Source organism: Callorhinchus milii, unplaced genomic scaffold (assembly GCF_018977255.1).
Source record: "Callorhinchus milii isolate IMCB2004 unplaced genomic scaffold, IMCB_Cmil_1.0 Scaffold21, whole genome shotgun sequence".
NCBI classification, from domain to species: domain Eukaryota; kingdom Metazoa; phylum Chordata; class Chondrichthyes; order Chimaeriformes; family Callorhinchidae; genus Callorhinchus; species Callorhinchus milii.
In genome coordinates, this window is record NW_024704762.1 from 10,019,532 (window position 1) to 10,091,620 (window position 72,089).

The 72,089-nt window shown below is 47.2% G+C and overlaps 2 protein-coding genes across 2 annotated transcripts; one reads left to right on the forward strand and one right to left on the reverse strand.

Annotated features, from left to right (window-relative positions):
- The first annotated feature begins 13,321 nt into the window (after window positions 1–13,321).
- Window positions 13,322–26,814, forward strand: cbarpb (CACN subunit beta associated regulatory protein b). The gene is made up of 10 exons (XM_042342874.1): window positions 13,322–13,325; window positions 13,827–13,885; window positions 16,324–16,469; window positions 17,184–17,245; window positions 19,493–19,661; window positions 20,111–20,270; window positions 20,528–20,680; window positions 21,065–21,257; window positions 21,746–21,929; window positions 25,692–26,814. Exons 1-10 carry the CDS (start codon window positions 13,322–13,324, stop codon window positions 26,812–26,814), a joined length of 2,253 nt encoding a protein of 750 aa, XP_042198808.1.
- Window positions 26,815–29,266: 2,452 nt separating this feature from the next.
- stk11 (serine/threonine kinase 11) lies at window positions 29,267–53,540 on the reverse strand. Its single transcript, XM_042342754.1, has 10 exons — window positions 53,031–53,540; window positions 43,272–43,355; window positions 41,434–41,523; window positions 40,650–40,782; window positions 40,141–40,277; window positions 38,991–39,118; window positions 38,539–38,596; window positions 36,255–36,451; window positions 33,636–33,871; window positions 29,267–30,700 (listed from the first exon to the last, which is right to left on the reverse strand). The coding sequence occupies exons 1-9, from the start codon at window positions 53,402–53,404 to the stop codon at window positions 33,657–33,659; spliced, it is 1,416 nt and encodes a 471-aa protein (XP_042198688.1). The 5' UTR covers window positions 53,405–53,540; the 3' UTR covers window positions 29,267–30,700; window positions 33,636–33,656.
- Between the last annotated feature and the right edge of the window lie 18,549 nt (window positions 53,541–72,089).

Sequence of the window (72,089 nt, forward strand, 5' to 3'; positions counted from 1 at the left end):
TGTTGTTGCTGTTGTGTTCACGTGGAGCATTTCACATAAAAATAAATAAGTTCTCGAAGTGCTTTGCAAAACATAATTAATACAACAACAATAACTTGCACTTATCTAGCGTCCTCCCCGCAGGGTAGCCGCTCAGAGCGCTTAACTATTGGCAGAGCTGGGTCCGAGCCGGGTGGGGGGGGGAAGCAGGAGGTGTCCGTACACACGATCAAACAGGAAAGTCTTTAGGCGGGACTTGAAAGAGGGGAGAGAAGGGGACAAGGCGGAGGGGTTGAGGGAGAGTGTTCTAGAGTTTTGAGGTGCAGTGGCTGGAAGCACGACCTCCGATGGTGATTCCTTACAAAATCCTTGCATTTGGTATATGTTAATCCACCATCAGCTAATCACATTGTCAGAAACCAGCTTCAAGGTTCTTCCCTTCCCTACTCCCCATCCCTCTTCTCTTTTGCTCGGCGTCCAACCCCACCACTGTACGGAGCTCCCAGCCATTACCACATGATGGATGCTGCGTCAATGTAAATTGTTGTTTTGTAAGGAATCACCAAGGCAAGCGTCATAAACAAGCAGATGTAACATTAGCGGAGACAGTTATTAATGAGCCATCTGGGGGAGGTATTTCAGCTCCACTCACAATTTCACTACGAGTCATTTCAATTACGCTTATTAATTCAATTCTCTCCTACACTGGAAGTCTTACAGGCCAGTTAATCTGTTCCTTTTCAAAGCAACAAAGCTATTGTATTCAGCAGAAATAGAGTTAGCCAATGTGGGGCAGGACAGTGGTAGAGGTGCTACAATACAACTTTCTGTCTGTGCCTGTTCCTATTGATGGGCTTTGAAGCGCCCACAACGCCATTCAACAAGAGAACGGGCCCAACAATCCTCCAGATAAATTGGTCGCCGCGTTGGCCTGGGAAGTACACAGTCACTGCATTTGGCAGCCAATTCCCCGTGAAGCGCTTTCAGACGTTTGGATGCTCAGAGACGCTGCATCACAGCCTTATCTACGATGGTCAATGCCACTCACTGACTGTGTAGGATTCCCCCAGTGAGTCACACCCGGACTGACTAACCCTCACACCAGAGGGCGCTATGGGGATGTGACTCACAGGGCTGTTTTCTGGGCAAAAACAACCAAAACAATCTAATTAGAAATAAATGATGTTTGCACAGATTTTATTTCCCACAAAGTAAGTAAGCTGACCTTTGCGAAATAATGATTTGCTTCTGGGCCCATAAAACACGATTAAATAGCAATTGTCGCAAGTGTTTGCAATATGTTTTTGTCTCAGTTCATCCCTGGGTTATAAACCGCGATGACTTCCTTCCAAACTTTACTCATCCTTCTCCGCTGACTTCTTTCTCTTTGTCTTTTGACATCACCTCAGCACATCAAACGTCAAGCGCTTCACAGGGCATTGCCCTCATTTGTAGTGACTGTTTCGATGCATGGGAAAGCTTCAGCCAACTTGGACACAGCAATGTAATTATTGGGACATCGGGTCATGACCCAACTGTGCAGCGCCTTGGGACGTCCTCCTGACGTGAAAGGCGCTTTATAAATGGAATCTTGTTGTTGTTGACATTGCACAGAATGAGCACAACAATTTAGAGTTGGGATCAGGAGGGGTAGGTGGAGGGTAGGAAGGGTGGGGTGACCAAAGGTGCATTCATAGAGGATGGTCCTGAGATGGACCTTGAAGGAGCTGAAGGACGGGGGGTGAAACGGAGGGTGAAACAACGTCCCACATGGATTGTCACTGCATGGAAGGAGGCCAACTAGTCCGTGCTGGCGTTAATACTCTACCCAACACCACTCCCCGCCCTCCCTCACCCTCCCCTGTGAGGACAAACTTTACACTTCTGATGAAACCATGAAGATTAAACCATTTGATCTCACCGCAGACAGCTTGATTACCAGGCATTGCTTCCCCAGGGCTGCAGTGTCAGCCATCAGATGACCCTATTCATGCTCATGCTCAGCGTCTCTCTATCTATATCTGGGGATATCTACACACAAGGACTTGGTTCTTTATGGTAATCAGTGGCACCCAGGAAAAACAGAACAGAACAGTTATTCAGGGGATTATTTTCAATGGGCGTGAAGGATGATACAGAACACAAGACATATCAAAGGCAAGTCGTGACCCCTTGAAGTAGTGAAGCAGCAGATCATTGAGCTTCCTTTGGATGAATGGCCTCCTTTATCACGGAATGACTCGGGCTCCATTTAGATTAAGCAATTGGTGCCAGGAGACTGTCTAAGAGGCTGGTGGGATCTGCCCAGTTCACATTGTGGTGGTGGTGGTTGGGGGGCGGTGACAGCTCCCATCAGCCCCCGAGAGCAGGCAGACTGCTGCAGTCAATGGCAAAAACCACATGGCTTGCCATTGATATCGCTGTCTGGCCAAGCGTTCCCACTGCTTGTCCAGCTAGGACCACTCTATTCTTTAGGGCTTTGGCTGTGGGGTTAACAGGAGCTGAGGGGGAGGATTCTCTGCCCCCAAGAACTGGTCGGCCCTTCCAGGTCCTGCCGATGAGCCGGGCCGGGCTGGGCTGCCATCAGCAGTGAGTGCCCTGGAATACTGCGGCCCCTCCCGGCTCAGGAGCCGGACTAGAGACCGGCACATGGGGGGGGGCTCGATTCTGACATTCTGTGGCCAAACCTTGAAACCAGTTCAGCTCCGAGGAGATCCCGCTTCCCCCCCACCCCCATCCCCCACCACCGAAGGTTAGTCACTTGTTGGTTGTTTGACATCTGTGTATTTTCTGGGCGAAATCAGACCTCATTTAAACATTCAGCATTTATAGAACACTCGGGGGTGGTGGTGGTTGTGGTGGTGGGGACGGTGGGTGGGGGTGTGGGTGGGAGAAAAATATAATTTTTTTAATATCTAAATATAAATAAAAAAACAGTTTTCTTTCCTTTCTACACAGAAAACGAATCCCGATGCTTTGAAATGAATGTCATCATTGTTCAAGGGATTGTGGGGTGAACCTGAGATCCACTTTTATGGGGGTGGGGGTGAGGTAAGGGCAGAATATAGCAGCGATGTTTAGCTGGGTTCCGCAGAGATCTCTCACAGCGTTGAGATGACGCTGTGAGAACGATGTAGAGGTGGAGAAGTTAAATTGGTTTGTGTGGGAGCGCTGACATCATGCTCGCACGCAGCTCTCTGTGTGGGGTGACTGCAGACAGCACAGAATTAACTCCTCTTCAGTCAGAAAGGCAGCGAGCGGTCGCTCAGAGAGCACAATTAAACCCAACGAGCCGTGTGCATGTGCGTGGGGTGGGGTGGGGGTGGGTGGGGGGGGGGGGGGAATGATTCCAGTTACAGAAATATATAGATAGGATTCGCTGCTGTAGCCGGGGAATTTTTGGAAATATCTAAATAAGGAAATAAATGCCGAGGTAACGTCAGGCAGAGAGACAGGCAGGCAAACAGGCAGGTATATCTGAACATCCTCAGCCACATCATCAAAAGTAAAGCTATATATATGTGTGCGTATAATATAATAATAATAATAATAATAATAATAACAATCCTTGCATTTGATATCGCGCCTTATCTCGTTGTTGAGTCGTCTCAAAGCGCTTCACAGAAAATACTGTAAAGTTAATTGAGTGTGTATATCTATATAGAGAGAGGGCGCCTACAAAATGCGCAGTCACTATGTTTCACAGTAAATCCTGTGAAGTGCTTTGAGATATTCTATTAAATACAAAGATTATTATTATTATGATTGTTATTATTGAGTTTGCATACTAGGGGCTCGGGCAAAAGACAGTTTACAGGAAACACACACAAAATTGGCTACCGTGTTTCGCCCACAAAATACACAGTCACTCCACTTTACAGTACTATCATGTAAGCACATTGAGACGTTTCAATGACGTGGTAAGGCACTGTATCAAATGTGAGGGTTATTATTAAAAGTTTTTAGCTCCATTTCTCCATTTGTCCGGTGTGGGTCACTTGTGTGTTTCGATAGTAACTCCCGATCAGAGACTCAATTCTTGGCTTGTTTCTAATGGTGCAGGTAACAAACTCACAGTCACTGCACTTGACAGCAATCCCCTGTGAGGCACAGGCTTGCGCTATGGGTTTATGGGCACCGGATCAGAAACGAGGGTTATTTTTATCCAAATGCTAATTACTGTACAATTAAGTATTCTCTGCGACATCAACAGGAAAGGTGCTGGCTGGGTTATATCACTGGGCAGCGTGGGACTGGAATCACTGCAAACTTCAAAACCACTCCTGGATCTTTTCCAGCTTTTAGGGATTAATGGCGAGTGTGGAGTCCCTGTGCTCGTCTTCCAAGTGAGAGGACCTGGGTTCGATTCCCGGGCAGGCTGAAACCCTAGGCAAGTTTCCTTACTCCACACACATGCTTCTGTGTCTAGCAGTCAGTAGGAACCCGGTCGATTGACGGATCACTTTCCGGGGGTAATAATCTCTCCAAAAAAAAAAGTGGTCACTCAATCCACAACTGTGCGTGGGACATACCTGTGCGCAGTCCAGTCAACTTACAGTATAGTCTGTGAAGCGCTTTGAGATGTCTGAACGACGTGATAAGGCGCTGTATCAAACCCAAGGATTGTTAATATTATTGCCACGTACTGTGCGTTAGCCGAGAGACTGCCCGCGTTCTACCTGCATGAGGGGCGTGATATCAATACAAGTTGTTGGTGTTGTGCGGCTGGTGTCTGTAACAGTCACTGTCGGGGTAAACAGACGAAACAAGACACGGCAGTGAGAGCTGAGGGTTGGCAGTGCGGGTGGCAGTGCCTGTGTCTTATAATGATAATCCTTGTCTTGATACAACACCTTATCACGTCTTTGTGACTTCTCAAAGCTCTTCACAGAATATAGTGAAAAGTGCAGTCCTCGACCAGTCCCAGACTGCACATTTTTGTGGGGGAAACTCGGCAGGCAATTGCGCCCAGCAGCGTCCCACAAACAGTCATGGATTGAGTGACCAAATCATCATTATTATTACCATTTTTTTTTGAAGGGATTATTATCCCTGGAAAAGTGATCTGCCTATCGACTAACAACCGGGTTCTTTACTTACTGCCGGGTAAACAGAGGCGCGCGCGTGTGTGTGTGTGTGGAGTAAGGAAACTTGCCTAAGGTTTTGCCCAAACCCGGGTCCTCTCGCTTGCGAGGCGAGTGCTCTAACCACTAAGCTCTCTAGCTGCTCCCCTCTCATCGAGGCTCCGGGGTTACAGGCTGCCTGCGTGTAATAGAGATGGGGGCGTTTGCACAGATGAGATGCGGTGAATCATGCGTGGCTTTGATTTGTATTTCTGTTCATGCTAATGACAAGAGTGGGCTGGAGACTCGGTGACGGGGGAAATTCATCCACCGCCTGCCTGCGTCTGTGCCAGGGGAGGAATCCGGGCAGGACGCTGGAGCTTAATATAAAATAATCCTCACGTTCCCCATACACACGCACACACACACACACTGAGAACATGCGTCAAAATGTCTCCAAGCGCTTGGCGGGGAAAGTGATGTCAAGTGTACCAGGGGGCGAAAGGCGGCAGCCGTTTCGGGAATCCTTGCCATGATCCAATAGAATGGTGGAACAGGCTCGAGGGGCTGAATGGCCTCCTCTTGTTCTTATTGCTAACGTTCAAGGTCCAGTCACTCTCAGCGTCACTCTCTGTCTGAGATATTCTCACTATCTTTCGGTGGTCGATATATAGTGTATCGTGGGGACAGAGTAATGGAAATTCACTTTGTCCACTTTATATTGATGTGATCCCTCCCTCTGCCAAAGGCTCTGTCTCTATCCGCCACCCCACCACCCAACCCTCACTCCTGTCTCTCTTTCACTCACTCACTCACTCACTCACTCTCTCTGTGCCCTGTTTCTCTCTCTCTCTCTCTCTCTCTCTCGGCACCCCCCTGTGTGCTAATGGTGTTTGATTCATAGTTTGAGCTGTCCAGATTTTCAGCACATGTTCTGCTAAACGCTGGAGCCTTTCGGCAGCAATAGAGAGAGAGATGGGTATAGATAGAGTAACAGATGGTGAGATGGAAAGAGTGGGAGAGTGAGATAGAGAGAGGGGTAGACAGAGGGAGGGAGATACAGAGAAAGAGAGGAAGGAGAGTGAGATGATGGATGGAGAGACAGAGAGAGGGAGGGATGGAGATAGTGAGATGGAAAAAGTGAGAGAGAATGAGATGGAGAGTGAGAGAGTTAGAGAGAGTGAGATGGAGAGAGTGAGATAAACAGAGAGGGAGGGAGTGAGATAAACAGAGAGAGAGAGAGAGAGAGAGAGGGAGGGATGAAGAGAGTGAGTGAGATAAACAGAGAGAGGGAGAGAGATAAACAGAGAGGGAGGGAGGGAGGGAGGGATGAAGAGAATGAGAGGGATAAACAGAGAGAGAATGAGAGGGATAAACAGAGAGTGAGAGGGATAAACAGAGAGAGAGAGTGAGAGGGATAAACAGAGAGTGAGGGAGGGAGGGGTGAAGAGAATGAGAGGGATAAAGAGAGAGAGAATGAGAGGGATAAACAGAGAGAGAGAGTGAGAGGGATAAACAGAGAGTGAGGGAGGGAGGGGTGAAGAGAGAGAGAGAGAGAGAGAGAGAGAGAGGGGGGGGGGATGAAGAGAGAGTGAGAGGGGAAGAGCCGCTTCACCGCACAGTGTATGCCAAGACACCCCCAGCCCTGGGCTGCCGGAGTGACGCGTCACGTGGCCCGGGGTGGGCGGGGCCGGGGCGAGGGTTTCATTCATAAATCGGAGCCTTTTAAATCAAAGCGAAGCGGCGACTCCGACTCCGTCTGTGCCCTGAGAGTACCGGGTAAGTCCATGTGGGCTGTGAGGGGCAGCTTCTTGTTGTGGGGGGGGGAGAGAGAGAGAGAGAGAGGGAATGGGGGGAGAACTCCCTACAATAGCATTTACATTTTTAAAAAATTTCAATCATCAATTAAAAAAAAATGTGCATTTCTGAAATATATCTGTTTCCCTGAGTCTGCTATTGGGGGGTAACTTCACCTCCAGCTGTGATTGGCAGCTTATTGTGGTTTGGGGGGGGGGGGGGGGTGGAGAGAGAGAGGGAGGGAGGGGAGGTGGTGGGGGGGGGCGAGAGGAATAAACTCTTTAGTATTTTTTTTATTAATACAAAAATGTGTGCTTCTGAAATGTGCCTATTGTCCGGGGGAGAGAAAGAAAGTAAACAGAGAGAGCGAGAGAGAGAGAGAGAGAGAGAGAGAGAGACGGTGGGGGGGGTGGAGATATAGAAAGAGAGAAGAGAAGGGTATATATGTATAGAGAGAGAAAGAGAGAGAGAGCAAAGCAGAGATTGTGAAATGAAATAATGAAATGAAATACGCAGTTTGGGGTTGGTTTTGGGGGGAGAGAGTTATAGAAAATTCACTCTCCCCTCAGGAAATAAATTGTTCATATTTTTGCTGTCGTTTCGATATATATGTATATATATATATATACACACACTTAAAAAAAAGGCGATGGCCGATTTATACTGTACCGATTCAAAGGGAAATAGAGAGAGATTACAATTTGATCAAAACGTAATGTGAGTCGATGGAATTTCCCCAACGTTTCTGATTACAGTGAAATACTATTTTTTTTCGGGGGAGGAAGGGGGGGGTCAGAGAGTCTTCAAATGCTGAATGGAGCCTCAATTCATTCATCATCTCTCCCCCCACCCCCCCCCCCCCCACACACACACACACACCCATCCCCTCTCTCGGCATTGTTAGAGTTTGTTGAGGCTATGTTTTGTCTTTTGCTTTTGGAACACGAACTGGTTTTGTTAATCAGACTGACCCCCCCACCACCACCACCCCGACACCTTTTTTTGGGGGTGGGGGAGAATCCAACAATGATTTTTAATATATGTATATATATATGTGTGTGTGTGTATAAAGAATACACGTATACAATATATACCATATTATGTGTGTGTATATATAGACATATGTATAATTTAAATGTATATACTATATATAAATACTGTACCTATAAATGTGTATAAAAAGCTCTGCTTAAGACGCCGGAGTAGCCCCCACTCCCATCACAGCTCTCTCTCTCTCTCTCTGTTCATATTCACATTAACCATTTAAATACCTGTTATACTTTATATAACGTGAGATTGTTCCCATCCCAGACAAGGCATGAGATTGCTGAGCAACTGGCTGCTGAGCCGCTATCCTCTCCCCCCCCCCCCCCCCCTCCTCCAGAACTCCCACCTCCCCCTTTAAACACTGTATGAAAAGCCCCCCCAGTTTGACACCCCCCACAGCTGCCTGTCCCTCACTGTCTCTGTAAAGTGCTCAGTGACATTGCTCCACACGCCATGTGTGAGTAACTAACCACCAGGTCTCGTGGTTGAAAATGGAGCAAATGAATGTGCAGATACACAGCGACACACAGAGAGGAAAAGATACCGAGAAAATCTGACAGAGAGAGAGGGGGTGGGGGGTGGGGGGTGAACCCACAGGGGATGGAGTTGGGAATCAGACAGCGCCACAGAGGCTCATTCATAAAGAAAGTCTATTTATATTCATTGGCCACAGTGCGATATAGCCTTTTGCTCACCTCCCTCCTGTCCACCTGAAGCAGTCAGTGGTCAATGCCCACGTCTCAGGCACACAGTAAACAGCCATCAAAGTCTGGCCCAGAGGCAGCTTCCTCTGGATCCTCTCTGACCTCAGCCCCTGTGGATCTCACCAGGAACCAGTGGTCATTTCCCACCAGGATCCAGTCCTTATCCAATCAGAGTCAGGTTCCCATGGATTCTGCTGTCGATTTACCCCATTCACAGACTGAGATGGTACAGGTTTGTTGGTGATTTTTCTGGTCAACTCCCAATGAGAAGCCAATGTTCCGGATTACTTATTTATGCCCCAAATGTCAAATCCATTCGTTTTATCAACTTTGGAGAATTTCATGTTCTCAAGACCCTCCTCTCCGACCTCACCTTCAGTCACCCCCCTACCAGCCTTCACCCATCCCTCCTGATCCCAACCCCCAGCTTGGGTGCAAATGCTTGACTGCGCAGCACCTTGGGACATCCTCCCAACGTGAAAGACGCCGTGTAAATGTAATTTGTTGTTGTTGTTGGATGTGTCTGGAATAGTATTCAGAACTGTGTCCGATTGCGGTGAGAAATTTGTGTTTTGGGATCCAATGATTAATTCCCTATAATGAAGGGTGCTGTGTAAGTGTAAGTTGCTGTTGTTGGAAGGATTCCTTCAAATGTTCGAATAATTCCCGGTTGCTGTGGTCTCAGTGGATGAATTTGTCAGAATTCTGGTTTTGCAAAAGGGAGATTCTGAGAGTCTAAAAATGGAATGGATTCAGCGAATTTGGTTTGAGCCCAAAGCTCCTCAGAATTTTGTCTCTTTTTCACTTTATTTTTGCGGGTGTCTGGGTTGTGTTGGTTGGTGTGCGCGTGTGCGTGTCTAGGTTGTGTGGTTTGTGTGCGTGTGTTGGTTAGTGTGTGCGACTATGTGTGTGTCCGTGTGTGATTGGCAGCCTCTCCGCCACACCCTTAACACACTCTTGTTTATCGACACTGACAATGGAATGAAACCTAAATCCAAAATGGTATTATTCCCAGGTCCAGTGTGGTGTTAGCCGGTAGATTAACCTTGCCTTGCCTGGCAGTACTGTAGTTTAATAAAACTCCTTTCCTTGCCTCCCAATGTGGGTTTGCATAATTAGAAATTACAAGTGTTCCCATTTTTTATTCCTGACACTCGTGGAAACCCATCGCCCATCACTTAAAAGTTGTCCTTCTGTCGATCTGCCAAGAAGCTTTGGTTGAAGCAGAAAGCATCAATGTGTTTAGGAGGCATATCAATAATTAATCCTTGCATTTGATACAGAGCCTTATATCATTGAGGCATTTCAAAGCGCTTCATAGAAAAACTGGTGGTGTAACTGTGTATTTTGTGGGCGAAATGCAGCAGCCAATTGCACACAGAATTATCCCACAAACAGTCATGGATTGAGTGACCAAATTATTATTTTTTTGGAGTGATTATTGCCCCCAGAAGAGATCCGCCAAACGACTAACAATTGGGTTCCCACTTACTGCTGGTAACAGAGGCCTGTAGAGTCAGGAAACTCGAGAGGTTTTGCTCTGCCTGGGAATCGAACTCTCTAACCACTGAGCTACAGGACTCCACAAATTTCAGTAAGTAAAGTCAATGAATAATTGGGAGCATAATACACATCGACGATTGACTTGAAATGGCTTCAGAAAGGCAATATAATAAAACATTGTTGAATGCTAGGGCACTTCTCATTCCCCTGTAATGTATTCCTACATCTGTGATAATAATAATAATCCTTGCATTTGATATAGCGCTTTTCACGTCTTTGAGCTGTCTCCAAGCGCTTCACAGAATATATTGTAAAATGTATTGACTATATATTTTGTGGGTGAAATGCAGCAGCCAATTAAGCACAACAGCGTCCCACAAGCAGTCATGGATTCAGCGACCAAAATTATTATTGGTTTTTTTTCTTGAGGGATTATTATCAGGCGTGTGGAGTAAGGAAACTTGCCCAAAGTTCACCCTGCCGTGAATCAAACCCAGGTCTCTCGCTTGCGAGGCGAGTGCTCTAACCACTGAGCTACAGGACTCCTAAACTATTGACCATTAAACACACAAAAATCTGCTGGCAATAAAATAGCCACAGAACATTCTGCTGGTCATAAACTGTTAAAAGATCTGTATAAACCAGCAAATACAACACAAACTGGTAGGTAATAAAATGATTACACATCCCATTCCGCTGGTAGTAAACTAGAGGAGAAGGTGCCTTTTGACCTGTAATCTATGATGTGAGCTGTAAAAGCAGAGGCTACGACTTGTGGAAGTGGGGATACACTGACTCTCATTTCTCACTGTGATCCTCTCCAACAGCCACGTGCGTGTGAGGTCCTGCAGGAGATGGTGATCTGCTATCTCCAATAGAGACCTGTCCTCTCCCTCTGCTCACCGGGCTCCAGCCTGCTCCATGTCCCCCGCCCACCCCACCATTGGCCGTTGGCCTTTCAGCTTCACTTCGCCTCGCTCCCTCCCTTCTTTAAGGCACATCTCAAGAGCTTCCTCTTTGACCGTGCCTTTGGTCACTCTCCTTACCCCCACCCTCCCTGCCCTCCACCCCTCCTGATCCCAACACCCTGCTCAGGTCCAAATCCCTGACTGTCCTGCGCCTTGGGACGTCCTCCTGATGTGAAAGGCGTTGTGTAAATGTCATTTGTTGTTTTTCTATCAATGCAATCGAGAAATAGATAGATTGACTACGGAACGATTCCTCTGTTGCAGGGGGAAAAAATTGTCTGACGGGATCTGGTCTGGTAAGAGAGAGGATTTATTTATTTGTTAAGTATCTGCGATTTTATTTTACTTGCTGCAGAGGGAACAGGAGGTGAGGTGATGGGGACAGGAGGGACGGGGAAAGGAGGGAGCGGGAGAGGAGGGAAGGGGAGGCGGAGTGAGGGAGGAGTGAAAAAGGGGACCAAACCAGAGGAAACCCTCAAGAGCTTCTCCATCTCCTCGCCTAGAGATGAGGGGACTCTCGACGTTAATATTCTGCTGAGTGTCCTACGAGAGAGAACGAGAGGCAAACTCAACACAAAGAACAGGCCTGAAATTCCACCTAGTCTTACCCGCCGGACTGTTTTATGTTTGACAGTAAGGCAAAAATTGTTTTTTTCAAAAAAAAATGAATTCCCAGTTTCAGTCTCTCTCTCTCTCGGCCCAACTCTCTGTGCTGTGTCAGGATCCGCTGGGATGATCCTGCAGATGGGCAAGTACTCTGGAATGCCTCCTGCCTCAAGTGGGTCTTAAAGGGTTAAACCGACCCGCTTTCCCACCTGCCTGTTTGGGTGAATTCCCTCCAAAAATTCCCCCCCAGCGCACTGAAATAATTTTCAAGCGAGGTATTTTGGGCAATGTGGAAAGCAGCTGATGAGAATTTAGTTTAATTTGGATTTGCTAATTGAATTACGGTCCTTTTTTAATGGTTTCTTAGGCTGAGAATAGAACAGAAAATGATGCTTAAAAGCCTTCCAAAGGGATAGAGCGAGGCCTGCGGTGTGGAAAGGCCAGTCCGCAGGTAAATAAACCACCGTGTTCTTGGATACAAGTGGCAATCTCCGCATGTGATTAAACGGTCTCTTCTGCCCCCAAAAACGTCTCCTCTCAGATTGCAAGGCCCACGTTTGTCTAACGGTAGCTCATGTCTCGTTCCTCTGGTGTTGGGGAGGATCCAAAACAGGGGGCATCTTCTTCAAATTAGAAGCAGGCTGTTTAGGAGCGAAATCAGGAGACAGTTTTTCAAACACACACAAAGGGTAGTTAGTGGGAATCTCTCTCTCCCTCCCCCAAAAGGCTGTGGATTATGGCAGTGGATCCATTTGGACTGTCGGGACTGAGGTGGATAAATTTCTGTAAGGTCAGAGCATCGAGGGATTTGGGGCAACACATCCAGCCATGGTGAGAGGGGGACGAGACCCAGCGCAGAGGGGAACAGCCAAGGAACCATTCCCAGTGCTAAGAGACACACAGGAACAAGTGGAGGCCATTTCAGCCACTGTAGGTAATTGGAGTTGAAATACAGATCAGCCGAGATCTTACAGAATGGTGGAACAGGCTCGGGGGGGCTGAATGGCCTCCTCTTGGCCCAGTGTTGGTCTGCTGGGGATGCTTGCCTGGTTGCTCTCCTCTGTGCTCGCCCCCCCCCTTCTGAGACCGGATCTGTTGGAAAATTATTATCTGTAAATGTGGGACATCTGGTGATTGTCTGACTGTGATAAACCCCTCTCCAGCGATCAGCTCCAACATATGGGGTCGACACATCACATTAACATACAGCCACAGCCCCCCACCCACCCACCCACCCACCCACACAGACAGACAGACACCTACCTGCTGTTACAAGCTGCCTGTATTAAGATGGTTTCAGCCATAGAAGCAAGAGAGGAGTGGAGGGGAGAGAGCAAGGTTGAGGTGATGAGAGAGAGGGAGGAGGGGGAAAGAGAGGGAGAGAGGGAGGAGGATGAAGGGAGGGAGGAGGAGGGAGGGAGGAGAGAGAAAGCGAGGCTGTGTGGCTGTGTGGGTGGATAGAGACATTCTGCAGATACCATTCTGGGTACCAATCGCGACGTGTGTTCCTCACAGTCACACAAACCCCCTGATCCACATCTGCTTAAAGGGAGAGGAGGAGGGGGTTCAATAAACCTCTCCCCCCCCCCCCCCCCCACACACACACACACATAAAATACTCATAGAGTATTTTAATCGCCAAGAACAGAACCTAATGGGTTTTGCATCCAATGTATTATGAATAAATCAGGGAAGAAATGCTGGTTTATTCTCCTGCACAAGTGAGTAGCAAAATCAGACATGGAAATATATTTCTCTCTGTATCCCCCCCCCCCCACCCCATAATATTGTTCATCCTCCCCCCCACCCCATGGTTAATAACTTTTCCCATTGTGCATTAATCTCTACATTGTGTAGTTATTTTACCAGAACGTCATTTTTCACTAAGAGATTTATTTCCCCTCTCCCCCACAAATACAATCCAGATTTTATTGGGGGGGGGGGAGAGAAAATGATGTTTCCACATTTTCCAAGCAGTCTCTAAGCTTCCAATAATAACCCTGTATTCCCACAAAGCAAAGCATCGTTTTATAATCCTGTCTTTTCTCTCTCTCTTTCTTTCTCTCTCCCTCTCTGTCTGTCTGTCTCTCTCTCTCACACACACCCACACACACACACAAACGCCAGAGAATTACCCTGAAACCTTCTCCTCCTGTCAGCGAAGTGGACCATGAGCTTGGAGTCTCCAACATGGAAATACACGACTGACAACACAACGGTGAGTGAGTGAGAGAGAGAGTGTGTTGCTGTCCACACACCCAACTCTAACAATGTGGATTCTATTCTGTGATCTCCTGTCTCATCAATGTTGCTGTAACTCAGAAGCGATGCTGTGTGGGATGGGGTTGGGATGAGAGGCAGAGCTCTGTGTTCAGGTGTGGAGTAAGGGATGGGCTGTGGGATGGAGTAAGGGATGGGCTGTGGGATGGGGTAAGGGATGGGCTGTGGGATGGGGTAAGGGATGGGCTGTGGGATGGGGTAAGGGATGGGCTGTGGGATGGGGTAAGGGATGGGCTGTGGGATGGGGTAAGGGATGGGGTAAGGGATGGGGTAAGGGATGGGGTAAGGGATGGGATGTGGGATGGGTTAAGGGATGGGCTGTGGGATGGGGTAAGGGATGGGATGTGGGATGGGGTAAGGGATGGGATGTGGGATGGGGTAAGGGATGGGATGGGGTAAGGGATGGGATGTGGGATGGGGTAAGGGATGGGATGTGGGATGGGGTAAGGGATGGAGTGAGGGTCTCAATGTAATAGACAATCAACAGCTGTGAAACGAACTGACACACACTGACAGTCTCTGCTCCTTACACTGTCTCATTCCACTCACTGTTATTTAAACGGTGGAGATTGATATTTATTTATATATATATTTCTATATTATTATATAATATATATATTAGTGGTTAATTAATGTCTCTATCTCTCGCTCTCCCTTTTAGTATTTTTTTGCTTGATCCAAGTTATTCAAATCTTATTTCACACTATTTTTTTTCCTGCATCCTTTTGTGTGACAAATGCTTTTCTTTCTCTCCCTCACAAAGGGAGAGAGATGAGTTGGTTTATATAATATATAAGGCCCCAAATACTATTCTGTGTTTCTCAGTGGAATGAGGGGATTGTGTGTATTTATTGTAATAATAATCCTTGTATTTGATATATATATGTGTATATATGCAAGATTTATATTTCAGATAAATAACCTTCTAAAATCTTTTTTGTGATGGGGTGGGGTGAGACTGATTTATCTTGCTCAATGTTTGTGTGTCTCTAGGTGTGTATACACGTGTGTGTCTAGGTGTGTATCTGTCAATTTGGGGCCTTAATAAATATATTATGCCTGGTTTTTCAATCCAGGATTCAACGCCTTATTTTAGGCTTGTGTGTTTTTTGTGGGGAAACAATCTGTCCCTTTTAAAAAGAAATGCATATAATATACAAATATATATATGTGTGTGCATAAAATTATTTTAAAAGCTCATTACTCCATGTTGCTTCAAAGATGCGAAAACGCTTTGATTCTGTGGTGCAATAATGTCTGTCTCTTCTCTGCTTTTCCTTCCACACAATGGCCATCTGTGTGTCACTGCTTCAGTGAGAGAGAGAGAGAGAGCCAGACACCTGTGGCGGTGGAAACTGCCTCTTGTTGCCTTGGTGAATGCTGATTCCTCGGGGAATGGACACGTGCAGACAGATGTTGAATTCCAGCCAACCTTAAATGATATTCCCCTCTGCGCCCCCTCCCCACAACTCACTCACCCACCCACTCATTCAACGTGGCCATTCAAAACCAACCGTCCTGTCATATGGCTCTTAACTAATGGTTATAATACAGTAATAATGTTTGCATTTGACATAGAACCTTATCAAGTCGTCGAGACGTCTCAAAGCGCTTCACAGAATACACTGCAACGTGAATTGACTCTCTATATTTTGTGGGCAAATCGTAGCAGCCAATTATGCACAACAGCGTCCGACAAACAGTCGTGGATTGAGTGACCAAAGATTGTGGGTGTGTATATGTGTGTAAGTGTGTCTGAAGCCTACAAGCAAGTTATTAAAGGTTGCCTCAGTTATTAAAGGCTGTTAAATCTGTATTGTCAGATGGGGAGTAATCCAATCATCTACCGGAAAGCTGAATTTACTGTCACATGCAAATAAACTGGAATGATTGGGGCTGATTTGAGCTCGCTGTCTAGGCTGACACTCCAGTGCAGTGCTGGGGTGTGTGTCTGTGTGAGGGGGGGGGTGCTGTGTGTGTGGTGGGGGGGGGGGGGGGGCGGTGAGCACTGCATTGTCAGGAATGTTAAACTGAGCTCCGGTCTGCACCTTGTACAGCGCCCTTCACGTCTGTAATATCTTCCCGAAGGTGCTGTTGTTGTTCAGGTGGATGTTAAGGTTCCCGCAGCGCTGCGTGAAAAGACAAGGGAGTTTCCCCCTCTCTGTCCCCGGCCTTTCCCGGCCGACAATTATCAACAACTCTCTAACAACAACTTACATTTACGCAGCGGCCGTCAAAGCAGGGCAACGTCCCAGAGCGAAGGTCTTCAGGTGCGAGCTGAAGATGGGGAAGGAGGGAAGGATAGAAGAAGAAGAGTGTTCCAAGGTGACAGGTTTCCCTCCTTTTGTAATACGCTGTTCCCTGGCTTTGTCACAGGCTGTCCCTAAAGAGCTCGCTGTCGAGGATGGTTATGTGCTGCTCCTCGTCCTGGTGTCTGTCTTCATCGGTGGCACGTTAGTCCTTCTCTCCGGCATCCTCATCCTCTGCCGACGATGTTGTGAGACCAACCGCAGATACTCCAGGTACTGCACTCGCTCACTCTCCTCTTGTGACTCCTCTTCCTACACACGTGGAGGCCTGCAGCTCAGTGGTTAGAGCGCTCGCCTCGCAAGCGAGCGGACCCGGCCTCGATTCCCGGGTACGGCGAAACGTTTGGCAAGTTTCCATACTCCACACACATCTGTTTACCAGCAGTAAGTAGGAACCCGGTTCTTAGCCGATTGGCGGATCATTTTCCTGGGGTAATAAGAATAATAATTTGGTCACTCAAATCTCGACTGTTTATGGGACACTGCTGTGTGCAATTGGCAGCCGTGTTTCGCTCAAAATATACAGTCACTACGCTTTACAGTATATTTCCATGGTTCTAAGGTTCAACTCCGAGATAAGAGGGAGAAAAACAGGGAGGGAGCACAGAAGGGGGAGAGGGCATGGGTACTCATGTACCCACCCGGGGGGAGGATTTGATACATGGTCATATCATTTACAGACTCCCCCCCCCACCCCCCGCCTCGGCTTTGGAAAGAAATCGTCTCCGTTTCATTCCGCTGAGGGCTCGGGTGGAAGGCGATGTTACATGGATTAATGGTTCACAGGCTCCATTAGCAGAGCATTAGGGGTGGTAGTCAACAAAATCCATATAATCTATGGAGTAACTGACTCGGCTGAGATCCATGGAAAGTTTTGTGGCCTGAAATAATTTGGTTTAATTAATCCTTAATTGTTTGTTTTTCCAGGGCAACCGATGACCCAGAGAAAACCAACACTACATACCTGGAGGAGACTCAACCCCAACATGGTAATTCAGCTGCCTTTGATTTAACCTCACGCCTTGTCGCACTAAATATTATTCTACTGGAGACCTGTAGCCTCAGTGGCAAGCGAGAGGACCCGGATTTGACTCCCGAGTCAGGGCGAAACATTGTGCACGTTCCCCTACTCCACACCAGGTCTCTGTTTACCAGCAGTAAGTAGGAACCTGGTTGTTGGCGGATCACTGCGTGTGTGCAAATCAGCTACTGCTTTCATCTACAAAATACTCACAGTCACTAGACTTTATCGATGTGATAATGTAGAACAAGAGGACAAGGGTTTAGAATTGCAAAGAAGCCAATTTCAGGGCAGACACCAGGAAGTGTTTTTTTTTTTACCGAGGGTAAGGAATGACTGGGACAATTCCCTTATGTTGGGGCTCGAACCCGTGATCTTCTGACCCTCAGGTGAGAGCGAGTGCTACTGACTGAGCCGGGCTGTCACGTGCCTATACATAAAACACACAGGGGAGAAACATCATCACCAAGGAAGCAGTGAGATAGCACAGTGAGAAGTTAGAAACAACATTCGTAACCAAATAAACTCCAATATAATAACCATTTTTGTTTATTTGATCAAATGCCGTGATTGGGAACAATTAGAGAGACACTAATGGATACCCTGCAGTGATTACATGTCTGGAACTTAATCGCAGGCATGAGATGATGTTGTAAATCATCAACCTGAGGTTTAGGTAGTTTATAATTCTTGCCCGATCCTACAAAGGGAGGTTGTGACCTTGATTTCGCTCCAACATACAACGTTCCCCCGCCCTGCCCACCCCACCATTGACACCGCCCCACCATTTCATTGCCTTGGGACGTCCTTCCGACGTGAAAGGCGCTCTATACATGTAATTTTGTTGGTTCTTGAGGTTGTTGTTGACAGTCAGGTTTTCAGCCTCGCTGCCACCAGCCTTTGGAACTCTATCACACAGTCCCTCCAGCTATTCCCTTTCTCGCCTCCTTCAAGACCTGTCTCAGGAGCCTTCACTTCAACTGCACCTTCGATCATCCTCCAAGCTCTACCCTCTTTGCCCTCCACCCCTCCTGATCCCATCCCCCAGCTCTGGCGGCAAATCCCTGTGTGTCCAGTGCCTTGGGACGTCCTCCCAACGTGAAAACCCATGTAAATATCACGTGTTGTCGTTGTTCGGTAGGATTGGGATCGAACCACCTTGGACACGGCGTGGGTTTCAGTCTGGTTTTTGCCGGGTGATGATTAGACAAGCTGGGAGGGCTCGTCAGTGTTTGAGCAGATTTGATATTAAACGCATCAATAACAGTGCTGTTTGCTGGCACGAGGTGGTAGGGGAAACATGGAGTTAAACCATAGGAACACAGGAATAGGAGGAGGCCATTCATCCCCTCAAACCTTTCTTCCATTCTATCAGATCAAATCTGATTTAAATTCCAATTTGCTTGCTGTGTGCGAGCTGTTTGGTTGGCGCGGGGGTTAGTAAACCCGAGGGGAGGTGAATGCGTTCAGTATTGGTTCCATGGCCCCCAGCCCAGCCTTTGCTATATTACAGGGGGTAAGCACACGGTTATGTAACCAGTGACGCAGTGAGACAACAAACACCAACAGGAAGCGATTAATAAACCCCCAATTACCACCCGCACAGCCCCCAGCACTAACTATTAGCCGAGATACTGATTTGTTCCACTCTTAACTCACGAGTAGAATTCCCATCCTCCCCAGTAAATGTAAATTGTTGTTGTTAGAATAATCGTTGCATTTGATACAGCGCCTTATCACATTGTTGAGAGGTGTCAAAGCGCTTCACAGAGTATACTGAAAATTGTAGTGACTGTGTATTTTGTGGGTGAAATGCGGCAACCAATCGCACACAGCAGCGCCCCACAAACAAACAGTCCTGGATTGAATGACCAGATTTTTTTTGAAGGGATTATTATCCCAGGAAAAGCGATCGGCCAATCGACTGACCAAGTTCCTACTTACTGCTCGGGTAACAGAGGCGTGTGTGTGTGTGTGGAGTAAGGAAACTTGCCTAAGGTTTTGCCCCTTGTTGTTGAATTGCCAAGATAAAAAGGGCCCACCGGCTAAGACCGGGTGGAATTCGAAGTTCCAGGTGAAGGCAGTCTTGTGGGGAGTGGCAGAGGGATGGGGGAGATTCCGCACGATCTTATGGCTAAGACCAGGGGAATGACGGGGTGTGGAGTGGGGCTGTCTCTCTGGCTATTATCCTCACGGGCTGTGGCTGTGGTTACAGAGATCACCATTAAGATTGATGACACCGAGTGTCTGTCCACGGGCAGCTGTGCCGACACCGACACCGACACCCAGCGCTTCCTCTCCACCTCCTCCACTGGCCGCAGGGTTTCCTTCAATGAGGCCTCGCTGTTCGACCACGGCAAGAAACCACAGGAGAAAGGACGCAGGTAACACGGCAGCTTCACAGCATTTACCCCCCCCCACCATCGCTCCCCCCCCCCCCGCCCGCCCCGGTACCAGACATGTGCTGACTGGCTCTCTGTGTGTTTGTGTGTGTCTGTACATGTCTTGTGCTCGCGTGTCCGTGTATCTGTGTGTGTATTTGTCAGCCTATCTCTCTCACCCACACACACACACACCATGTGTCTACATTTCAGCTCGGAGCCCACACGGATAACCGAGCGTGTGGATAGGTGGTTAGTGAGGGAGGGGGTGTGAAGCTGCCGGGAGCTGTACAGTTGATTGTGCTGACATCAGATATGACAACACACCTGGGGCGACAGGTGTTCCCTTTAAATAGTGTGTGATCGCTCTCTGTCTCCTCTGTTTCTCTGTGTATGTCTCCCTCCGTCCCTCTCTCTTCACCCCCCCACCTCCCACCTCCCCGGGGGAGCAGGTACACGCTGACCGAGGGGGATTTTCACCACCTGAAGAACGCCCGGCTGACTCACCTCCACGTTCCGACGCCTGCGCTGAAGATCATCACCATCCACGAGTGCGAGTCGGGCTCCGCCATGGTGCCCGGCGCCTCCAAAAGCCACCTGTCCATCTTCCAGGCAAGTCCTCTCCGCGCTCGGTGTCTGTCTGCCTGCCAGGCGGTCAATAATAAATAATAATTTGATCACCCTCACGTATGATTGTGGGGACACTGCTGTGGGTCATTGGCTGCTGCGTTTCAACCACAAAATATACAGTCACTACACTTTACAGTGAATCCCGTGAAACGCTTTGAGACGGTCTCGAAGACGTGATGAGGCGCTGTGTCAAATTGCGAGGATTATTATTGTTGTTGTTGTGATGTTTCTTTGTGTAGCCCAGCATCGCCCCCCTGCCCCAGACTGCACTGACCAGCCACGTGGGCAGCCCGGGCTCCCCTTTACCCGGGGACACTTTCAACTCACCGGCCGACACGGCTTTTATTGACGTGAAAACCTCGGCAGCTACCGACCCCGGAGACAGCGATGTGGTGAGTATCATGGCAACACCGCGGGGGTGGGGGGGTCTCAGCCAGGATCGGTCTCACTCACACTCTCACCCACCCCCCCCACCACGTCAAGGGGGCTTTTCAACTCACAGACCTTGGCCGACGTCCCCCAACCCCTCCGGATAAAAACAGCCGTTCATCTCATGCCCTTTGCAATATGTTGCTGCCTGCAAACTGGCTGCCGCATTCACTTACAAAACACACAGCCACTACGCTTTATAGTACAATTCTGCAAAGCGCATTGAGACATACACCTGAAGCTTTTTTTTCTCTCCGGCTGGGAGGGAGGGACGGAGGAATATCGTCAAGAGTTCACGAATATCAGCAACGGGTCCTGTGTGTTTCTAATTTATGATTGTTTGTCAGATTGAGGTGATGTCCGGGAGTGGTCAAGGGGGAGTCGGGGCGGAGGTTGGGGCTGTTGCCCCCCAGGGCACAGTGCTTCACTTCTTCAGTAAGCTGAGGAGACACGCCAGCCTGGAGAGCGCCAGCCCTTACTTCAGGATCAAGAAATGGAAATTCGAGACTAGCCAGAGAGCACTGAGCCTCGACACCCGAGGTAAGAGCCTCGCTCACCGTGTGCTGACCCCCCTCTCCCCCTCCCCATTGACGCAGCGCCTTTCACATCAGGACATCCCAAGGCGCTGGACAATGAGAGTTTGATCCCAAGAGAGATGGAGGGTGGATCGCTTTCCCGGGGGTAATAATCCACCCCCCAGGATAATAATAATAATTTGGTCACTCAATCCACGAGTTTGTGGGACACTGCTGCCCCCGTTTCCCCCACAAAATTCACAGTCACTACACTTTACAGTATATTCTGTGAAGGGCTTTGAGACGTCTCTATAGACATTGCTATATCAAATGCAAGGTTTATTATTGTTTTATTATAATTATGTTCTATCATAATTATTGTATTATTAGTAGTTTTTGATTATTGTATTATTGTTCTATTATAATTAGTATTATTTTAGCATTCCAGTATTATTGTTCTATTGTAATTATTATCATATTATTGTTCCATTATTTTATTGTTGTGGTCCTCAGGTTCCCCAAAGAGGCATCAGTTCCAGCGGCAGCGAGCTGCCAGTGAGAGCATGGATCAGGAAGACCGTGACCCACATCAGACAGATATTATTCAGTACATCGCCCATACCGATGATGTCTCCTCCGTCACGCCTCCGGCTGCCTTCTCCCAGGCTCCCTCCAGCCCGCCTCCATCTCTTGGCAGGTATCCTTCCATCCTTCCAAATCAAAATCCATAGTAACTAGGGCGAGGGAGGGAGGGAGGGAGGGAGGGAAACTTTAAACAAGCGTTTAAAATGTGAAGTAAAACCGGAACAGAAAAGATATCCTCAAATTCTGCAGCGAGTCAACTGAATCGACGAGGTTTGCATCGCTGTGTGGGTTCATTTCACTGCATCACTTCCCCACAACCTACTGATAACTCAACTCTGGCCGAGCTTGTCACTACCACTTAAGTCATCACATCAAACACCCCGTCCGCATTTACTTTATATTTATACCCGCGCCTAACGCGCCGCTCCTGATAACTCGTCGCTGAGCCCTTTTCCCCTTGGAGTGAGTGATGAGTTATCAGGAGACGGCTGCACACAGTCGCTACACTTTACAGTCGTAAATCCTGTGACACGCCTCGATGTGAAAGATTATTAATAATACGGTTTTGTTGCCAGCTAATAAATTTCCAACTTATAAAGGGTGTAACGGAAGGAGCTCGCTGCCGATCGCAATCTGTGCTTCACACAAGTCGAGGACAAAGACCCATTTTTTTTTCTCTCTCTCTCTCAACTTATTTACATTTTTTACATTCCCATCAATTACAGCTGTTTCAGCGTCTCGAGACGCTGTATAAATGCAAGTTGTTGTTGTTGTTGTTGTTGTTGAAGTTGTTGCTTCATTTGTAAAGTGACCGAAATGGTATTTTCGACCCTGTGAAACCAGTTTCCGAATTAAAACTGTGTTGAAGCTCTTTGGTTCTAAGTATTTCCACCACAGTTTTGTGGGCGAAACGCGGCAGCCAATTGCTGTAAGCTGTGCGCAATTGGCTGCCGCGTTTCACCCACAAAATATACAGTCAATTCACTTAACAGTATGTTCTGCGAAGCGCTTTGAGACGTCTCGAAGACCTGATAAGGCGTGATGTGAAATGCAAGGGTTATTATTCTAATTCGGAGCCCCGTAAAACAAAATGTCTTCGCGTTCATTTTTGGAGCAATGATTAGGATAGTATTTTTCTTTTTTGGGGGCGGTGGGTGGACGTTGTGGATCTGAATGATGTGAGACCATTGACGCTGAAACATCAGGCAGTTTCTGCATCAAATTCATGTGTTAATGCAGAACAGTTAATGTTTCACGGGAGTTTCCATGTGTGTGTGGCACGCATACATGGTTTGGATATTCTTAAGCACTCTGGATGGTGTCAGACACCCGGCTGGTCACGGTGACGGGTTTCTGTGTGTGTCAGACACCCGGCCGGTCACGGTGACGGGTTTCTGTGTGTGTCAGACACCCGGCTGGTCAGAGTGACGGGTTTCTGTGTGTGTCAGACACCCGGCTGGTCACGGTGACGGGTTTCCGTGTGTGTCAGACACCCGGCTGATCACAGTGACGGGTGTCCGTGTGTGTCAGACACCCGGCCGGTCACGGTGATGCGTTTCCGTGTGTATCAGACACCCAGCTGGTCACGGTGACGGGTTTCCGAGTGTGTCAGACACCCGGCTGGTCACGGTGACGGGTTTCCGTGTGTGTCAGACACCCGGCTGATCACAGTGACGGGTGTCCGTGTGTGTCAGACACCCGGCTGGTCACGGTGACGGGTTTCCGTGCGTGTGTCAGACAACCGCCGGTCACGGTGATGCGTTTCCATGTGTGTCAGACACCCGGTTGGTCGCGCTGACGGGTTTCTGTATGTGTCAGACACCCGGCCGGTCACGGTGATGGATATCTGTGTATCCACCCGACATGAAAAGCACTATATAAAAGCAATTTGTTGCTGTTGTATGTCAGACACCCGACTAACCACGCACACAAAAAAACTTTACATTACGAAAAGTCGGAGTGCGTATAAAAGACGTGGTTTGTGTTTTGAGGCACTGATGATCATAATACGCATTGTTTCTGTGGCTCTGACATTGTGACAATCCATTGGTGTGTGTGTGTGTGTGTGTGTGTCAGAACCTGGTCTGTGTTACTCTGTACTTAGTCATTCAGCGATTTGTTGTCAGTTTAAAGCCATTTTGTCAGCGCTGGGTCGTGGCGAACATGCGCCTGGAAGATATTCTGATAAACAAATAAATGACCAACTAGAGGGGCTGCCAACTGCCTCGTTGGAAGTAGAGCTGGCTGGTGCTGAGGACTTTTAAGAAGCTTTTGTCGCCATTTAACGGAACGATTTGATTACAGGGCGGAGACTTACGAGCAAAAAAAAAAAACACAGCCAATTTTCAGCCACGTGAAGCCCCGAGTTGGGTGGTGAACCACAGGGTCGACGAGCAAGTCACAGGGACAAACAAACCCAGGTTTCTTTTTGTTACAGGAGGCAGCAACGCAAGCACATAGGGACAGGAGAAGGCCATTCAGCCCATCAAGCCTGCTCGGCTGTCTTTATTAGCTCACCGCAGATCCTTTAGCCCCCCCGGCTGCCTTTCCTCCACATTCACCCACTCCCTCCCCCCAAAGCCTCTCTCTGTCCTCTCCTATAAGCGTTCCGTTCGGTGATATGTGTATGTGTGTGTGGAGGGGGAGTTGAGGGGGGAGGTTAGGACTGGGGGGTAGTTTGAGGGGGATGGTTGAAGTGGGGTAGTTTGGGGGCAGCGAACGAGGCTTGAGGGGGTAGAGAGAGGATAGTGGGGGGATTGTGTTGAGAAGATAATGCAGATGGGGGGGTAGGTTGAGGGATAGTTGAGTTGAAGGGTTAGTGGGTGTTGGGAGGGAATGGAGTGGGAGAGCTGAATGGGTGTTGGGGGTAGAGAGGGGTATCAGGTTAATGGGGGTTGAGGGGAGGTTGAGTTGAATGGCTCGAGGGTGGGTAGAGAGGGGTTGTATTAGGGGGTAGTTTTGGTGTGATAGTGAAGGGGATGGAGAAGTGACTGGGTTGGTTTGGGGGTCATGGGGGGGGATAGAGGGGGTCATGGGGGGATAGAGGGGTCATGGGGGGGATAGAGGGGGTCATGTGGGATTGGGGGTGTTGGGGGGAGATGAGGGATTTAAGGGGTAATGGGGGGAATTGAGGGGGGTAATGGGGGGGATTGGGGGTGTGAGGGGGTAATGGGGGGATTGGGGGTGTGAGGGGGTAATGGGGGGATTGGGGGTGTGAGGGGGTAATGGGGGGGATTGGGGGTAATGGGGGGATTGGGGGTGTGAGGCGGTAATGGGGGGGTGTGAGGGGGTAATGGGGGGTGTGTGAGGGGGTAATGGGGGGATTGGAGGGTGTGAGGGGGGATTGGGGGGTGTGAGGGGGATTGGGGGGGTGTGAGGGGTAATGGGGGGATTGGGGGGTGTGAGGGGGTAATGGGGTGTGTGTGAGGGGGTAATGGGGGTGTGTGAGGGGGTAATGGGGGGATTGGGGGGGTGAGGGGGGATTGGGGTGTGAGGGGGTAATGGGGGATTGGGGGGGTGTGAGGGGGGATTGGGGGTGTGTGAGGGGTAATGGGGGGTGTGGGGGATTGGGGGGTGTGAGGGGGATTGGGGGGTGTGAGGGGGGATTGGGGGGTGTGAGGGGGGTAATGGGGTGTGGGGGGGATTGGGGGGTGTGAGGGGTAATGGGGGGATTGGGGGGGTGTGAGGGGGGATTGGGGGTGTGTGAGGGGGTAATGGGGGTGTGGGGGGGATTGGGGGGTGTGAGGGGGTAATGGGGGGTGTCGCTGCCCGGCCCTGAGCTGACGCTCCCCCCCCTGACTCTCTTGCAGGTTAGAGGAGGAGGAGGAGGCGGCGGCGGCCGCGGGCCCGGGGGGGGGCGGCGGCGGCGGCCCAGCGGCGACCAGCAGCAGAGCTACCGGGACATCTGGAGCCTCCGGGCCTCGCTCGAGCTGTACATCGCGGCCGACAGCAACGGCGGCGGCGACAGCAGCAGCAGCGCGGGCTCGGGGGCCTCGGGGGCCTCGGGGCCCGGTCCGCCTCCGGGCCCGGAGGAGAGCGGCGGCGGCGGCGGGACCGGGCGGGGCAGCGGCGAGGCGGAGCCGGGCAGCAGGAAGCTCCTGCAGATGGACAGCGGCTACGCGTCGATCGAGGCGCCGAGCCGACTGCCGGAGGAGCGGGGAGGAGGAGGAGGAGGGGCCCCGGCGGCCGGGCCCGAGCCCGAGGCCGCTGACGACGACGACGAGGCCTACGGGGAGGCCGAGGGCCCGACGGCCTCGGAGAAGCGCCGCTCCTTCACCAGCTCCGGCCGCAAGGGCACCGTCTGCGAGACGTTCGAGGCGCGGCTGGTGAGCGAGGGGCGGGCGGGCGGCGCGCAGCCGGAGAGCGAGGCCGAGGCGCTGCCCGGGGCCTGGTCGCTGTACGGGCAGATGTTCGGGGGGGCGGTGGGGGGCGGCGGGGACTTCACTCACCGCCGCGACTACAGCATCGACGAGAAGACGGACGCGCTGTTCCACCAGTTCGTGCGCCACGACCCGCGCTTCGCCGACTCGCCGCTCAGGCCCAAGCACCGCTCTCGCGTACACCTGCGCAAGCAGTGGCAGAGGAGCCGGCAGCTCAGCTACCCGCCCGCCCCCGGGGCCGGGGCCGGGGCCGCCACCAGCGCCGCCGCCGCCGCCGAGCGACACCGCGCCCCGCTCCGCCGCGGGGACAGCGTCGGCTGCTGCCCGGCCCGGGACCAGGCCTCGGTGGAAGCCTCGGGCTCGCCCGAGGCCCTGCCCGGCCCGGAGCGCCTCGTCCCCGGGGAGGAGGGGATCCACCGGATCGAGGAGGAGGAGGTGGCGGTGGTGGCGGCGGTCGAGGCCGAGGCCGAGGCCGAGCCCCCCGGCTGCCCGGCCCTGAGCAAGCTGGCGGCCGGGGTGGGGGAGAGGCTGTACCCCGGCCTGAGGCGCGCTCAGGCGGCTCCGGCTCACACCGTGACCGCGGCCACCCGCTGCTCCCCGGACCACAGCCCCGTCTAGGCCCCCCCGCCCGGGGGGGAGAGGGGGGACTGTGGGGGGGAGAGGGCTGTGGGGGGGAGAGGGCTGTGTGGGGGGTAATAATACTGTAAAACTCGCATAAGTCTGATGTGCATAAATCGTATGGGTCGCCCAACTGGCGGCCCGCGGGCCGCACCCGGCCCAGGGATTTATTTCATCCGATTTTCTCCCCGTAACCCGTAACCGGTGCCACCCGCACAAGCAGAATGCACTTCGGGTCAATACTTCATCAAAGGACAGCGCCTCTGACGATGTAACCTCCTCTCCCCCCCCCCCCCCCAGCGCTGTATTGGAGCATCAGGTTAGTTGGAGTGAGACCCAAGTCCGGATGTGGGGGCTTGAACCCACACCCTTCCGACTCCGAGGGGGGAGCGTTAGTCACCCCCGAGCCAGGCCGACAGGACGATACAATTAGGAAGATGGTCCGTGAAGCTTTTCACTCGACTGTCCCTTTGCTCCTCATCTTTTCCCCCCACCACCACTACCCCCCCCCCCCCTCCGCCTTCCTCCTTCATCCGTTTTAGACTGGTTTCTTTCTAGAAAGAAAAAAATAAGATTTTTTAATAACAAAATAAAATTTAACGATTTAAAAAAAAACACTCGATTAAAATCAAAAAGTTCGGTCGCCAGGGGCGACAGCTTTCTTTTTTGAACTAGAATTGTCGGGTTTGCTATTTATGTAAAAAAAAAGCAATGTGATTTATATATATATATATATTATATAATGTGGTTTAATATTTAACAGCAAACAAAGTAAGAGCCCCCCCTCTCCCCCACACTAATTGGCTTGATGTTCAGAAGGTTGGCTGTGGTCTTGCACGTTTACCATCTTTCTGTTTCCGAAAGAAAGAATATTTATTTAACAAAATCATTTCCTTTACGGTTTCACGGCGATGCTGTGGACGGTAACTTTTTTTTAAAAAAAAAGCTGCTGAGTTTTTATTTCAATACATATAATTATATCGTGTATATATATTGTTTAGATATATATATATATAATGATGATTTTCTCTCTTTAGACATTGGCTCCACGTCGTTTGCGGTTGTTTAAGTATTGGTAGTTTTTTTTTCCTGTGGCCTGTTTTTTGGGGGTGAATTAGAATGCCAAGTTTTAAGACTTTTTTTTTTAAAAAAAACACTGCACAATTATTAATTTGTTAAAAGGTAAAGTCTCTACCCTGGTTTGATAAATTATGAGGACAATGATGTTATATTGTATATAGTGCTGAGCGCAATAAATCTACTTTTTTTTTTCTTTCCGCTTTTCCTTGCAAAATTCTTTATAAAATACCTCGAGTTGACCGTCGAACAGTTTTGCAGGATTCTTGTACTATCTTCCATTCAAAGACAATTTACTGGTGCGGGGACCCTCCTCTCTTGGGCCTCCGATCCTTGAGGATTGCAGCGTTTTATAATAAATACTTCCTCCAATTAACAGCCCCAATGCCGTCTCAAAACTCTTCGCAATATTCCTGTGGAGCATTGAACAGCAAACGCGGCGGCCGCTTTGCAGTGCAATAAAACACATTTAGAATATTCATTAATAATCCTTGCATTTGATACAGCACTTCATCGGGTCTTTGAGCCGTCTCCCAAGCGCTTTACAGAATATACTGTAAAGTGTAGTGACTGTATTTTGTGGACGATAATAATAATCCACACACGTCTGATAGAGCACCGGAGAAGAATTTTATTTTCTGCCCCTGCTGCCTCCGAGTCAGAGCCCAACCACAGACGAGAGAGAGAGCGAGAGGCTGGACACAACATGGCTCGAGATGAGTCAAGAGGAATTTGCTGAACGATTGCGGTGACTGGAGGGGAATCATTGCTTTTCATTACCACAGCGCAGCGTGACTCAACAGCTGCCAATTCCATAAACTGGCCAAACGATCGTTTGACGGGCTGGTAACAGGAAAGGAAAGCTTTGGTTGGTCCTGATCAGGTCGGCTTAAAACTGAGCGACTGGTGAGTGAATGGGAGATGGCTGTAGGTTTCATTCGCTCTGCTGAGGGAAAGCCTCCCCCCAAAGTTCCATCTGTACGAAGAGGGGAAGGATATTTCTTTGGAAATATACAGGATTAATGGAGCCATAGGAGGAACGCTGTATAGACACACTCCTTCCTTCGGATGAGATGTTGACCCGAGATTCCGTCTGCCTGTTCAGCTGGATTTTAAAGATCCTGAAACGCAATTGGAAAATGGGAGTTTCTCTCTCTCGTGGTGCCCTGGCTGACAATTCCCCAGATTAATCAGTCATTCACTTCACGGCAGTTTGCGGGAATTTGCTGTTTACAAATCGGCCGCCGAGTTTGCCCACTGCACTTCACCCTAATGCCTGTGAAGCTCTGTGAGATGCAAGGATTATTAATTATTATTATTAACAAAATGATTAATAAAGAAATCAGAAGGTCAAAGAACTCCAGTCAAGTCTCGCTGAGATAATAATACTGGCAGCTACTTTAGTACAACAAATAATGCTTTGGTTCCACTACAGTGTTTCGATAATTCACAAAAAAACAGCCCATTCTGTAAAAAGGTACAGTGGCTTTGTCAGGAAATAACATGGGGAAAAACAGTAGCTGCAAAGATGTATATAAGTTGCATTGATAACACCAGTGTGCAACAGCCAACCATGGTAAGAGAGCGAGAGAGAGAGACAGACAAACACATATACAGATCGGTCTTGTATTACCAACACAGAAATTAAATGCATTCATGGTTCCACTACAGCATCTTTTAAGAATGTACATTTATAACCCAGTGGTGTGGAGTAAAGTCCCACTTGGGACGGGATGTAAGGGTGTGTTGAGGGGAAGGGGTTGAACTTGCCAAAACTCAACAGTTGGTGTGGTCTGGGGATATTAAAACGTGTTCGTCTCTTAAATGTAAAAATAAAACAAATGGGCTTTTGGCATAGAATGCTGAGGTGGGGTCGGTGGCCGTGAATTGGAAGCTGGGCAATAACTTGGAGAAGAAACACAGCAGAGATGGAGGAAGGGAGAAGCCAGTATGTAGTGCAACAGATGTAAAGATAACCCCAGGCCGGTTTTGAAGAGTGTAGAAACAGTGACGTGACCACGGGGGAGAGGGAAAAACTTAGGGTTTACCCGCCCCCACCCAAAACTAATACTTTAAAGACCTTCAATAGGTATTTGTGCTTTGCCCTCTCTCTCTTCCCCACCACCCCTCCAAAAAAAAAAGTCCTGTTTAATTTCAAACAGCAAACATAACCCTCGGTCAACCTCCCTCCTCACTTGGAGTTGAGGTACAGATCAGCAGAACAGACTCGAGGGGTTGAATGGTGTCATGTTTCTACAGGCAGCACGCAGATTTCATTTCGCAAAGATGTCTTTTCTCTCTCTCTTTTCTCCTTAAAATAAAATTAAAAAAAACACAGCCATGGGAGCAATACAGATTAAAACACACACACATACACACGAGGCATTTAACCCATCCTCTTTCAGTAAATATTAACCTTCCCTTTTTCCAAGCCCTTTCTTTGACGGCATGCATTTACACATCACAAGTGTGTTCTACGTACGGACTGCAGGTATGAACAGAAAAACAAAAAGTAGTCTTATAACATAAAGTGCATCTAAATGGCTTTGCACAAAGTTCTAAAATGTCGTCCGTCCGTGGGTTATACTTTCTGGATAATATAACTCCGGTTGGTTTTGCGGTTTTGGGGTGGATTCTCAGCTTCCCGCACGGAGGCTACAGAGCGTTTCCGTGGAAGGCTGCGGTAGTTTCTGGGGTGATTTGTTGGCTACTTTAGGATTCCTCAGGCCGGCCAGGCCTCGCCTCCGGTGCTAGTTCAAGCAGGAGCAAAGGCAGCAGCAACGCAACAAACCTCCAACATCCGTAATGGCTGTGTGAGAGAGAGAGAGAGAGGCATCAACTGGACAGGCCGCAGACAATGATACTGATGGCATTTGATGCAACTTCAAATCAGACGTTATCATAGAATCCCAAATAGTTCCTCTACTCCACTCTTACCCCAGACTCCGCACATTTTTTCTTTTTAAGTAGCTATCCACCACCACCAACAACACGCATATACATAGCGCCCTTCACGGGGGGTAGTTTCTCGGATCTCTATCCAATTCCATTTTTAAACTTATTATTAAATCTGATCCGACCACCCTTTTAGGCAAACCGTGTTTAATATCAAACTTTAAACGGTGTTTGTTTCCTCTCTCTGCCCTGTTAGGTAAGTGACAGCTTGGTGAATGCAGATAGGGGTGGGTGGGTGAGGAGAGCAAATAAGCTGAATGGTCTCCATCTGAACCGCTCTTGATATGATGAGGTCCTGATATAAAGAACATAGCAGTAGGCTTTGTGAAGGGGTAGGGGAAGATTACTACAGAGGCATCTATTCACTCCTCATTGCCTTCGGCCACAATCCACGCTCCCGGCACCCACCCCCACATTCGATGTTCGACCCTGTTCCCGGGATCCGTTACTGTGAAGCGCTCTGAGACGCCGTCCGGCGTGGAGGGCGCTATGTAAATCCAAGTTGTTGTTGTACAGAGCTTTGAGCCATTCCCTTATGTGGCAGGCGCTGTATAAATGCAAATCGTAAAGAAAAAACACCCACACGATTCCTCTCTCTCTTCCCCCACACAACCCCTCAAGACAAGCAGAAAACCTAACTGAAATATTTATCATTCATTCTTCCAAAGAAATACGCTTTAACCTTGCAAATTCCAGCCTGTTAGATGACTCACTGCTAATGAATTAAATATTTCATCTGCAAACCATATCTGTGTTCTTGACATTCTAAGAGAGTGGAACACAACACACCCGTTCAATCCTAATAAATATCCCGCTTATAAAGTGAAGGTGGAGAAAGAGACTGAGTCATGGAGTTTGATATTAAAAGATTGCTGAAGGAACATTGTGTGCAGTGACTCACTCACACTGTGGCATTGCAGTGACATAGACAGTGCCCCAGAGAAGCTCAAAGCAGGATTATAACTCCATCTCCCCAGCCCCCCCACAATCCCCGCCCCAGACGCTCACTCTCTGACCATCTCAAGGTCAGTGAAGCCACAGACAGCTCTGTTAATAGCCACAGCAACACAGCAGCCAGCTCCAACTACACACTTGTCAGGACTTGGCTCCGCTACGCAATAAAAATAATAAAATCCACGACTCTTTGTGGGACGCTGCTGTGAGCAATTGGCTGCCGCATTTCACCCACAAAATATGTTGTCAATTCACATTACAGTATATTCTGTGAAGCGCTTTGAGACATCTCGAAGACGTGATAAGGCACTATATATTATAACATATCAAATGCAAGGGTTATTATTATTATTAATTTGAAAACAGGGCACCCATCAGCTCATTGCACAAAAATACTGCATTTTGTATACTTTAGTCTTTAAACTTAGAGAAATAAATACTAATATAAATTTAAACTATCAGTATTTACCGTTAGAAGGTTTGAAAAGATGCAAGCAAGTCTCATCTCAATGTGAGGATAAAACGTCTTGATGATGCGAAGAGGCGCTATATCAAATGCAAGGGTTATTGTTTGATTTTTATTAATAATAATGTCACATTAAACACTCGATGTACTCTGGCGAACATTGTCTTACACACCCATGTGTGAAAACAGCGTGAGCGAATTAAGGACATGATCTACGACTGCAGGTCAAAGCAGTTAATATTCCAGCCTATTGGAAAGGGATTCACATTTCATTTTGTGCCATGAAATTGTCCCATCAATTCTTCCATTCCAGTTCCAGATTTAAACTGGGGTTAATTCCAGTGTCACACTAAATGAACTCACAGGGCAATGGATTAATAATAATACGGGCATTTGTTTTTTTTAAATATATAAAATATATAACCAGAGTAAAATTATATTAGCAACCAGTCTCCAAGATATATCTACAAGTCGGCAACTTCAAATCGTGCTCTGTACAGCGAGGGCGAGCTGCGAGATTTTCTCTCTCCAAACATTTTTCTTAGTCCATTTGAGACAATAGGAAATACGTCACTGATCAACTGTCTCTCGCACAATCACACCCATTAACTGGTCTAAAGCAGTGACCAGGTGTCACCGCTTGTTAAATAGAATCGGCTGATCCCAAGGTGTCACTTTTCGCAAAAGAATCACAGCACAAAGACTGGTGCGGGTTTATATAGAACTCGCTGTAAGCGGTAATGCAAAGTTAGATCTGACAAGGCTAGACAATGGTGCGAGGTGGAAGATAGCCATTTTTGTGACTGTAAAAAGACAGAATAATTCACACATTTTATACCTCGGGGAGTTAGGTGTTGGCAACTCATAAATTTAGTTTTTAAGTTCACAGCTAAAATCCCCCCAACCTCTCCCCTGAACACTCGCTACTTAGAGCAGAGAATTTAACATTTGGGCACCAGATAAAATCTAAACCTTTAATCGTATGCCTACAGTCGCATTTAAAAAAAAATTGAAAGTCAGAATATTTGAGGTGCTACAGAATGCCGTTCATTCACACTGGGCTGAGGGAGTTTGTGTAAATCTGAATCTAATGCTGATGTTCTGGATTAGATTTACCATGCAACCCTGCCAGCCACTAATAATAATCCTCGCCTTTGATATAGTGCCTCATCGTGTCTTCGAGACGTCGCAAAGTGGTTCACAGAATATACTGTAGAGTAAATTGACTGAATATCCTTGCATTTGCAAAAAAACACAAAACTCTACATTTCTTCCCAACTGTACATGCACAATTAGACTGTCACCATTAGTGTGCAGGTAAGATGGGAGTCCGGTTACAACAGAATTTACTGGCCGCTGCGGTACATACCATACAGAGTTTACAGGTGTCTCATTGCTGTTTACAGGGTGAGAGTTTCCGAATTTTGCTGCTACTGGTGGAGGCTTTGCGGGATGGATTGGAAGAAGAACTGGATCTCCGCTCAGTTTTAGCCTTGCTGTTAAACTGTCCTGCCTCTGTGCCATTCATGCACATTGCTTTGTGGTGGCCTTTGCTCCTGTTTTGGCCGTTTTGCTCAATCTCCTCTTCAGGCATCTGCACCTGTCCTGTGGAGATAATACATTGGATTTGAGAACTGTGGAGTCCTGTAACTTAGTGTTTAGAGCACTCGCCTCGCAAGCGAGAGGACCTGGGTTCGATTCCCGGGTGGATCAGGGCAAAACCTTAGGCAAGTTTCCTTACTCTACACGCCTCTGTTTACCCAGCAGTAAGTAGGAACCCGGTTATTAGTCGATTGGCAGATCGCTTTGCTGGTGGTAATAAACCCTTCAAAAAGTAAAAAAAACAAATAGTTTGGTCACTCCATCTACGACTGTTTGTGAGACACTGCTGTGTGCAACTGTCTACCACGTTTCACACACAAAATGCACAGTCACTCCACTTTATAGTATATTCTGTGAAGCGTTTTGAGATGTTTCAACGACATAATAAGGCACTATATCAAGCAACAGGTACAGCTAGTAAAGAATACTCACTCCTGTCATATAAAAAACTAGCCATCCGCAAAAAAGTCTTTAAAAAGACAAAACCAAACGCATCTAAGAGTTTACAGCAAAACCTTAGCAAGGTTCTCAATTGCAATAATTTGCAGACACTGCTAACGGAGAGCTATAATTAAATGCAGGATTGCAGGCGTCAACAGGGGGAAGAAAAAATACAATTATTCTAATTCTAATCAATTTCTTCTGCTCAACAACAGATTGATGTGAGCCCACGCCGTGTGTGTGTGTGCTGTCAGGACTCCAAGCTGGTCGTCATGATGACGAGAAACACCAGCAGTTTGTCGGAATGAAAGTATGCGGAAAAATTACAAATGTTTTCATTAAAATAACTGGCTTCACTTTGGTCTTTGTGAGAGCAGCTGACGCCAGCCTTTCTATAATGATTTACTCTGAGCGGGCAGAAAAATCAGCAATCTATGACTCATTCTTTCCACTTTCAATAAAATTGAATATTTGCTTTAGGGAACTGAACTGCAATCCTTAATCTACAGCTGGCTGAATAAAGATCCAATGGAATATTTGACAAGACGCTTTTAGTCATCGGTGCGTTCGATGTCACGGCAATAGTTCCTTGTAAGCTATGCTTGCTTTCTCTCCATTCCCCCGCTCGCCTCCCTCCCTACCTCCCCCGCCCACCTTAAAATGAGCTATTGTTTGAGAGCTTTCACACACTCCACCATTTCACAAACATCAAATAACCAATTTGATGAAAATTGGCGAAAAAGGTATTATTTTAGCTAAAAGCTTCAACTTGAACTTCACATCTAGGAAATAAGTAAATGCACAATCCCTCTTTTCTGGTTAGAGATCTCCAAATTAACCCTTTTCCCCCGAGCGAGGTACTGAACGGAGGTCCCGTTTACCCCATAATTCAACAAGAACAACATGCATTTATATAGCACTCCTCACTCAGGGTAGTGTCCCAGAGCAGGTGGATGCAATACGAAGGGACTCCCTTTACACGATTTCAAAGAAAAATGAGGCCTTTATCTAGGTTGTCCTGATTATTATTATATCAAGTCCAAGGATTATTATATTATTTTTGCTACGCCTACTACTACATCTTAAAAATTCAGCCAACCACCAACAATTGTACGTGCTCTCTAGTAACTAACAGCTCTAGTCTTCACCGCAGCAATACAACACCTAGATGAAGTATTTAATGTCTCATGGCTTTGAACCAGGTGGAATCAGATGAACGAATGAGAAGTGATTGCTACCCAGCTGACGCACTACAGTGCATCTAAACCATATCTAAACAGGCACTTCCAACTTGCTTCCCGAACCTCCACCCCTCCTGAGCCCAGCTCCCAGCTCGGGTTCAAATCCCTGACTGTGGGCGCCATGGCACGATCTCCCAATGTGACCGGCACTGTGTAAATGTCATGTGTTGTTGAATCACGTGCCTTTGGCGCAGTCTGCTTTGCCTAACCCACGTATTGTCCTCTCTCTCTCTCCGCTTTAAACACACAGACGAGCACGGTTAGATTTTACACTGACAACTTAACTGTGCAAACCAGTTAATTGGGTGATTTTTAGAACAGTGGTTTCTAAAGTAGGGCAGTAAAGACACTGTTCTCACACCCAGAGGGGGGTTAGCAAATTCCCGTATGGATCGTATCATAGGCGAACGGTTTGAAAGCAGGCCAGCGAAATTAGTTTAACCTAGTGGGATTTCCTCCTGAAAACCCTACATCAGCAACTAGTCAGAAAACAGCGTGTAATCTTGTATTGTATTTCTGTAGCTCCTGAAATATTCAACGCAGCAAATTCTCGATTCACTTCACAATACATTCTGTGAAGCACTTTGAGACGTCTCAAATGCGGGATAAGGCTCCATATCAAATGCAAGGATTATTATAATTATAATTGTATGGAAGGAGTCATCCCAAGCAGCCGTCAGTGGGTATAAAACTCAAGTGGTTACCTGGTACTGTAAAATCCTGAGTATAAATTATTTCGTCTTCTACATCTTCATTGAACAGATCCTCATCCTCATCATTGTAACCGTGCAAGTCTTCCAGGTAAGGCACCACTGTCATGCTTCTCCACTTGTCCTTGGTCTCTGGGCTTGGAGGGATAGGTACAGGAGTTTCCATCTGGGCATGTTTCTTGCGGAACCAACTACATTCAAGGAAAAAGGGAAAAGCCAGTTCATTAAGTAATCCATAACATTAAGGTTTCGTGCGCGCGCGTGCGCGCACACACACACCACTTTGGTCGCAATTCCTTTCAACAGTTCCCCCCCCGCCCCCAACTAACATCTCAAATAATAATACTTGCGCCAGGGAAATTACATTTGCGCTGCAACACTTCAACAGAGATTATTGTAGTGAAGAGTTATTTTGTAGCACACAAGAGAGAAAAAAAAATACATCAAACCGCAAAATATTTGTCCTGACATTTTAGTTTTTATTACCTTTGCACAATTAACATTTCAAACATTTAACTTCTTGGCAAGAGTACAAAATACTCCAGAGGGCAAATTATTAGCTCTCTCATTCCCTTTGATTAATTCACAATGCCAACATTAATCTGACATTCCGTGCCAGACACGTTCATTTTCTAGCCTCACTATAATCCCTCATGAATGAAATTCATTCATCCGAGCCCCGACAGGAAGGAAGTCACCAATTCTAAGAGATTCCTTTCAGCAGGCACCCCGTCTAAACCAGCTGCCTTTTAATGTACTGTACATATGATCAAGAGATGTTCGATGTCAGCCTGACTCAGTTGTCAACATCTGGGACGCTGCTGTGTGCAATTGGCTGCCACGTTTCTCCCACAAAATATAATCAATTCACTTTACAGTATATTCTGTGAAGCGTTTTGAAGACTTGATAAGGCACTATTTCAAATGCAAGGATTATTATTATTATTGCCCACCCTACCATTCTTCCAACACTTTACAGTGAGCAGAGGAGTGCGCAAATCACAGGACCCAATTCCCAAGAAAACTTGGAAAGGTTACAGCAATGGCCTCAGTGAGAGGAGCTCGGGGCCACCTACTGAACAAGATGGTTGACTGGAACTGCTCAGCGGCAAATTAAATGAAGGCATCTGTCAACTTATTTATTATTCAGTCACTGTCAGTCAGAGAGCATTACATCCAAGTCTATTCCACTCACTAATCATTGCGCACAGAACCCAATTAACTGGTGCCCAACACAGTGGGAAAGCATTCTCAAACCACAGGAGATGGCAAAAGTACCTTTTAATCTAAAAGGGCGATAATCCCTTATCCGCACAACAAAAGTTCACATTTCTCTGCCTAGAGCGCTTCATGCTTAAAATTTTATAACTTTTCCTTCCGGGAGTCGCTGGTATTTTTAGCCTGTTAATAACACTAGCTCAGGAAAAAAATATATAGGCTTCAATCTGAAAAACTGCATAAAGGTACATATCGCAGCTCCTCACAATCACTCTCTATACAATCTCACATCCATCAAAAGACCCTTCAATTGAGATGCATTGCATCAAGTATGTCTAAAATAACAACCTCACATCTTTAATTGATAAACTTTTGTGATCTCTGGAGGAGGAAGAGAGGATTATGCTCTTAATATATAAAGCCATAAAAGCTTTCAGCTGAAGTAAAAATTTGACGATTTAACTATTTTAAGCTCCATTGTTAATTGCAATAAAAGTACGGGACAGAATGGAGGCAGTATCTGGATTTAGTTTGAAACATAATAATAATCCTTGCATTTGATATAGCGCCTTATCACGTCATTGAGACGTCTCAAAGCACTTCCCAGGAAAAACTGTAAAGTGAATTGACTGCATTTAGTGGGTGAAACATAAGAACTCTCCAAGAAAAAAAACATACTTGTAGTTTCATCTGCAAGCCAAACCTCTCACACATTGCTTACTTATATTCTGCATTTCATCGGAAACCAACAGCTCGGCATAATTACAGTCTGTGTGTCAGATGCACCTGCAGTTTTTGAAGAAATCAACCTGAAGTTCCAAAAGGGTGTTTATCTGCTGCTTCTGACCCTGCTGTTGCCCCTGGTGCAGCCTCGTCAATAATAATCCTCACATTTTATCACGTCTTCAAGGCAACTCAAAGTGCTTCACAGGATAACCGTGAAGTGAATTGACTGCATATTTTGTGGGCGAATATTTTGTTGTACTGAAGGAGGCCCCGGTGAAAGGTGGGGTGGAGGGAAAGAGACTGGGAAGAGAAGTGCAACACCGAATACACTTACTTGTGCTGTCTGATTTGTTGTATTGAAAACCTTTTGACAGGATCGTATTCAAGCATCCCTATAAGTGGGGGTGAGAAAGCCAAGAGAATTCCATTAGATCGGAAACATACACCAGTCTCTCCTGAGGACCCTCTGGAGTGAGGTCGAGTCAAGCGGAAGGTCGCATGCTGTAAACTCGTCACCTCCATAACCAGCCCATTATTCTACAGTCAGGGATGATCTTAACAGCCGAGCCAGCTCGTTAAATAAGTAAGGCACTCGGTCACTGTAAATCAAATTCACAATAGAAATGTCCTCAGTCTGCTGGCCAGCCATCAACTGTGACGCCAAGACATCATTGCATAAAATCTGTAAATGTACTTTCCATCGGTTTCTGTGGCTTGTCATAACCTTTGCTGTTAGTTACTCAACGTCTGCTCAGCGCTAAGGAGGGAGCGAGACATTGTGCTTACCTCGCAGTAAATCTGCTAGCAATGGGCCGCATTCCTCAGGAATGGTATAGTCACCCTTCCCTATGTTCTCAAATAGTTTGTAGATATTGTCTCCCTCGAACGGATAAAGCCCCGTTGTGATATTATATCTGGGGGGTGGGGGGAAAACAGAGAGAGAAAAGAGTAAACGATTATTTTCAGAGAAAGGATGAGAAAGCAGAGCCTAGTGGGGGCGCGTAGGTAAGGTATACAAACTGAGATAATGGTAAAACGGGCTGGCTTCTCATTCTCTGAGCAGTTTAAGTAGTTCAGCAAAAGAGAATTAGTTTTTAAACTGAAGAATTGGCAAAGGAATTGGAAATGTGTTATGCCCACATTATTCTCTCCCTCATCAATGCCAACTCTACCTGTTATGAACCAAGTGAGAGCTCAACATTACACTAGATGACGCATGAATGTAAGAAAGTAGTGCTGCTATATAAATAAAACAGTTTCCAGGTCACATCAGCAAACTGCACAGACAGCAGCAGCAGCTGAATATTCCATTAGGTTTTACACCACATCTTCACTTCAATCCTGTATCTGCGCCTTTGTTATTCTACATGTACACTGCCTTTTCATCCACAAAATAGTCACTGCACTTTCAGTATATTCTGTGATGCGCTTTGAGATGTCTCGAAGACGTGATAAGGTGTTATATCAAATACAAGGATATTATTACACCAATGAACACAAAATCAAACACGCAAACTAAAGGGGAAGGTTTCACGAGAGACTAAAAAGCACATCGAAAGCTCAAAAACTATTAAAATATACATTAATAATCCTTGCATTTGATACACCTCATCACATCGTTGAGACGTCGCAAAGAGTTTCTCAGGGTTTATACACAGTGTAGTGACTATTTCATGGGCAATGCAGGATGATTTAATAAGGGATGTGCTACATCTATTTTAGGAACTCAGAACGCTTTTTAATTTTAAAAAAAGCAGCAAATAATGGTGCAGAAGAACAGGACTTGTATAGGAACAGGAGACCATTCAGCTCCTCAAGCCTATTCTGCCATTCAATAGGACCATGGCTGATCTGTACCTCAACTGCAAATACCTGTCCTTGCCCCATATCCTTCGATACTCTGACCTAACAAACATCTATCCACAGATAGACTTACAGCGTCACTCCTGCAGACCAAATGTCCACCTTGAACCCTGAAAACGTATCAAGGCCATTGGCGATTTCTGGAGGCTGGAACGCTGGTGACCCTTGACTTGTCCTGCACGTGTCATCCTCCGCAAAGGGGTGTAAAGCCTGTAATGGAGAACAAGGGAGTACACCCAATGTCAAACCCCCAGTATCTGCAGTAAAGTGGGATATGTACACAACAGTCAATTAGCACACATCGAACAGCATTAGATTGTCCAGCAGCATTGCATATTTCAGCATGTTTATGTGCATATGCAATTCCTGCACAAGGACAGCCATTTGCACAAACTGGCCATCACTCTTCCGTTTCAGAAGAGAACAAAACCAGTTCAAGATAAATAACAGATCACATTAAATACAGTATTTGCCATTAAGTTGCACTAATGATCTGCTCTGGTAAACATAGAAAAGCAGTTATGAAATATTAATTCAGTTATGGTTTGTGCTGTGTCGTGCAGGTGAGACTGGGAGACGTACTTCTGCTACTCCTAGGTCTGAGATTTTCAAAGTGCCATCCGTTGTTAGCAGTAGGTTGCCTGGTTTAATGTCTTTGTGGACTATTCCTTGACTGTGCAAATATTCTAGACCATCGATCAGCTGGCAGAAGTACCTGTTCAAATTAGTGTCAAAAGGAAAGAATGTTTGGAGAGATTAAAACAGGGTACACAAAATGTCAAACTTCCTGTATGTGCAGTGACTGGATAAGCATACAACCAATCAATTAGCAAACCGCTAACACAGTGCTCCATTTCTCAACTGGGATGTTGAGCACTCTGTCCAGTAAGGTGGTAAACAACAGCAGCAGCAACTCTAGTTGCATTTCACGCAGGGTAATGTCCCGGATCGTTTCAAAAGCCGTCATTGTGGGCTTCAAGAGGGAAGCAGACAGGTATATGAAGGACAAAGGCTTGGAGAGATATGGGGACAGAGCGGGCAGGGGCAATGAATGGATGGGTTGTTAATGGGACCCCCAGATTGGAAAGAGGGGGGAGTTTCCAGAGGCATGTTAGCCTAAGACACATCAAACTGAGAAATATAAAGTTAAATAGAGTTACACTTTGCTCAACAGGTCTGTGCTGGTGTTTATACTCCACACAAGCCCCCCAGGTACCCTTCTCTGTTCCCTTCTCCCACATGTTCACTTCTCCCGACGTGAAAGGCCCCCTATAAATGCAATCTTGTGTTGTTGTTGTATACATCACGTTTTCACTTAAATAAAGCCATTATTTCCCACCACTACGCAATTCTCGAGTTGACTCACCCGTGAGCTTGAAATACTGGAAATTTCTTGTCGTGAACACTGTCCAACATTTCCTGCATCCCACAAACGCAATACTCCATTACCATATACGTTAGACTGAGTCAAGGAAAGGCAAAGTATTCAATCAACGTTAAAAAAACACTCTCTGAAGCTTTCTCTTCAGCACAAAAAGAAATAACTATATTCCAGGTTACACACAGATAAATGTATAGCTTTTATTGGCTTAGTTTTATGATTAGTTTAAAAGTTTTTTTTAATAAACTTGACAAATTATGTTTTGGCATTAATTTTAAGGTTGATATTAAAATAATAAAGCTTATTTTTTTTAAATAAAAATGTCAGTGCACACCAGTACCATAAAGATTAAAAAGAATCAGATTTCTAATGAAATGACAACTGCCGTACATGGCTGAAGTAATTTTAACCGTGTTTCAATCGGCAAGATCTAATGAGATTGTTTGCAGACCTTCAAATTATCTCTAAAATGGAGATAAAGAGCCACTTTAAAGCTGTTGCAGATACAACTATAACACGCAATAGTTCTGGTGTCGGCAGAGAACACAGAATTTCTAAAGCAATAGTAGGCACTAATCATTGCGTTGGAAGTGCTGGAGATTTTATTTTGACATTTGAAAACAGCCTGCATGTTTAATATCTGATATTACTGACAGAATATCAAAGTAATGATCCTCACATTCGAGACGACACCTAATCGTTTCGTCGAGACATCACAAATTGCTTCACAGGATTTCACTACAATGTAGTGATTATTTCGTAAGCAATGTGCAACCATTAACTACACTGAATTCCAGGTTGGTTAAATAGTTTGTTCAAAGCAGAATTATAAGAAACGCTCTCATCACAATTGCGTGCAGAAAAGTTGCCCACTTCCAAAGGCTTAAAGCGAACTACAAATTACAAAAAAAAGCACATGGCATTTTAAGGAAACATCCAAACCGCCCCCCTCCCCACCACCATTAGGCGACAGTTTGTGTTTTCAGTGTCGTGTCTGCAAAACACCTGATGACATTACTGTTTAAAATAAATTAATGTTACTGACATTTCAGAGGCTGCAGTGGGTGAATGGGATTTTGAGATGGTTTGCGTTACTCTCAGACTCTGCTGGTACCATTACACGTTGAGGTCATTACACATCAAAGGGACAGTAAAACCCACTTTGTGAAAAAAAACAAAATACAACCAGTATCCGAAACAGCAGCCGTTTGCTGATGTAGTCACACTGGTGTAGCAAAGGTTTTGTTTCCAGAAGATTCTCTATTTGAGCTCCAGAAGAGTCCAGAACAAAAACAATCTGTTTTAACACTCAACGTTAATATTTAATTAAGGCAATGAATGGGTAAAAGAAGTGTATTACAGTGAAGGCTGGAATAGTAAGCTATCTGAGATAGACTTGGCTATACTTCAAATTCAACTGCTGAGTAGTACTTCAATAAAGAATATTAACAATAAGCCCATGAACTGAGAATGTGTGAAATCCACTTAGAGGACATGAACAGACTGACATGACCAACTTTAAATCCATTCACAATACAGCTTCAAATGCAGTTTTTACAAGGAGGGGCATGACATATTATGAGGCTTGATCTGATCTGCAGTTTGGAGAGCAGTTGTCAAAAATGCCTTGCAACACTGCCATCTTGTGCAAGCAATTCCTCGTTGCTTGTCCAAGCAATTCCTCGTTGCAATGAACGGGCAATAAACATCCCACTTTGCCCATTAAAAATAATCTGGATACATTTAGAAATCAAAGTGTCTAGAAAAAACCCAGTTCTCCGTCTCCTCCTCTTAATCATTCCCAGGCAGGATGTAAAGGATATATCTTTTGCTTTTCTTCATTATATAGCACATCTACCAACTGGATTACATTTTTGTGTCGGAGTCTTCTGAGTAGCTGGATTTCCCTGGAATCGAGACAAGATTTTATTGTTAACAAAGGAAAGTACTTCAGTCGATCTCCTGTCCTAAAGTTAAAGAGAAAAAAATAGGAAGGAGCAAAGGGAGGAAATCAAATCTAACAAGAAACAACGATATAGATATGTATCTATACGTGTAAATTTGTATTGTAAAGATGATTATGTAACAAGAAAAATGATGCAGCACGCTAATATAGAAATTATATTAAATTGAAGTATTTAATTACACAGAAAGTATTTCACCCCCTGAAATATCAGATAATCAGCGCTTTGCGGCAGTGGCAATGGTAACATGTCATGCCTAATACACCAATCCTAAACGTACAGCTCAGATTTGACCAGGTTTATATTCAGCCTGCAATTTTACACAACCTACATTTTTTTTGCGGGGTGGGGGAAGGAGGGGTAAAAAAGAGCTCCTTTGAATAATAAAATGAATTTGCCTTAAACTATTAAGAAGGGGAAGAGGAAAAAAATAGCAAAGGTCAATATCAATTAAGCAGCCCCAGGCCCATGGAAATAGAAATACACAGCTGAAAATACCAGCCGTTTCTCTGAGGTGCCACGAGAGAGCAGCACAGGAATGCTGGCTGGATGAAATAACCTACAGACAGACAGACAGACAGACAGACAGACACACAAGGAAGGCCGAGGGAGCTCCACAACAGAACCAACCCTAGGAACGCACTATGCAGTCTGTGTATAAACAGTAAAGCTGTGCAAAACATGGCTAAAACTTCAAGTATTTCTTTATATCAACTCATTGACCAGAGTACAATATCAATCTGATTATAGGGCAGTAGATTCCAAACTAGCTTTCAGTGAAATAGGAGCTGGAGTTTTTGATTGAGACAAGTCTACTTAGATAGACCGGATTAAAGGTCACCATTAACATGATGGACAACAATTGGGTGTTTTGTTAGACAGAAAGATCATCTCAATTACTTAAGGCGGTAAGGATCTTCCCTGACTGCTTTACAGCCCAGGCACTGTTCAGAGCAATAATACTTTGAGAAACACATTGAAGATTTTTTTGAAGTGTTCAATTCCCCTCAAATGTATTTTCAATGTTGATTTGCAAACAGACAATGAGTCACAGGTTGTCACTTGCAGTCGGCTAAACAAACATCTCTATTGCCCACTTTCCTCACGTTCCTCTGAAATGCTTGGATTGGGCTCCAGCTAAAAGCAGTGATGCGTTACAGAATGTGAAGACAGGGGCAATGATTAATAGATATTCCAGTGAATCTGACAACATAACTTACAAGAAAGAAGCTTGGAATGCGTTAGGTCAAGGCAGAAGTTGATTTCTCATATTTAAACAGCTTTAATTATTTTACATATATTGTACTTCGTGTGGCCATTTTCTCTTTGTCAGTCAGTTGGTGTATAGCCACTCCTGCTCTGGAATGATGCCAACTGTCAAGTAACCCAAGGTCTCATTGTATTCAAATGGATCCTGCAGCCACTTTCAATTAGCACTGTATTACAAGGTACGTGAACCCTCGGTAGTCTGCCATTATTGACACACACAGCTGGATTTTGGTTAGATTTAAGAGTTTTTATACAAACTGGTTAAAATACCATTGCCAGTAGCAGGATCAGCTAAACTGTGACGCTCACAGCAACCTGCACACTGCAGCTCTGCTCTTAAGCACCGTTAAGCTGCAGTCATTAAAAATCCATTATCACGGTGAAAGTCGTCACTGCGATAGACTTGTCGGGTGGGCAATTGCAGGATTATGTTGTTTGGTGGGTCCTGCAGTTTTCTGTACAATGTCTTGCCCACTTGTCCAGTCCTTTCCATACCCAGTGAAAAAGGATTGTTTGGGTTTTACTGCATGCCAATCAATCACTTTAAATAGCGCAGGTCATTTTATGGTTCAACATCTGGCTAACATCAAAGCAACGCTCTGGAATCAGTTTCAACTTTGAAGGAAGCAGAAGTGTTCGTTGTGAAAGGCAATTGGATGGTTCATCATTCAGACACAAGGGCAAAGGAATACAGCCATAGCTGTTGCTGATGATGGAAAAATGTTTTAAACATATATGGGCGTAAAGATTGTTAACATGCAGTCCCTTCTTGGGCCCCATGTTCAAATTCAACCCAATAGCAAGAGAGGCTGATAAGAAAGAACTTACATTCTTAGTATCTTATCACAGTGACGATCTCAAGGGACTTCACTAGTAATTACTTTTTTGAAAGCCAGCAAAGATCCCACATACAGCTATGAAGTAAATGATCAATTAGCCTGAAGGCTTGCAGTTTGATGCATCTGTTTAGCAAACTGACTAGCAAACTGGCTAGTTTTCTTTAGCCACAATAGTAGTTTATTACGTCGGATCCTGCACCACTGGAGGATAATGTCCCTCAAGGGAGAGTGCGCATTGCATTCCAATAAACATTTCTAGAGTTTCCATGGAATTCTCAGCTTGGTTTGGAGACTCTGATGGGTTTCCGCACGCGTTAAGACACCTGGCTGACCCAAAGTAAAGATGAATCTTCAGGAGAACAGTATAGATTATCAAGTGTAACTCAGCTTGCATCAAACTCTCAATTTGCTATTTCAGTTTAACAGTGAGCACGGCTGGAATTATCCTGACCATGACTATGTCCCTTGACAGTTGGAATTATTCAAGCTCAGGCCCAGAATTCTGGTCGCATTTCAAATGTCACAAATTGACTATTCCACCGACTCTTTCCTCCACATTGAAAGCATAAAAACAACCCAGTTAACTGGCCGGAAGGTTACAAGGTTCACAGCACACCCACTGTAGCTGTGCTGGGGCAAAACCACTTCCTTCAACAACACTTACTAAACTTTCGCTCGTACTCAGATCAGCAAAGCCCAGAATTACACTGCATCACATTAATTTTGTGTAGCGCCTTTCACATCGGAGGACGTCTCAAGACGCTGGGCAGTCAGGGATTTGGACCCGAGCTGGGGTTTGGGATCAGGAGTGAAGGCAGGAAGTGTAGGAGTAGGAGGGTGGCCGAAGAGGAGAGTCTTAAGACTTGCCTTGACGAGGCAAGGGAGGGTTTCCCTGTTGTTGAAGAAAGTGCTTCCTATCAACACAAATAACGTAGAAAAACTGGCCCTTTAATTACAGCAGTCATCTTTTAAAACCAGAACAAAGAATTAATCATTGTAAAAATATGTAATTATCCTTTTCTACCTCGCTTCTCCCTAGAGAATACAGGGTTTATGAGCACAACTTGTAACTTTTTAATTTAAAACTCAAAACTCGCCCAAAAAAAAATGATGGCGGGAGGGGGATGAAATATCCAATCACTTAATCCAAACACCACACATCTAACAACCAACCAAGGACGGTGGAATTACTCTGCCCTTCGAAATGAGCTGGCAAAAGAGAAGGCTTTCTGTGGTTCATTTATAAAGAATGTATGTGTAGTGCAAGAATAGAGTTCACTCAGTTCAAGAACTCGGCACAACACCGCTTGCAACATTATAAGGTCAAAGAAAATCAGCTTTACGTTAGCTTTTAATACTGGGTCACAGCTGTTGCAGTATATTAACAGGTCTATTTCAGACGTTTTTCTCAATTGAAAATACATGGTCACAGAAAGTTAGCGTTCAGGCTGAGGTTGTGATGTCATTTTCAGGCAGTATTGACAGATACTACAATACTGAATATATAGAGGGCAACCCGTCTACAGACCTGACTAACATCCAATAGATTGCTAATATCTGGTCGGGAAATGATGGAAAGAGCTGTACGTGACAAAAACAAGAACTTGCATGTATATAGCGCCCCTTATGCAGGGTAGTGCTGGAGCTCCAAGTCCAAAGCTTGCACAAACACCCAATGCTTATATCTAGGTCCTCATGAGAGGGGCCTGGACAGAGACCTGCCCGCTGTGAAGCCACTCTTCTCCCAAAGCAGGTTTACTAAGTACCAGAATAGTGCGCTATTTGGGCTGTGGAAAATGTTGTGCATTTCCTTTTAAAAGAAGGTTTAATAGTTGAAATTCCTTCCAATGTTGACTAGCCCCTAGTTTGGCATTTGTCTACTTACGTAGAACTGGTTAACTGTAACCAGACAGAATACTGGATTGCTAAACTTGTAGAAGACACATGAATGAAACGTTAGAAACCCAGAATATTTCAAACGTCGAACTCCCCAAGCACTGGTAGTCTGTAGGGGAAATGTGCAATTTACTTCAATCATGGTAAACAAACACAGCCAACTAGGTTTTGCTGTTTGCACTGACTACTCAGCTGAAAGAAATATTTCTTCTGCACACTTTGTTTCAGGACACTGGAAAGAAACACGTACACAAGTCCATTATTTTATTCTTTAGTGCTGCTTAACCTATCGGTGGGGGAGGGGGGGTAAACAGGGTGGTTTGATCTCATAAACATCTAGCAACATAGATTTCTTTCTATTACAGGAGTGAGCAAGGTTAGAGGCCCAAACACTGGGGTAATAGGGTAATAGAAACACCAAACATTTGCTTCTTAGTCATTGAACATCAATGAAAGATTGTCGAGCTTTTCAAGTGGACAAGCAGATCCTCACAGCTGGTGGCAAAAAAAGTGACTGCATTAGCAACACTGATGCATCCAATTTAAAATCAATACAAAAACACACAAGGCTTTAAAACAACACAGTTCAGCCACCTCCACAACCTGCGAGTGAAGTCCAGCTCAGTCCCATCTGTTTACACCTAAAAAGGCCTTTTCCTGTCCTGCACATTCTGTTTCCCTTATACTTAACTAAAATCTCCTCTCACTACCGCTCCAGGCTTTCGCACATAGCATGTGTGTGCAGCTTGTGCTACGCATCATGTTCCCAGCGCCTTGGGATGTCCTCCTGACATGAAAGGCGCTTTATAAATGCAATTTGTTATTGTAGTGGCTCTTGGCTCCACAGAGCTTTTCTGCACAGCTAGTATAACTGGAGGCACCAATGCTCATCCAGTTATCACTCAAGCTCGCTCTTCAATTGTTCCAAACCATCACTAGCTCTCTCTCGCTCTCGCACGATTTATCTCTAGGCTGAATCTCGTGGAGTTGTTGTTCGGAATTGAAGATGCATTTCAGTTAAAAAAAAACCTCAGAAAGAAACTGGACATTTCGCTAACGAAGCTGCTTCTTTCTTAATGGATTGACGTGACATGATAAGTTATTTTCAGATTGTCAACAGTACTTGGTTACATCCCGCAACACACATGCCACAGAAGTCTGTAATGATCCATTTTCAAAGACTGGGGACTATCTTCAGCCTCTGTCCGTGCAATGTGAACAGTTTATCCCACAAACTGGGATTTATTGATGCTCACATCATGCTGTGTTCATTTAAGAGCGAGTCTCCCATGTTAAGGAATTGATGTATCTGAAACTCCTGCGCTGTATAACATCGGGGAAAGGGGAGTGGAGGAGAAAGCTCCGGAATGTTTAAAAGCCTCTGAAACTCCGACATGTTAGGTTACTGATTGGGACACAGATTCAAGCCAGGAATTCCTCACAGAGGGTTCATGCCCTGAGCCGACAGCAATGGTGCTGATTAACTGGCTATTGGGAGATGCTCGAGAACATTCTAGATTGCCTAGTCCTCTGATTTTCACCGTTCCCATGGCAGTTTTGCACTTGCTCAGCAAAATCAATAACCAGCTGAGGTCACAAACGCCTCATGTGCATTGTAAACACATCAATATGCCTCATCGCCAGGACACCAATCTCAACCATTTAGTTGGCTCGGTTCGATCCCCCAACCTTGCCGAGGTTTATTTTATGACCGACTCTCACCATCAGCCTCCAATCTCAAATCGAATTTGGGTCTTGCTAAAGCATCCTCCAAAATCTTGCTTTCCTCTTTCAAACCAAATGCTTACAGACCGCCCAAAATTCCACACGGTCTCAGAGCTGAACATGACCCATACAATATGGAGGGGGTCTCTCAAATAGATATTGCACTGTCTCCTACTGTACGGTCGCATGTGAAGACCTTCCTCAGACTGACATATTTGGTTCTCTAATACTCTCTAGCGCTGTGTAGCAGACGGCAGGTAATCTTGCCTAAGAGTCATTTGTGCACAAACAGGGACTCAGTAATCAACAATCAGGAAACAATAACGTGTGGCCAACTTACTAACTTACAAGCTGCACAGTCCAGACTTTAACCTGGTAAGATCACAGTCAAACAGCCTTGGGCAAGGCAGCATGGACTTCCCAGTTCAAGAGTCGCACTAATTAAGTTACTAAAAACAAAACTTTATAGCAGGGGTGTAGGCTCCATCACTTGTTATGCAATAAACCAACAACGTTCAATGCAAACAGTAGGATGGATATTACCACCTTCAATCTATATAAAAAAACAAAAAATTACATTTGTGTTATGCCTTTTACATTTGGAGGACGTCCCAAGGCATTGGAAACGCTCAAATTGACTTGGATTGTAGAGTTAACAATAAAACTGCATCTGATATCGTGCTTTATCAAATCGTTGAGACGTCTTAAAAGTGCTTCGAGAAGGAGAAGAGAGGGCAAAGAACACGGGTACAAATAAGCACTTTAATTCCTGTGGAAGGTGGACGGGAGGTTAGCACGGTCTGTGCAATTCAGAATGGTGTAGGACATCTTTGTGCAGTTTTATGTCCTCTGCCTCCAGGTGGCTTTGCAAGGTGGTAAGTAAACATGCCCAGTAGGATGACAAGTCATTTGATTGTGTTTGCATCACTGTCTAAGACACACGAGTGAAACTTGCCAGATTCTAGAACAGAGCAGCGCCGATCACATCACAGGGGAGAAGACAAGTTGCCTTTATCGATTCCACCCATATCATGCTGGATTTGTTTCAACGATGAGCAGCCAAATAGTTTTAAAAATCCAAGAATTGAGAGCAGAAAAGAACATGTGCTTGAAAGATGCATTTCAGAAAATGATTGAAAAATCCACTTACTCATTAATGTGAACTACTATATAAATAACTAGGTGTGTCAAAATGGGTGATTCATGCAGTATTTTGAAATACATGTACATGGGACAATGAGGAAATATTGACAAGCATATGAAAACATCACTATGAGATGACCTAACCCATGAGTGACATTGCTAATCGCAAAGCAAAATTTAAATGTCCAATTTCTTTTAACCTCTAGATTCTCCAAATTAATACCTACTTACTGATTTCTCTCCCCTTTTAGTTACCCATTGAAAAGGAGGGAGATAAGCTGTCAAAAAGCTCTGTCATAGCCAGACAAAACGTCCCTTGGAGGAAGTAACTTGCACTGAAATTTTTTTAATTCAACCCATTAAAATTACACAAGTTTCTCCCGCAAATACTCCAGGTGTAACTGGCCACCACCCTGAATGGTTTCCTAGCTGGGTCCAACCTAATTGCAGCAGGAAACATATGTGAGAGACTCCAACACCATTTCCACATAGCTCAGTGTTACCTTTCCTTATGTTGACATGACCCAGGTCAGCCCCAAGAAGCCAACTGAGGAATATAAAAAGGCAGGAAGACAAAGCGTCAGATTTAGATGACATGTTGAATTCACAGGGCCATTGGTGTCCCAAACGCAACTTGATCCGGCAGCACATCAGAGCGCAAATAAAGTTAACTACCAAACACAACCACTGCGGTGCGCAATTGGTTGGTGCGTTTCGCCAACAAATATACAGTCACTTCACTTTATAGTGTATTCTGTGAAGCGCTTTGAGACGTCTAGAAGACATGATAAGGCGCTATATCAAATGCGAGGATCACTATTGTTATTATCACTGTGCAACAAGCTAGAAAGCATGTATCCTGCATAGCAACAAGCAATGCAGGTCAAAAGTAGGAAGTCAAGCAACTCAAATAAACTGCTTCTCCACTGAACCTACTTCCTCCTCAACACACATTTCTGGAGCAGACTTTAAGGCCAGTCAGTCCCAGATTCCCCATCCTTACAATGACTCAGCCAAGACTCAATAATATTTTCCATCTTAGAGAAAGCAGTGTAGAGTAATATGAATTAAACTGAAACAATCTCTGGACAGAAAAGAATTCTGGTTCGGTAAAATCGGAAGACAATTAAACTGATTCAGCTTTGACAAAGTTGGATTTTAAACTTTTGATCAAAAGTATTATTTTCCATGAATGTATTTACCTGTTCAGCGGAGTTCAACTCCGAGTGAAATGCTAGTCGGAGCCACGGTACGTGCAACCAGAGTAAAATTGTTTTTCCCAACAAAGAGTACAGAAAGGAGTTTGTAACACCCCAGAATTGTGTGCATAGAATTTTTTTTAAAAAAGTCCTGCACCCCATCGCAACTATAAATGGGTGTTTACGAGGTAAACAGTGTCAACGTTGGCAACATTTGTCCCCCCATTGAGATGGTTATGGCATTAAAACCAACATCCAATATTGCCGGCTATGGTTTGCAGAATGCTGGAATTTACCTCAAACCTAAAAGAATAACTTTTTAAAATTAAATATACTGTATATGTTGAAGTGCAATTTAGAATATCTAATTACTGGCCCGTGCGACCACCCAGTTGGGCTGCGGTTCTCACTGAGAACAGGAGCTTTTTGCAGGAGGACAGGAGAGGGGAAATCATAGCCCAAGCTGCTGCAAAAGCGGAGGCACGGAGTCTCTCTGGCCCTCTGACCCTTGAGTTTGTGCGTGAGCGCTTCTGTCGGAGTCGGGTAATGGGGGATATCCATCTCTTGGGTTCTTGTGGGTATGTTTGGTGGAATCCCGATGTTGGCGGGTTGTTGGATACGGGGAGGGTTCGTCAATATGTGGGGTGAGCGGATCGGCACGTGTGTGGTGGCGAGGCGGGAATGTGTGGGGGTTAGTGTGGTTGTTATGATGTGATTGGTGGTGGGGTTGGGGGGGTTTGTCTGTGGATTCAATATGATTGGGGGGAAATTGCGTGTGTATACATACATACACACACACTGTATATACATGTGGGGGGAGGGGTTAATGCACGGGTTAGTGTGGTGGGTTGTTATGGTGTGATTAGGGGTGGGGAGTAGTGTGTAGATTCATTATGATTGGGGGGGAAATTGTGTGTGTGTATATATACTGTATGTGTGTGTGTGTGTGGTGGGGGAGGGAGGGTGAAGCTTTCCCAGGCCTCCCTTCCTCTCTCCCCACATCCCCTCACTCACTCTCTTCCCTACTCACTCTCCCCCTTCCTCATTCAAACTCCACCCTCCCCTCACTCACTCTCTCCGCTCCTCACTCCTCCCCTACTCACTCTCCCCCCCTTCTCACTCTCCCTCACTCACTCTCCCCCTCCCCCACCACTCCCCCTTCACTGACTCCCCCCCCTCACTAACTCCTCCCCTACTCTCACTCCTCCCCCCTCCTCACTCACTCTCCCCCTCCCCCCACCGCTCCCCCCTCACTCACTCCCCCCTTCACTCACTCCCCCCCTACTCTCACTCCTCCCCCTCCTCACTCACTCTCCCCCTCCACACCCCCCTCACTCACTCCCCCCTACTCTCACTCACTCCCCCTCCTCACTCACTCTCCCCCTTCCCCACCACTCACTCTCTCCCCCCTCCCCCCACCACTCCCCACCCTCACTCTCTCCCCCCTCCCCCACCACTCCCCACCCTCACACTCACTCTCTCCCCCCTCCCCTCTCCACCCTCACTCTCTCTCTCCCCCCCACCCCCCCTCTCCCGCGCTCACTCACTTTTTGACGTTGGCCTCCCCGTTCGGGATCCGCCGCAGCTTCTTCTTCTTGAGGATCTTGACGGCCCGGCGGCACAGCGTGTCGGTGTCGAGCATCTCCTTGACTTTGCCGTACGAGCCCTCGCCCAGCAGGTCGCCCATCAGGTACTTGCCGATGATCTTGGCGCGCTTCTTCCTGGGCTGGTAGATCACGTCGGTGGAGTCGATCCGGTGGATGAAGGTGTCCACCCCCATCGGGTCGTTGTCGCCGCCGATGTAGTCGATGACTTCGTCCATCTCCAGGTAGTCTCTGAAGGCCGGCAGCATCAGCTCCGGGTCCGGCTCCGCGTCCGGCTCCTCCGGCTCCTGTCGCCGCTGCTCCGCTCCATGCAGCATCGCCTCCGCTCTCCTCCCGCTGCGCTGCGCTGCCCCTCTCTCTCTCTCTCCCTCCCTCCCGCCTCACTGACTGACTTGACTGACTGACTTGACTGCCAGTTGTTAGGCAGCCGCCATTTTATTTACCTGCCGCCCGACGACTAGGCGGGAGGAGAGGATGGAGAGAGAGGGAGGGGGGGGGGGGGAGCCCGCGCCGTGCGTCTTGACGCACTCACGCACGTCAACTCCCGCCCTCGCACCCACCCGTTGGTCCGTCCGCCCGTCAAGCATCACTTCCGCGCTCTCCTGTTGGTCTAGTGTCACGTCAATCACTGGGGGGCGGTTTGCTCGCTCACCATTGGCCAATCACCTCCTCCCCCCCCGCCCCTCACGCCCGTTCCCTTGAACGTGACGCACGTCCATCGCAGTCGTCGCCTGGGAACGCGGTGGGCCCCGTCCCGCCCTGAGTGTCCGCCATTGGTCAGTCTAGAGGTCCGCCCCGCCCCGTGAGGTGGATACTGGCATCTGATAGGCTAAACCTTGTGTCGATCATAAACTTATTGGCAAATCAAGCGTTGGCTCTGCTATAAACAGCAGGAGATGACCCGCCCCCAACCCCCCACCCCAGAGGTTACTTGGTGTCAAGGGACAGGGCAAAGGGTCTCATTGGGTGCCAAAGGCTGGCAAACTTTGATCCCAATCCCGCGGGGGTTTCGTCAGGAGCCGTCGGCCACGTGCAGACAGCAGGCAAACAGCAAACAACAACAATTATCTTCTTGGCCCGACGCCCGCGGGCACCCATCGCCATAGGAACCGGAGGAGGCCATTCAGCTCCTCGAGCCTTGTTCCGCCATTCTATTAGCTCATGGCTGAGCTGTACCTCAACTCTCATTACCCGCCCTTTGCCCCGTATCCTTTGATCCCCTGACCCAACAATCTGTGGCCGAAAAACTGCCTCCTGATTTCACTCCTGAACGGCCTGGCTCTGATTTCAGGATTATGCCCCTTGTTCTGGATTCCCCGATGCTTAAGAGTCCAAATCCAAACCCAAACCCAACGGAGAAGTCCATGCATCCCACCTGCACATGAAAATCGCAGAGAAAGATTGTTGGAACGGCATGGAATGGGCGCGCTCACTCTCTCTCCCGGGTGGGACGTCCCCTGCTGAACCTATTCTGGAAAGTATTGGGCCAAGTCGGGAAGGAAAGGTAGCTGACCACAAACAAGCGGACAACAGGATTAGTTGTAAAGTGTTGTGACTATTTTGCTGCGAATGTTGCATCCAAAATGCACATGTGGGTTTGACCCCCCCCCCAACCCCTCTTCCCGAAGAGAGTGGAATCCAGAAGCCACGTAGGACAGTGCGGTGTTTACACTCTTTACAAAATCACCAACGCTCGAAACCTCTAGAAAACTGACCGGCCACAGAGTAGGTTTTTGCTGATGATCAGATTTTGCGAATGGCCACATGTCTGTCCTGTCTCCTGGATTCAGCACGAAGTGGATCCCAGCAACAATTCAGCTTCGCTCCGCAACTGGCAAAATCTCATAATATTATCAATAATAACCCTTGCATTTGCTGTTGTGCCTGATCACGCCTTCGAGACGTCTCAAAGCGCTTCACAGGATATACTGCGAAGTGTAGTGACTGTGTATTCTGTGGGTGAAACACGGTAGCCAATTGCACACAGCAGCGTCCCCACAAACAAATCACAGTTTGACCAAATTGTTATGATTTAATTTTTTTTATATAGATACAAACACACCCAGGTTTAGTGTTTCCTGCTCTTGACATAGCTCAGCAGGATAAAATACCCCAACACCTCTCTCTCACCCCCTCCCAACACCTCTAACTGGGGGACTGGGATCCTTTGGGGTGGGGGGGGAGGCGGTGGGCGCTGTCACCACGGCACAACGTATTAAATTCAGGTTAAGAGTCGAGTGAGCTTATCCCATCTCGGTCGGCTTCACAGCAGTGGATGTGACACCAGCTGACAGCCTCCACTAACATAGGGTGACACAGAGCAAGGGCTGTGTTATTTTTATTGTTGCCCTTCAGTGATGTTTAATGGTTAGTGGTAACCGCACGTGGAAGTCCGCATGAGGATCCCAGCTCCATCCTCACCCCCCCCCCCGGGCGTTGTTAAGCTATGGCTGGATATAAAGCACCCAGTGATTCCCGGCAAAACTGTTCCAGCGGAGAAATCGCATCAAACTTCAGCCTCGGAAGTCCAACGATTGGCACAATAGTAACCCAGGCATTTGATCCAGCTCCTTATCACATCCGGCCGGAGTCTCAAGGGGCTTCCCAGGATTCAAATTACATTTTTAAAAAAAATAATCATAATTTGGTCACTCAATCCACGACTGTTTGTGGGACACTCATTGCTGTGCACAATTGGCTGCTGTATTTCACCACAAAATATAGTCAATTCACTTTACAGTATATCCTGTGAAGCGCTTTGAGACGTCTCGAAGCTGTGATAAGGCGCTGTGTCAAATCCAAAGATCATTTTTATTATTATTCACAGTGCAGTGCAGTGACTGTATGTTTTGCCTTGTGCTCACTCAACTCGTTTGCGCCGAATTTCAGAACCTTGTAACATTTCTTTTAAAACCAGACTTACTTACCTTGTCCGCAGTTCATTATCTTCCAGTCATCGTCTCCTCCCAAGCGATGAACACTCTCTGATGTATATTAACTCGAGGAAACCACTAACCTCAGCAGCTACATTCAATTACTCCCGCGAGCAGCTGGCGGCTACTCACAAGTGTTACATGGACAATAGTAAACCCCAAGGCATGACTTGCAACAGTCATAGAAAATATGACTGTTTGTGGGACACTGCTGTGCGCAATTGGCTGCCGCGTTTTGCCCACAAAACTATACTTTAAGGTATATTCTGTGCAGCGCTTTGAGACGTCTCAGCGACGCTGTATCAAATGCAAGGATTATTATTATTGCATCTGTTGGAATAGTATACAGTAATCTCCTGATAACTTGACCCAAACTTAACTAGTCACAAACCGCTTAAGTCACCATTGCTGTCAATATCCCGGACATATTTATTTATGTATTTATACACACATTTATACACTCGCAAGAGTTTATTGTAATAATAATCCTTGCATTTGCTGTGTGAGTGAGAGCGGGAATGGGAGTGAGAGTGGGAGTGAGAGCGGAAGTGGGAGTGAGAGCGGGAGTGGGAGCAGACTGGATGGGCTGAATAATTTCCATTTCTCCTTCCATCTCCCCCACAAAACGCTCACTGCTCTCTCTGGTGGTCAGGACTAAGAACCAACCGGTCCCAGTAACGATAACAAGTCCTCGCATCAGCTGCAGCACGTCTCACGTCAGGTGGACGGCTCGGAAACCGCGTCGCAAGGTTTCACTGCAGTAAGTGTAGTGACTGTGTGTTGTGAAGGCCAACACGGCAGTCGATTTGCATGCAGCAGGCGCTGTATCAGATGTAAGAGCCATTGTTATGAATATTTATTATAATATTAATCTTTGCATTTGATACAGTCGCGCCTTATCACATCGTTGAGACGTCTCAAAGCGCTTCATAGAATATCCTCCTGTAATGTGGAGTGACTGTGTGATTTTGTGGGCGAAACCCAGCAGCCGATTGCGCACAGCACGGTATTAAGCGTATTGAGAGATGTGGAGCGAGGCGAGCGGAGTGGAGTGGAGGGTATGTGTGTGTGTGTGAGAAGAGCTGCCCTCAGCCCTCCTGCCCGGTGTCCTGCCAGCCGGAGCTGTTGAGCTAAATATAAACCGTGAGCTGGACACACAGTTCAGGTTACAGCAGCTCAGCTGCCGGGAGCTCAGGTCAGGGTTCCTTCCAGCTGTGGGCAGCTTAACACAGCGTATGTGTGTGTGTGCGTGTGTGTGTGTGTGTGTGTGGGGTGGGGGCGGGCGGGCGGGCGGAGAGGGGCAAAGGGCAAGGAATGGTGCCAAGAGCTCAGAAGGGTTTGAAATGTCAGCAAACCATTTGGTTACTTTGGCCGCTCAATCCACAGCTGTTTGTGTTTCGCTGCCGTGTGTAATTGACTGCCGTGTTTTGGCCACGAAAATATATATAGTCGGTTCACTTTTTGCGGAGTGTCCTACAAAGCACGTTGAGAAAACGTCTGAAAGACACAAGTGCCTTCCCACAGCGCCCGGCGGGATTTACCGTGTAGTGTAGTGACTGTGCGTTTCGGAGGCAAACGCGGCACATAATTTTTTGCGCAAAGCGGCGTCTCGCACGCCACCTTGAAGCGTACGACTGGTGTTATCTGGGGGATTGTCGGCTATAATAATAATAATAATAGCAATAATAATGATCACCCTCAGCTTCGCTGGGAAGTGTTGCAATGTCTGTCGCAGTTCCCAGCTGTGGCCACCTGGTGGCGCACGGCGCCTCTCCGTTAAGGTCGCGTTTCGCCCACAAAACACAGTCAATTCACTTTACAGTCTATTCTGTGAAGCGCTTTGAGACGCCTCAATAATAATACTAATAACAATACTCCTGGCATTTGATCCAGGGCCTCGTCACGTCTTCGAGACGTCTCAAGGCGTTTCGCAGGACGTACTGCAAGGTGAATTGACTGTAAAGTGTGAGCGAAACATCTCAATGGCTTAATAAGACCCCAAATGAAATGCAGGGATTATTATTATTATTATTATTAGAGGGTTTGAGCCCACAACGCTCTGGGGCTGAGGACAGGCAGTTAGGAGGAAACACAGCTCTCTGTACGTTGCTGTCTGACTCACTGCCGGTGCTGAGTGACACCTGATCACAGCCTCGATGCAAACATCTGCTTGTGACAGATTCCGGTTTCAATTTAAATTCTTTTAAAGTTGTTATGCAAAGCGCGAGGCCATGCGATGCATCCGAACATGCAACCCTGGGGCAGGTCTCTGTGCTCACGGTCACACGCAGACACCCAAGCCTGGCTCGGTGTCACGCTCCGCGGGGAGACACTGCCCCGGGTGTCGGGCGCTGTGTTAACGCAGGTTGTCGTGGTTCTTGTCTTTCGCAGCGGCTCAGGCCTTGGTATCTAATGTCAGTCAGAATGGGGCTTCTGTCCTTTGGCAGCTGCGTGTGAGTGAGTGCGTGTGGGAGTGCGTGTGTAATTGTGTGCGCGTGCGTGTGTGAGTGTGAGCGCGTGTGTGTGTGTGAGTGCGTGTGTAATTGTGTGTGTGTGTGTGCGTGTAATTGTGTGTGTGTGTGTGAGTGTGAGCGCGTGTGTGCGTGTGTGTGAGTGCGTGTGTAATTGTGTGTGTGTGTGCGTGTGTGTGAGTGCGTGTGTAATTGTGTGTGTGTGCGTGTGTAATTGTGTGCGCGTGTGTGTGTGAGTGTGAGCGCGTGTGTGTGTGCGTGTGAGTGCGTGTGTAATTGTGTGTGTGTGTGAGTGTGAGTGTGAGCGCGTGTGTGCGTGTGTGTGAGTGCGTGTGTAATTGTGTGTGTGTGTGCGTGTGTGTGAGTGCGTGTGTAATTGTGTGTGTGTGCGTGTGTGTGAGTGCGTGTGTAATTGTGTGCGCGTGTGTGTGTGAGTGTGAGCGCGTGTGTGTGTGCGTGTGAGTGCGTGTGTAATTGTGTGTGTGTGTGAGCTGCCGCAATGTGGGGTGAGCACCCGCTGCTCTCTCACTGACTCGCGCTCTCGTTCGCTCCTCCACCTGTCGGTTATTACTCAGAAACTTTTTCCTTTTTATACCTCTTGAATAATAATAATAATAATCCAGGCATCTGACCCGGAGCCTGATCACATCTTCGAGATGTCTCAAAGCGCTTCACAGGATACGCTGAAAAGTGTAGTGACTGTGTGCTTTGTGGGCGAAACACAGCAGCCAATTGCGCCCAGCGACGTCCCCACAAACAGCCGTGGATTGAGAGACCAAATTAATCCCCTCCCCCCCACCCGGCTCGGTGTCAGGCTCCGGCACAGACACCCTCCGGCACAGTGCCCTGGCCACTGCGAACGGCGTGGTATAAATTCAAGTTGTTGTGTAAAGCAGTGCTAATTACAAGGTTTCGGGTTAAACTTTACAGAGGCTGAAACTGTAAGTGAGTGCGACAGTAACTCTGATTAGTTACTAACGTCCTGGGAAAGGTGGGGGTGTAAAGCTGGTAAAACAGTGCAACGCAGAGAGCGAGAGATAAGATCTGAGGTGACGGAGACTAACAAATAATTCCTCCCAGTAACCTCCCAGCAGAAGATTTCTTTTCAGCTGCTTCGTTCAGTTCAGCATCTCGGATTGATAATCAATCATCAATAACTTAATTACCTCCAGGGGGTTTTGGGGGGCAGATATTACAGCAATCACAAGCCCCCCCCCCACCCCATAATCCCCCCCAACACGGGAAATTTATCCAGAGTGAAACATTCTTCCTCTCGCCCTTTAACTGTCCGTTTGTTTTAGGAACAATAATAATTGCAGGATTTACTGTAAGGTGTCGTGACTGTGGATTTTGTGGGCGAACACAGCAGCCGATTTGCGCACAGCAACGTCCCACAAACAAACAGACACGGAGTGGAGTGACCGCTCTTATCTGGGGGTTCATCTGCCGGGACATTGGAGAGAGAGAGAGAGAGAGAGAAATTCCCTTCTCTGTTGTTGTTGCTGTTCTCTTTTCCAACAGCGCGAGTGGGATCTTTAACATGGGCCACATCAACAACAACAACTATTGCACCCACACAGTGCCCCTCACCCCGGGTGGTTGGTGTTGGCCACCCAGAGGGTTTGGGGGGCTGGAGTCCCAGAAGAGACCTGGGTTTAACCTCTCGACCAGAGAACGACGCCTTTGACCGCACAGCACAGCCGAGGGTCGGGGGGTACCGAGGGCAGATCGGCACAAACTGGGCTCAGGCTCCAGAAACTAAAACCTTAGTCCGTGAAATTTTAATTTGAGATTTAAAAGTCCATGGGGAGGGGGAGAGGGTGGGGAGCGGTGGGCGGGGAGGGGGAGGAGCTGTGGGTGGGAGGGGAGAGGTGGGTGGGGAGGCGGGTAAATATCCAGAGGATTATTGTTTGAGGAGGCGAATGGTCTTTCTGGGAAAAAACTACCCAACGATAGCCAGAGATCTTCCAGGAAAGAGTCAGGAAGAGTCATAGTTGAAGTGTCTGCCCGGCTCAGTCCCCCCGATGGGGTGGGGGTGTGTCAGAAGGTTGTGGGTTCATACCCCCCCCACACACACAATGTGCTTTTGAGCTCACAGTTCAGTGCCGGGCTCGGGGGAGCTCTGCCTTGACAGAGGTGCCGTCCTCCTGACGAGTCAAGACGTTAAATCGAGGTCCTCTTTAACCCAGTGACCATAGACATTATCTAAACCCCCCCACCCCCCCCCCCCGACCGACTGACCGACCGACCGGCCCCCTCCCGACTCCTCTCTCTCCTGCTCCCACTCTGTACCACACCTTATAACAATAATAACCCTTGCGTTTGGTACAGTCATTACGTCGTTGAGACGTCTTAAAGCGCTTCACGGGATACACTGTAAAGTGTGGTGACTGTGTGTTTTGTGGGCGAGTCGCGGCAGCAGGGGGCGCTCTCGACGTCCATGCCCGTCGCCCCCAGCGAGACGATCAGAGCTCAGACCACTGGGAAGTCGGGGGATTTCCAAACCTCTCAGCTTTCAAACAGCCCAGACGACGTCTGTGCCAAATTCTAAGTATTTATGAGTAATTGTTTGTTACCGACGGCGACACAGAGAGAGAGAGAGAGAGAGCACGTGCGAGGGAGGGAGTGGGGGGGGGGGTGGACGGGGGGTGGGGGGGGTCATAAAAAATATTAAAACAATCCTCGCACTTTCACATACAACACCTTTTCCCGTCGTCGCAAACGTCTCAGCGCTCGTTTCCCGGGATTTGATTGTCGAGCGTGTAGTGACTGTGTGTTTTGTGGACGGGAACTTCAACCTCTCTCTCTCTCTCTCTCGAGGCAGGTCTCGAGATGTAGCTCTTTGACCGCTTTTGGTTGTCATTGCCCCTCAACACCCACCAACCCCACTTCCTTCGTTCTCCACCCCCCCCCCACCCCCACCCACCCCTCCCCGCCAGCTCAGCCAGCCGTGTGAAGAGCTTTCAGACATGTGCCTGACGTGAAAGCCGCCGTATGTACATGTCAATTGTGTTGTGAATGAAAACCCGCCTCGGTAAGTAAACTCATCTCTGTTACACTTCTCCCCCACCGGCTCCCATCGATGTTCAACAGCCACACCTCAAAAACCTGAAGACTTTCCTCTTCCATCGCGGCTACGGTCCCCCCCACACCCCCACCCCAGGGGTTAGGCTCCTGCAAAGGCCGCTGAGTAAATCTGAGTTCTTGGGGTCATCAAACCACCTCTGGACTATGGCCTGAATCTCAAAATATCATTGAAACAACTGCCAAGGGGAAGTCCAGCTGTGTTCCTGCGAAATGGGGAGAAGCCACAGACACACACACACAGACACTCACACACACAGACACACTCACAGGAGCTCACACACACAGACACTCACACTCACAGACACACTCACAGGAGCTCACACACACAGACACTCACATTCACACACACAGACACTCACATTTCACACACACAGACACACACACAGACACTCACATTTCACACACACAGACACTCACACACAGACACACACACGCAACGCTCACACACAGACACTGACACACAGACACTCACACACACAACGCTCACACACAGACACTCACACACACAACGCTCACACACAGACACTCACACACACACAGACACACACGGGGCAAATGTGTACTTTAATCGTTGGGAATTTCAGTTTCCAGAACCATACCTGACTGAATTCTTAGTAAAGGAGTTTTAAAAGAGCTGAGAATCCCACCTGTGCGAGCGGTGGGGGTGGGGGTGAGTGAGAATCCCACCTGTGAGGGGGGGGAGAATCCCACCTGTGAGAGTGAGGAGGGGGGGCGGGTGGGGGAGGGTGAGTGAGAATCCCACCTGTGCGAGCGGTGAGGGTTGGGGTGAGTGAGAATCCCACCTGTGAGGGGGGGGAGAATCCCACCTGTGCGAGCGGTGGGGGTGGGGGTGAGTGAGAATCCCACCTGTGAGGGGGGGGAGAATCCTACCTGTGAGAGTGAGGAGGGGGGCGGGTGGGGGAGGGTGAGTGAGAATCCCACCAGTGCTTTAACACGCGTTAACTCACCAGGTTATAAGAAACATGGTCAATGTCAGTCACAGCATCGGAAAGTGGAACCTCTGGGTTTTATAAAGCATTGAATGCACCTAAGGATTCATTTTTAGGGCCCCCCCCCGCCCCCCCCTCAACCCCTTCTGGGGCTTTGAGCTCACAGTCTAGCCTGACGCTCTAGCCCAGTGCCGGGGGTGGTGGGTGGTGGGGGGGGGAAATTTGATCACTCAATGCACGACTGTTTGTGGGGACGCTGCTGTGTGCAATCGGCGGCCGCGTTTCCACCACAAAGCACACAGTCACTGCACTCTACAGCATAGCCTGTGAAGCGCTTTGTGACGTCTCGACCACGTGATAAGGCACTGGGTCGTAAGCAAAGATTATTATTGTTATATTATTTAGTTGCACAGGAGCAGACCCTCTGGCGGGTTCTCCCAGTTTAACAGGTGGCAGCAAATCCCTTAATCCCGCTCCCTGCCGCCCCCCCGCGATCCGTGTTAACCCTTTCTGGGCTATTCTGCTGCAGGTGCCTGTTAGCGAGGCCGTGGAGCATTGAGCAAAGCCACACACTGGGCACTCAGACACAGGATTGGCCTGGGGGGGGCAACACAGCATAAAGATGTTTCTTATGACAAATACAGTAATAATAATCCTTGCATTTGATATAGCGCTTTTCACGCCGGGAGGACGTCCCAAAGCGCTTCACAGAACACACTGTAAAGTGAAGTGACTGTATATTTGTGGGCGAACGCGGCAGCCAATTGCGCACAGTAATGTCCCACAAAGTGTCGTAGATTGAAAATGACCAATTTATCATTGTTTTTGGTTTTGGAGGGATTATTATTAGGCTCTGTGTGGAGTAAGGAAACTTGCCCAAGGTTTCGCCCTCTGCCTGGAATTGAACTCAGGTGTCCCACTTGCAAAGCGAGTGCTCTAACCACTGAGCTACAGGACTCCACTCTCTCTCTCGTTCACCTCCTCCTCCACCACCACAGCTTCTCCCCCTCTCAGCTCCCCCCCCCCCCCAACACACACACACACAGACTAGTCGCCCATAAAATACACGGTCAATCCACTTCACAGTATATTCTGCGAAGCGCTTTCAGAAGTCTCAAAGACATGATAAGGCTCTATATCAAATAATAATAATATTCTTTGCATTTGATATAGCGCCTTTTCACGTCTTCTAGGCATCTCAAAGCGCTTCACAGAATATACTGTAAATGCAAGGATTATTATTATTATTTATTATTAATAATGGGATCCTAAAAGATGAGTTATTCTATAGTCTTCTAAACAATAAATATAATCTCTTTGTCCATCCAAACATTATATATATCCTTGCCATTTCACTTCCATGGTGTAACGTTCATTACCTCCTGTGTTTTTTTCCTGACGTTTTATTCCTTCTTATCTCAGTGAAAAATTGCTCGCAAATGTTATCAGGATGCTCACGTTGCAGTGCCATTAAATACCCTGCCGTGTAAAATCAATCAGGTTTCTCAGAAATGGACGTGTAATTACTGTATTTGTGTATTTATGGACAACCAAAGCTGCAAAAAAAACATTTTCCAGCCAATATAACTAACAGCTGTTGGGAATAGCATTACTGAACACAGTAAAAGTGTTCTAGAAATGCACCGTGCACATTTATCTCATTTTTTAAAATTTAATTGGCAGAGTGGTCCTGAGTAAAGTCAGTGGGGCAGATTAATAATAATAATACTAAGCCTTGCATTTGATATAGTGCCTTTTCACATCTTCGAGACGTCTCAAAGCGCTTCACAGAATATACGGTAAAGTGGAATGCAAACCGCGGCAGCCAATTGTGAACAGCAGTGTCCCACAAACAAATTATTATTTTTTTTTGAAGGATTAACTAGGGGCTCTCATTAATTAACCTGCGAGCTGCACCCCGACAGAATTCACTCGGGGCACTGCTCGACATCAACCGTCACCGAGAGCAACACAACAGACAACCGCAGCTTTACACGCTCCCCTGCCTCGCAGCGCACGAGGTTTCACCACTCGGCAAACCGCCCGCTCAACACAAACAGTGCACATTCCGACTCGAGCCAACTGCCCGAAAGTACTTGAAACGCCAGGTGAAATCGTTGCCAAGTCGCCCTTTTTATTGGGAGGCTTGAAAAGAATACGAGACATGACGTTACACGACAGGGAGAGCGAGGGGAATCTCAAACAGGATGCAGCTAGTTGTCAGTGGCACAGCCTCACACAAAGCAATTGACTGACTCCCTCGCCTGGAAATCTCATCGCATACAAAGGCAACTGCCACCTGGAACACTGCACTGTCATTTCAGGTCATGGGCCAACCTTCATCTGGGCTCAGACTGAACAGACTTGAGCAGAAAGCTGTCCGGCGCTATGCCTGAGGACCATTAAAGTCTTCGTCAGGAGGGTTGGGAAATTGTAGCACGCGTCCAATCCACTGAGGGGACGAACTGCGCTCAGGCTTTACCTGGTCAACCAACCACAGTAAAGTTCATGTATTATAATCCTGCAATAACGGCGTTTGATGCAGCGCCTTATCATGTCTTCGAGACGCCTCAAAGCGCTTCACAGAATATACTGTAAAGCGGAGTGACTGTGTATTTTGTGGGCGAAAGGCGCCAGCCAATTATGCACAGCAGCGTCCCCACAAACAATCGTGGATTCAGGATTTAGTTCCCGTCCCCAGAAAGTATAAACTTTCTCCCCCCCCCCCACTCTGCCTGGCCCACATTGAACATCCATCAACATCAATCATGGGAAAGGGAACATTAAAATATACCAACAAGGTTTGCATATAGCAAAGCGTCTCAGGATATACCGTAAAGTAAATTGACTGTATATTTTGTGGGTGAAACGTGGCAGCCAATTGCACACAGTGCCGACCCACAAACAGTTGTGGATTGAGTGACCAATTTTTTTTGAAGGAATTATTACCCCTGGAGCTATGTAGTGAAGAGACAAGCTAGAGCATGTGACATTGCAATAGGAGACTGTAATGACTGGATTTAAAGTAACACATCATAAATCCAAACACTAGTGAATTTGCCATTAATAGTGACAGTGAATTTTTCCCCTAAATTCCAGTTGGGAGGCACCATTTTCATTGTTCCCAGGATTGTGCAGATGTTATATTTAATTTTTATATTTAAATACATATTAACACACACACATATATATACCAAATATAAATATTACCGAGAGCTACTTTGGTACTACATTTAGCCCACAAATACACAGCCGATTCACTTTACAGTATATCCTGTGAAGCGCTGTGAGACGTCTCGAAGACATGAGACGCTGTGTCAAATGCAGGGATTGTTATTATTACGTTCATGGGCAAATTATAAGATTTGATGCGGTGTCTTTCACGTCAGGTTATTTCAAATCGCTTGGTGGGAATTCCTGTAAAATGACGTGACTGGATTTGTAGGCGAAAGCAGCAAACAGCTTTGATGCAAATGACCAATTTCTTTTTTTGAATGGTGCCATCAGATCTTTAACATCCACCCGAGCAGAGGGATAGGACTTGGGTTTAATGTCTCATCCGAAAGACAGCACCTCTGACAATGCCGCGTTCCCACAGCACTGGATTGGAGCGTCGGCCTCGACTGAATTCCTGACGTGGGGTTTGAACCCACAAACTTTTGACTCAGATACGAGAACTACCAATTGAGCGAGACTGAAACCTAGTGTTGGCTAAATTAGCTTCAATCATAAGATAAGAACATAAGAATTTGCTAGATGGAAGAAGGCCAAGGGCCACCTAGTTCGCCTTCCACCTTCCTGGCACTCGCTTGACATGGTGTGTCGTAAACTAATACAAAAAGTTTAGATAAGAGAACATGGTTTACAATTCTCCTCTTTACGGGTAAAGGCATATTCCTGTGGGAAAACACCAAAACTTGCTTTTCTGAGAGAAAGAACATTGAGAGGAGAAGCATCTCGATCAATTTTCCAGCAATATTGAATTGAATGCCCACATTTCCAGCTCACACACACGTAAATATTGATTACGGTAACAAGTCTACTCAAATATCAGTCAGTGACCACAAACATTTAAAAACACAATTTGAAAGATCTGCCCGATTTCCTTACTTCACTCTTTTTAACAACTCGGCCATTTGCGCACAGCAGTGGCCCACAAGCAGTTGTCGATTGAGTGACCAAATTCTAATTAATTCTTTTAAAAACATTTTTGAAGGGTTTATTACCACCAGAAAAGCGATCGGGCAATCGACTAACAACCGGGTTCCTACTAACTGCTAAGTGAACAGATATCGCCCACAAATATACAGTCAATTCACTTTACAGCATATTCTGTGAAGCGCTTTGAGACGTCCAGAAGACGTGAAAAGCGCTATATCAAATGCAAGGATTATTAATATTATTATTTTTATTAACAGAGGGAGTAAGGAAACACAATGGTTTGCCCTGCCTGGGAATCCAACCCAGGTCCTCTCGCTTGCGAGGCGAGTGCTCTAACCACTAAGCTACAGGTTTCCACAAGATAGTCTAAGGTTCCAGCTCGGATCACTGCTGACTGCCCAGCTTTGGGTTTTGCACTATTCAGTTTTTCCTGTTTGATCAGTGTATGTGGTGTGTGAGAAAATGTTGGGGGGGGGAAAAAAAACACGCCTGTAAAAAAAATTGCAAAGCAAAAGAATGTCTGGCAAACCCTTGCAGAGTTTTAAAACAGGAAGCGAGCAGGAGATTAGAGGAGTGGAACTTTAACTTAACACTGGTGTCATTTTTCAGTGATGGCACAATAAGCTTTGTGTATTGAAACTGTGGGTTAAATATAGGTACTGGGCCCACATGTTGTTGTTGACCGGGTGATAATGGTTTACAGCTGGGAGGAAAGCAGGCAACCCACCACCTGGTGACTTTACACTGGTACCAACAACATCGCTACCGGGCTGCTGACACTAACATTGCTCCCACTGCTCACCAGTCAACCTAGAACTGCAATCACCGGCAGAGAGAGACAGGGGTTATAACAAAAGGTGCAAGAAAAGCAAAGCTACTTTACTGGAGAAGTGAAGGTTAAGAGAGGAATCGTGTACCTCCATCTCTTGTTCCTAAAATCATTGACACTAGTGGTAAGCAGCTAATACCAGAGGAGATGCTTTGTTTCCCTGAAGACCAGTCCAAACTGACAAGTCAGATCAATAAGGTACTGTAAGTAGACTTCCCACCCGAATGAATTCCCGTTCATGTACAGGCCGAGCTGTGGTTTCACAGACTGAGAAGTCTGACCCTGGTTGTAGATTGTTTACAAGCTTTGTCAGAGGTCAACAGAACTAAACCAATTGGCCTTTGGCCTGGGAAGAATATGCATCCGTGACAAAGAAAAGGACAAATATTCCCACACAAAACTAAGGAGTTACAGACAGCAATAATCCAAATTAATCACGTTTCCCCCCACCCCACTACATGCAATAAATTGTAATTAAGCCTTTAGAAAATGTTTTTTTTTTGAAATGCATGGTCGCTATTGTGGATATCAATTTACTGATATTACGGGACTTTCATACAGCTCTATTCAGTAATAATACTTGCATTTGATATAACATTTTATCACAATATACTGTGTATTTTGCAGAAGAACCGCGGTAGCCAATTGTGCACAGTAGTGTCCCACAAACAGTCATGGATTGAGTTACTATTTTACTCAATGTGATCTTTCAACGAATAGTAATGTAAAGTGGAATAATTACCGAGAATCAGTGAGAGTGCTCGAAGAGGTAAACGTTTGGTAAGGAAACCACATTTCGTAGTTTTGCTGTAGCATCAAATTCTGGGGGGAGAAAAACACAAAACATTTTCACTTGATTTTTATAATAGCAAAAATATGAAAATAAACCAAGTTGAGTAGTTGAAGCTAAAGAGGGAAGAACAGGTTTTGATTGAGATTCTAGTAATAAGCCGTGAGTTTGATACTGCGCCTTATCACGGCATTCAGATGTCTCAAAGCGCTTCTCAGGGTATTACTATGAAGTGTAGTGACTGCTGTTTGTCTTCTATAAAACAAAAACTTATAAAAGACTGTTTTCCTTTGATGAAATCTAGATTTTCATCGAGAAAAAACAATTGAAAGGATTTCATAAATAACATTGTGATTTTGTCACTGTAAATCATAACGCAACATCAACAAAGGGTCATTTGTGAACAGCTTTCTCACTTCTCTCCTAAAGGCGTCTCTGGGCTCCCAACCCTGTGCCTAATACTCTCCGGAATCAGCTAAGCAGGATGCGACCGTCCGGGGAGAGAGAGCGAGAGAGAGAGAGAGAGAGAGAGAGAGAGAGCGCATTCCATTCCAACAATCTATCTCTGGGATTTCCACGTCCAGGTGGGATGCCTGGAATTCTGCGAGAGACAAAACCTTAACGTCTCTCGAAAGAACTTTGAGACATTGCCCTACATGAAAGACAGGACGTAAATGCAAGCTGTTGCTGTTGTCTGCCCACAATGCGATGGTCTGAAAGACACTGAGCTGAAGAAATCCCGAGACAAGCTTACCTCTGATCTGGGTGGGCAGAACTGGGCTTGTGAATTTGGCAGACCATACATCGCGGTGTCAGTTTGACGGTTCTGCGGATAATTCTGCCCGTCCATGACACCGTGTACTTCAAGCATCAGGCACCTTGCCGTTGCATTGTCCACCGAGCTCAAAGTATGTGAGGCAGCACGGGCAAAGTGTGGGCGACGCTTTTACACGGAATTATCTTGGCACAGCATGTCCTAAACACAGGGGAAATAAAAATAGTTGTGACTTACGGAGCAAAGGTCAGTATTGGTAATTTGAGTTTAATCTCTGCTTGCTGACACTCTGGGCTTATAAACCATTCTACTGTCACTCTCCACAACGCAAGCAACGCTGCTATTTTTAAGCACTCCGTATTGTCATTTTTCTCATCGCTCCAAGCTAAAGTTACATATTTTCCCCTGGTCGAAAAGGCTCCTGTCGAAGGCTAGCAATCTTCTAACCTACACCTGCGCATGAATAATTCACAAAGCAGCGTTTAACACTTTCCATCGCGCCATCAAACGAAGGGGCTCTCCTTCCCTTCTCCCGCACTCTTCAATAACACCGAAGCCTGTGGAAGTTTTTGTTTAAGTTGTGGAGCGGTGGTTGTTTACGTGAAGGCTACACAACACACTTCCTGCTGGTGGTGTGTACTCACAGCCTTGGCGTGTGTGGGCTGTGTACTCACTCTGTGTGTGTGTGTGTGTGCTGTGTACTCACTCTCTCTGCGCGCGTGTGTGTGTGTGTGCGCTGTGTACTCACTCTCTCTGCGCGCGTGTGTGTGTGTGTGCTGTGTATTCACTCTCGTGTGCCTCCCGCGAGGCCGAGTGGCGACTCCAGGCAAAAGCCGCTCACTTGGTGCCCGAGGGCTGTCTTGACGGGACCGCCCGACCGTCGCTGTTGGGGGCAAATTGTCTGCCGCGTCGGCCGGTCGGTCGGTCCTCAAAATACCCAGTCACTACGCTTCACAGTAAAATCCTGCGCAGGGCTTTTTGGTCGAACGTGGTACGTACGGCGCTGCGTCGAATGGGAGGCCGGTTATTATTATTAATTATTATTATTATTATTATTAAGTATGATTAACGTCGCCCATTCGCGGAGACAGACTTGTCAGTCACGTCGTCGATGGGAAACGGACGAGAAGCCACGCGGACCCGACGCCATTTGTTTCACCGTCGGCAATGCCAAGCCGTTGGGAGTTTCTAAAGAGGATTCCTTCTAAATGCTTCACTGTGATGCGCACACGTTAGGGTGGGGCGGTGGGCGGTGGGCGCGGGGGGGGGGGTTTGGTGGGGGGGAGGGAGGGAGGGAGTGGGGGGATTTCTGCAAACTTTCTGAAGCCGAGAGTTTCCGGCTGATAACCAAAATGTTTTGAGAAAAACTCAGCCTTCAGAAGCGCGCCCACACGGACTGTCGAGTCTGCTCCACGTCCACCCCCTCTCTCCCCCCCCCCCCCACCTCCCACCATCGGCGGTCAGGCCTTCAGCCTCTCTGCCCCCCCCCCCCCACCCTCTGGGACTCCGTCCCGCGGTCTCTCCGCCTCGCCCCCTCCCTCAAGGCCCTCTTTAGCTGCACCTTCGGTCACCCTCCTACCCCCACCTTCCCTGTCCTCCACACCCTCTCCTGTTCCCAACCCCCAGCTCAGGTCCAAATCCCTGTGTGTCCAGTTCCTCGGCCGCCTACAGTTGTGGGGGGGGGCAGGGAATGTGGTAGAGTGACAGAGATAGGGAGTGAAGGAGTGTCGAGCTGAGGGTGAGGACCTTGAAGTCAATGTGCTGGGAGCTGTGGAGCATAGGAACAGGAGGAGGCCATTCAGCCCCTCAAGCCTGGTTCCTCCATTCCATTAGATCACAGCTGATCTGTGCCTCAACTCCCAAGTACTCGCCTTTCCCGCATATCCCTTGATATCCTGACCTGACAAACATCTCTCCACCTCGGTCTTGACAACGTGAATGGATCCGGCCAGAAAGCACAGCCTGGAGGCAGGCGGGGGGGGGGGGGGGGGGGAAAGGGGCTGAAGTACTTGTCTTCCTCAGAGAAGCCTTTTGAGTTCCCCAGGGAGAAGCCTTCAGCCGCGGTGCAACCCGCAGAGCGGCCGATGTTGCACATACCATACGTTACACATCGTTCTGCCTCAGCCGGTTGTTGTATTGGGGAAGAAGGTCTTTAGATGTCAACATCCAAAAGAAAAGCTCCTTAATTATTGCAATCCTGATATCCACCCATTAGTTGAAGGTCACATTCCTCCCAGTTATCACCGATGACGGGTTTGAAACAGACCAGGGATCACAGGCCCTGATTGTATCTTCCCTTCTTCAAGATGAGTGAATGTTGCTCAACCTGCAACCCCCCTCCCCCCAGGGTAAGAGTAAATCTTTCCGTGGGGAAGAGTCTTAGGGAAGATTACGGCGTGGAAGGGGAGAGGGGGAGGAGTGTGGGGGGAGGGGAATGTGATACCGGACGCTGGAGTGAAGTGGTGAATGGAAGGAACTCGGAAGCGAGAGGACCCGGGTTTGATTCCCGGGCCGGCCGAAACATTGGGCAAGTTTCCTCACTCCAAACGACTCTGTCCAACAGTAAGTAGGAACCTGGTTGATTGAGAGAGAGAGAGAGAGGGGGGTGGGGGGTTGTGGAGACAGGGTGGGGTGTTCCTCTGAGAGTTGGGACAGGCTTGCTGGGCCAAACATTCCTGCTTCTGTGCTCGCTGCAAACGTCTAGGATTCTGTGAGTGGGTGTCCAAACTCAGGTGATCAAACCGAGCGAGCGATCAAAGGGCGAGAGGACGCGCTGGGCTGTCACGGGGGTGGCCGTTGGTTTCGCTCTTGCTCACTTGTGCCTCTTCGTGCTGCTCCTACATAATGAACAGCTCATAAAGAGGGTGCAGTCAGTCCCGGCTTATCTGCCGTACATTTGATGAGTTGGGATGTGGACATTTCCAGTTTCGTTTTGACGGTGATGGACTGGGAGCACCATTAACCCCTCGGGCGCCCGGGAGAACGCTCTCGTTTTGGCTTTGTGGA

Coding starts and splice junctions, on each gene's coding strand:
- cbarpb (XM_042342874.1), top strand. Junction 16,470..17,183: donor ACCAACCGCAGATACTCCAG/GTACTGCACTCG, acceptor TTGTTTTTCCAG/GGCAACCGATGACCCAGAGA. Junction 17,246..19,492: donor GGAGACTCAACCCCAACATG/GTAATTCAGCTG, acceptor CTGTGGTTACAG/AGATCACCATTAAGATTGAT.
- stk11 (XM_042342754.1), bottom strand. CDS start 53,404: ATGCTGCATGGAGCGGAGCAGCGGCGACAGGAGCCGGAGGAGCCGGAC. Junction 43,356..53,030: donor GGGGAGGCCAACGTCAAAAA/GTGAGTGAGCGC, acceptor TCTCGATTCCAG/GGAAATCCAGCTACTCAGAA. Junction 40,783..41,433: donor CCAGTATTTCAAGCTCACGG/GTGAGTCAACTC, acceptor TAATTTGAACAG/GTACTTCTGCCAGCTGATCG.